This window comes from Papaver somniferum, unplaced genomic scaffold (assembly GCF_003573695.1).
Source record: "Papaver somniferum cultivar HN1 unplaced genomic scaffold, ASM357369v1 unplaced-scaffold_158, whole genome shotgun sequence".
In the NCBI taxonomy this organism is placed as follows: domain Eukaryota; kingdom Viridiplantae; phylum Streptophyta; class Magnoliopsida; order Ranunculales; family Papaveraceae; genus Papaver; species Papaver somniferum.
Window position 1 is genome coordinate 182,503 of NW_020625264.1, and position 72,089 is coordinate 254,591.

Here is a 72,089-nt window from a genome sequence, read left to right on the forward strand (position 1 = left end):
GCTTTTCGGCAAAAAATTGTTTTTTTCTTTTTGAACCTTCAATTCAGGTCAAAACTAGACAAATGATGGCTCATTAGAAAGATTACAGATCATAGAACAATATCACATATAAAATCAAAAAATTATTTCGGTTCATTTTAACGGAAACAAAGCGTGAACCGCTACCTAAGATTTTCGGCAAAAAAATGTTTTTTTCTTTTTGAACCTTCAATTCAGGTCAAAACTAGACAAATGATGGCTCATTAGAAAGATTACAGATCATAGAACAATATCACATATAAAAATCAAAAAAATATTTCGGTTCATTTTAACGGAAACAAAGCGTGAACCGCTACCTATGCTTTTCGGCAAAAAAATGTTTTTGCTTTTTGAACCATAAATTGAGGTCAAAACTAGACAAATGATGGCTCATTAGAAATCTTACAAATCATAGAACAATATCAGATATAAAAATCAAAAAAATATTTCGGTTCATTTTAACGGAAACAAAGCGTGAACCGCTACCTACGCTTTTCGGCAAAATTTTTTTTTTGCTTTTTGAACCTTCAATTCATGTCAAAATTGGACCAATGATGGCTCATTAGAAAGCTTACAGATCAGAGAAAAATATCACATATAAAAATCCAAAAAATATTTCGGTTCATTTTAACGGAAACAAAGCGTGAACCGCTACCTACACTTTTCGGAAAAAAATTGTTTTTGCTTTTTGAACCTTCAATTGAGGTCAGAACTGGACAAATGATGGCTCATTAAAAAGATTACATATCATAGAACAATATCACATGTAAAAATCAAAAAAATATTTCGGTTCATTTTAACGGAAACAAAGCGTGAACCGCTACCTACGCTTTTCGGCAAAAAAATGTTTTTGCTTTTTGAACCTTCAATTCAGGTCAAAACTAGAAAAATGATGGCTCATTAGAAAGCTAACAGATCATAGAACAATATCACATATAAAAATAAAAAAAATATTTCGGGTCATTTTAATGGAAACAAAGCGTGAATCGCTACCTACGCTTTTCGGCAAAAAATTGTTTTTGCTTTTTGAACTTTCAATTGAGGTCAGAACTGAACAAACGATGGCTCATTAGAAAGCTTACACATCATAGAACAATATCACATATAAAAATCAAAAAAATATTTCGTTTCATTTTAACGGAAACAAAGTGTGAACCGTTACCTACGCTTTTCGGCAAAAAATTGTTTTTGCTTTTTGAACCTTCAATTGAGGTCAGAACTGGACAAATGATGGCTCATTAGAAAGATTACAGATCATAGAACAATATCACATATAAAAATCAAAAAAAATATTTCGGTTCATTTTAACGGAAACAAAGCGTGAACCGCTACCTACGCTTTTCGGCAAAAAATGTTTTTTCTTTTTGAACCTTCAATTGAGGTCAAAACTAGACAAATGATGGCTCATTAGAAAGATTACAGATCATAGAACAATATCACATATAAAAATCAAAAAAATATTTCGGTTCATTTTAACGGTAACAAAGCGTGAACCGCTACCTACGCTTTTCGGAAATTTTTTTTTTTTGCTTTTTGAACCTTCAATTCAGGTCAAAATTGGACCAATGATGGCTCATTAGAAAGCTTACAGATCAGAGAAAAATATCACATATAAAAATCCAAAAAATATTTCGGTCCATTTTAACGGAAACAAAGCATGAACCGCTACCTACGCTTTTCGGCAAAAATTTTTTTTTTCTTTTTGAACCTTCAATTGAGGTCAAAACTAGACAAATGATGGCTCATTAGAAATCTTACAGATCATAGAACAATATCATATATAAAAATCAAAAAAATATTTCGGTTCATTTTAACGGAAACAAAGCATGAACCGCTACCTACGCTTTTCGGCAAAAAATTGTTTTTGCTTTTTGAACCTTAAATTCAGGTCAAAACTAGACAAATGATGGCTCACTAAAAAGATTACAGATCATAGAACAATATCACATATAAAATCAAAAAAATATTTCGGTTCATTTTAACGGAAACAAAGCGTGAACCGCTACCTAAGCTTTTCGGCAAAAAATTGTTTTTTTCTTTTTGAACCTTCAATTCAGGTCAAAACTAGACAAATGATGGCTCATTAGAAAGATTACAGATCATAGAACAATATCACATATAAAATCAAAAAATTATTTCGGTTCATTTTAACGGAAACAAAGCGTGAACCGCTACCTAAGATTTTCGGCAAAAAAATGTTTTTTTCTTTTTGAACCTTCAATTCAGGTCAAAACTAGACAAATGATGGCTCATTAGAAAGATTACAGATCATAGAACAATATCACATATAAAAATCAAAAAAATATTTCGGTTCATTTTAACGGAAACAAAGCGTGAACCGCTACCTATGCTTTTCGGCAAAAAAATGTTTTTGCTTTTTGAACCATAAATTGAGGTCAAAACTAGACAAATGATGGCTCATTAGAAATCTTACAAATCATAGAACAATATCAGATATAAAAATCAAAAAAATATTTCGGTTCATTTTAACGGAAACAAAGCGTGAACCGCTACCTACGCTTTTCGGCAAAATTTTTTTTTTGCTTTTTGAACCTTCAATTCATGTCAAAATTGGACCAATGATGGCTCATTAGAAAGCTTACAGATCAGAGAAAAATATCACATATAAAAATCCAAAAAATATTTCGGTCCATTTTAACGGAAACAAAGCATGAACCGCTACCTACGCTTTTCGGCAAAAAATTGTTTTTGCTTTTTGAACCTTCAATTGAGGTCAAAACTAGACAAATGATGGCTCATTAGAAACTTACAGATCATAGAACAATATCATATATAAAAATCAAAAAAATATTTCGGTTCATTTTAACGGAAACAAAGCATGAACAGCGGTTCATTTGATGGTTAATTTCAGTGACCCCTAAAAGAGAGCCACATAAAACTACATATTGGAACTGAACATTACGATTGAACATTCCTTCAAGTTAACAACAAAGAACTCAATGTTGCAGAATCGCTAATCCTATCTTCAAATAAAGCTAAGTATCTACCTGCATCTATATCCTTTCCTAGAAAAATCCGTCACAGACTCAAGAATCTCGAAATCACTCACTCACTGATTCCAAATTGCAAATGTTAAGGAAGAACACAATTTTATTTCTACAATATTACCACACAAGCTAGGTGTAGATTCAATATGTTTACAGAATACCAATTATATGCGCAAGCTTTTGATGTATCATTATGTTAGAGCATTGCTCGGTCGAACTCACATGCGTTGCTATCTCAAGCATGTTTTTCAATGTTAGTGATCGAAACTATAAGTCTTGATTTCTAGTTTGTTATAGTTAAGTCTCGGACTAGGATAGAAAGTATAGTTGAGCTCAAGGACTTCATGGCGATTCATCATACAAGAAGAAGAACTACTCAATGAACCGGAGGAACTTCTTGACAAAAAGGTATGTGAAGACTTGAACTTATCTGTCACTCAAAAGTCTATCTACTCTATCTCCTACTCTTTGAGACAAGAAGTCGTATGCTATATATATAGACTTCGATTATACACATTTGGTATTTCGAGCCGATTATACCTCGCCTATCTATATCTCGAAATATGTGTTGGTAAGCTTTTCTCTTCGATCAAGTTTATCTTTACTTAGTGACAAAAGTCATGATATGTTTCAATCACTTTGAAAATTTCTTTGACGAGAAATGGTGTAACAACTGTATAACGTCCTCTAAGAATGTTTCAATGATTGAAATGAGAGTTTAGATTACATAACCAATGGTGGACATAAGCATTGTTGTGGAAACACATTTATGTATAAGTCATATTCCTTGAATCAAAGTTTGTGAACTTTGGTGATCAAGAGAACCGGAAGAATGGCATGAGCCAAGTCCGCGAACTCAGTCCGCGAACTGCCGAAGTTCTCATACCCGAGAATTCCTGCTGGAGTTGACAAGCTACTTGCGTGAAGCTAAGTCCGCGAACTCAGTCCGCGAACCGGCGAAGTTCTCAAACCCGAAAATTGATGCTGGAGTTTGTAAACTCTGCCCGGTAACTTAAGTCCGCGAACCTGGTCTGCGAACTTGAGAAGGCTATATATCTGAAGATGATTTCTGAACTTAAACTTAACACGACTAAGGAATGCAGTTTGCAAACCGTGGATATAAAAGTTCATGAACCGATTCAAGTGAATCAAATCATCTTTGCTTCAATTGTGTCTTGTGTAGTACATGATATTTTCTAGCAATTGAAAAACTCTCTAACTAGTTCATTTGAAGTCATTTGAACTAGTTATGGTGAAGAAGGACATGGTTGATATGAAATGCTCATATGGCTAACCTTTTGGTTAACTATTGTTGAACCAACAGGTGCATACGTTTGGGTACGGTTAACAAACTTAGAAGCGTGCATTGTCAAGTGTGTGTAACAAGCTAAGTTTTCAACCTAACGGTTGAGAAATATTAGCTTGAATCTAAATCAGGTTTTCATCTAACAATGAATATTGAATGCTTTGTTACTATGCTAACATTGATTGCAAACCCTGATTTGAAAGACTATATAAAGGAGACATCTAGCATTGTGCAAAACTAATCCCCACACCTTATGTGTGATACTAGTTTGCGTGCTAGAGTCGATTCTCCTTTAACCTTTGGTTTTTCTTCTTCTAAAACCAGGTTAACGACTTAAAGCCTTCATTGGGATTGTGATGCCAGACCGATACTACTTTTATCGTAGTTGTGTGATCTGGTCTTGCATTTTCTATCGTACGAGTACAATCAGATTGATTGGATCGAGATTGGTATCTACGATAGGCAAAATATAAAAAGTAATCACAAACATCTTCGTCTCATTGTTTGTGATTCCGCAACATCTTGTTTCACTACCATACGATTAAAATTGTTGTGAGGTGATTGATAACTCTAGGTTGTTCTTCGGGAATATAATACTGGATTATCGATTGGTTCCTGTTCACCTTGATTATTATCAAAAGACGGAACAAAACCTTTAGGGTTTATCTGTGGGAGACAGATTGATCCTTTGATAGACTTGTCCGTGGGAGACAGATTTGTTTATTGTCAAAGCCTGTGATTTTGGGTCGTAGCAACTCTTAGTTGTGGGTGAGATCAGCTAAGGGAATCAAGTGCACAATATCCTTCTGGGATCATAGGCGTAGGAGCATAACTGTACCTTGGATCAGTGGGAGATTGATTGGGGTTCAACTAAAGTCCAGTCTGAAGTTAGCTTGGAGTAAGCTAGTGTCTGTAGCGGATTAATACAATGTTTGTTCAATCTGGACTAGGTCCCGGGGTTTTTCTGCATTTGCGGTTTCCTCGTTAACAAAATTTCTGGTGTCTGTGTTATTTCTATTTCCGCATTATATTTGTTTATATAATTGAAATAATACAGGTTGTACGTTTGTTGATTGATTGACCTTCGGTTGTTGATTGATATTGATTGATCCTTGGATATTGGTCTTTGGTACCATCCAAGTTATTCCTTGTGTTTGATTAAAGACTCGCTGATTTCTATTAGCTCAAGTAAATCAAAAAAAGAGAGAGATATTAACTCCTTGAGATACTTTTACCTAGATTGAGTCTGACTGTCTAGTTGATTCTCTAGAAAGTAATTCAGAGTTAGTCCATACAGATTGCTAAGCGAAATATTGGGTGGTGTTGTTAGACCCCCGCTATTTAAATTGGTATCATAGCAGGCAAACACGTTTAAGACCTTACAAGTCTGTGTTTGTAGCGATATGAATCTATGGACAGTAGTGCTATCTCAATAAATGCACCACCAGATCCAGGGATTTCAGAATTCTCTTCCATGACCGATTTAATAAAATCTGTAGAAGAAATTCTATCTAAACCTCCACCAGATTTAAAATCCCTTGAAGTGTTTTCAAGGCTTGAAAAAAAGCTTGAGAGCTTATCTATAGATGTTGAGTTATACCTCCAGAAAGAGCAAGAATCTCTTGACAGGCTAAATCAAGTTATGATGAATAATATTCATGTTGAGGTGGATATTGATTTACTAATCAGTGAGAGCAATGCTCCTCCTCTGCATAATCCAATTAGTTGTGATAAACTAAACGAATTACAAGAGGAGTTTAATTCTCAGTCATCTAAGTGTATCACCTCAAAGCATGAATTGATTAGTTGCTCAATTCCTGATACTTCCTATCAAGATAGTAGTATTGTCTTCTTTTATGAAGAATCTAGGACGTCCCTTTTTATCAAAAGAGTTTCTTTTCGCAGTATAAAAAACTATCTGCAGAAACTTTTTTTTATAAGTTGAAAAACAAGAAATCAGAAAAGCAAATCTCTTTGGGTTCTCTTGAAGTTAATTGATAGACTTATAAAAACAGTTCCTTATATGTGGATTATGAGTTTGTCTTGATGCCTAGGAAACTTCTTGTGAGAATTTATTTTTGCTTTTGAGAAGTATTACTAGAGTTTGGAATACCAATCATTGTGATTACACATAGATATGTCCATTATTTTCATCTTCATGTTTTTAGGTTTATTGGTATTAAATTCTAAAAATATTTGGAGGATGATGTTTTGCGGTATTAATCTTTATGATTTGATATATTGCAATTTGATATGGGATATTGGTGTTTACGTCCGTGAACTATGTTTGTCCCATACTTTTCCAAAAGTAAAGTCGTTCGTGTTCTGTATTCACGTACTGGTAAAAGAATGAATGTACTTTTGGAAAATGCAAAAGTTAATCCTATATTGTCAATAGGTTAAAGTCTTTTGTTTTCAAGGATTATGTCTATTATTGTCGTTATGCAAATAGTGATTGAAGATAGAATGAATCCTTGTGTATTCCGCAGTATTGATCATACCTTATCCATATTTTATGTATTACTGTGAGGCTCCGTAAGGTATCTTATGTTGAGCATTATACAACCAAGTTGATTTTCTTAGCTTAGTTGTTGTTCCGTGAGATATGTTATGTCGAGCATATTGAACTAAATTAATCATCTTGTTTGGTTATTTAGTTATTGCTCCGTAAGTATTCTTATGTCGAGCAAAACAAATGACAATTAAATTGATTAATTCTGTAATTAGTTTGGTTGTGTATTCCAATTAGATTAATTATGTGTTCTCTTGTAATTAATCTAGTTGATTATTTTCGTGTCTCTATAAGTTCTCTTATGTTGAGCACAATCAATTGAATTGATCACTTTTTGTATTTAATTTGGTTGCGTATTCCGATTAAATTAATCATGGGTTTACTTGTGATTAATTTGATTGAGTTTTTGGATATAGAAAATCATTCTCATGGTTTTTGGTGTCCAATAAAAATCCTTCTTTTCTTTTGAAATTAAGGTCCTCGTTGTTGTTCTTTCGGGAATGACATCAAATGGGGGAGAGTTCTTTTGAACTTGTGCTTAATGGTCATATCTTGAGGGGTGTGCGGCTGTGGAATTTTAGAGGGGTTATCTTGTATCTTTAAACTCCTTGATGAATGTATTTAGCTTCGGCTTTATGATTGCATCTAAATTAGTTGGTATGTATTTTTTATTTAATCATGAAATGTCTCTTTCGGAAATTTCATTATGATACCGTTCTTGTACCTTTGCCAATTTTATTGACAAAAAGGGGGAGAATTAATATGTAGTTCACACTACAAATACATATGGTTTTTGGATCATTGTGTAAGGGGGAGTGGTTTTCATGTGAGATGGAGTATTGACTAAGGGGGAGTGATACATATCACCATAGTATTATTGTTGAAGTTGTGATACAATTGGACTTTGACGCTGTGTAATAATACTATGACACTGTATAACAATGATCGAGACCGATGCTTTCTCATTGTTATAGCTACGGATATTCAACAGCGATGATGCTAAACTTACAACCTTTGGGATCATTGGAGTACTTGGAAATGACGAAGATTTCAAGGAGTTGAAGATTATACATGTAGAATATGACCTACTAAAGTTTCTTTATCTTTTTGCATTCCATATGTATTGATAGTTTTGTCACTAAAATTGACAAAGGGGGAGATTGTTAGAGCATTGCTTGGTCGAACTCACATGCGTTGCTATCTCAAGCATGTTTGTCAATGTTAGTGATCAATTCTTGATTTCTAGTCTATTATATCTATGTCTCGGACTAGGATAGAAAGTGCAGTTGGGATCAAGGACTTCATGGAGATTCAACATACAAGAAGAAGAACTACTCAAGGAACCGGTGGAACTTCTCGACAAAAAGGTATGTGAAGACTTGAACTTATCTGTTACTCAAAATTTTATCTACTTTGTTTCCTACTCTTTGAGACAAGAAGTCGTATGCTATATATATAGACTAAGATTATACACATTTGGTATTTCGAGCTGAGTATACCTCGCCTATCTATATCTCGAAATATGTGTTGGTAAGCTTTTCGCTTCGATCAAGTTTATCTTTACCTAGTGACGAAAGTCATGAAATGTTTCAAACACTTTGAAATTGCTTTGACGAGAAATGATGTAACAACTACATAACGTCCTCCTACAATGTTTCAATGATTGAAATGATAGTTTAGATTACATAACCAATGATGGACATAAGCATTGTTGTGGAAACACATTTATATATAAGTCTCATTCCTTGAACCAAAGTTTGCGAACTTTGTTGATCAAGAGAACCGGAAGAATGGCGTGAGCCAAGTCCGCGAACTCAATCCGCGCACTGCCGAAGTTCTCACACCCGAAAATTTCTGCTGAAGTTAACAAAACTACTTGAGAATCTAAGTCCGCAAACTCAATCCGTGAACCCAGTCTGCGAATCGGCGAAGTTCTCAAACCCGAGAATTTCTGCTGGAGTTTGTAAACTCTGCCCGGTAACTTACGTCTGCAAACCTAGTCTGCGAACTTGAGAAGGTTATATATATGAAGATGATTTCTGAACTTAAACTTAAAAAGACTAAGGAATGCAGTTTGAAAACCGTGGATATAAAAGTTCATGAACCAATTCAAGTGAATCAAATCATCTTTGCTTCAATTGTGTCTTGTGTAGTACATGAGATTTCCTTGCAATTGAATAACTATCTAACTAGTTCATTTGAAGTCATTTGAACTAGTTATAGTGAAGAAGAACATGGTTGATATGAAATGCTCATATGGCTAACCTTTTAGCTAACTATTGTTGAACCAACAAGTGCATATGTTTGGGTACGGTTAACAAACCTAGAAGAGTGCATTGTCAAGTGTGTGTAACAAGCTAAGGTTTCGATCTAACGATTGATAAATATTATCTTGAATCTAAATCATGTTTTCATCTAACGGTGAATATTGAATGCTTTGTTACTAAGCTAACATTGATTGCAAACCCTGATTTGAAAGACTATATAAATGAGACATCTAGTATTGTGCAAAACTAATCCCCACACCTTACGTGTGATACTATTTTGCGTGCTAGAGTCGATTCTCCTTTAACCTTTGGTTTTCTTCTTCTAAAACCAGGTTAATGACTTAAAGACTTCATTGGGATTGTGAAGCAAGACCGATACTACTTTTATCGTAGTTGTGTGATCTGGTCTTGCATCTTCTATCGTACGAGTACAATCAGATTGATTGGCTTGAGATTGATATCTCCGATAGGCAAGATATAAAAAGTAATCACAAACATCTTCGTATCATTGTTTGTGATTCCGCAACATCTTGTTTTGCTACCATACGATTAAGATTGTTGTGAGGTGATTGATAAATCCAGGCTGTTCTTCGGGAATCAGAACTTCGGCAGTTCGCGGACTGAGTTCGCGGACTTGGCTCATGCCATTCTTCCGGTTCTCTTGATCACCAAAGTTCACAAACTTTGATTCAAGGAATATGACTTATACATAAATGTGTTTCCACAACAATGCTTATGTCCACCATTGGTTATGTAATCTAAACTCTCATTTCAATCATTGAAACATTCTTAGAGGACGTTATACAGTTGTTACACCATTTCTCGTCAAAGAAATTTTCAAAGTGATTGAAACATATCATGACTTTTGTCACTAAGTAAAGATAAACTTGATCGAAGAGAAAAGCTTACCAACACATATTTCGAGATATAGATAGGCGAGGTATAATCGGCTCGAAATACCAAATGTGTATAATCCAAGTCTATATATATAGCATACGACTTCTTGTCTCAAAGAGTATGAGATAGAGTAGATAGACTTTTGAGTGACAGATAAGTTCAAGTCTTCACATACCTTTTTGTCAAGAAGTTCCTCCGGTTCATTGAGTAGTTCTTCTTCTTGTATGATGAATCGCCATGAAGTCCTTGAGCTCAACTATACTTTCTATCCTAGTCCGAGACTTAACTATAACAAACTAGAAATCAAGACTTATAGTTTCGATCACTAACATTGAAAAACATGCTTGAGATAGCAACGCATGTGAGTTCGACCGAGCAATGCTCTAACATAATGATACATCAAAAGCTTGCGCATATAATTGGTATTCTGTAAACATATTGAATCTACACCTAGCTTGTGTGGTAATATTGTAGAAATAAAATTGTGTTCTTCCTTAACATTTGCAATTTGGAATCAGTGAGTGAGTGATTTCGAGATTCTTGAGTCCGTGACGGATTTTTCTAGGAAAGGATATAGATGCAGGTAGATACTTAGCTTTATTTGAAGATAGGATTAGCGATTCTGCAACATTGAGTTCTTTGTTGTTAACTTGAAGGAATGTTCAATCGTAATGTTCAGTTCCAATATGTAGTTTTATGTGGCTCTCTTTTAGGGGTCACTGAAATTAACCTACGCTTTTCGGCAAAAAATTGTTTTTGCTTTTTGAACCTTAAATTCAGGTCAAAACTAGACAAATGATGGCTCACTAAAAAGATTACAGATCATAGAACAATATCACATATAAAATCAAAAAAATATTTCGGTTCATTTTAACGGAAACAAAGCGTGAACCGCTACCTAAGCTTTTCGGCAAAAAATTGTTTTTTTCTTTTTGAACCTTCAATTCAGGTCAAAACTAGACAAATGATGGCTCATTAGAAAGATTACAGATCATAGAACAATATCACATATAAAAATCAAAAATATATTTCGGTTCATTTTAACGGAAACAAAGCGTGAACCGCTACCTACGCTTTTCGGCAAAAAATTATTTTTGCTTTTTGAACCTTCAATTGAGGTCAGAACTGAACAAATAATGGCTCATTATAAAGCTTACAGATCATAGAACAATATCACATATAAAAATCAAAAAAATATTTCGATTCATTTTAACGGAAACAAAGTGTGAACCACCTACGCTTTTCGGAAAAAAATTGTTTTTGCTTTTTGAACTTCAATTGAGGTCAGAATTGGAAAAATGATGGCTCATTAGAAAGATTACATATCATAGAACAATATCACATGTAAAAATCAAAAAAATATTTCGGTTCATTTTAACGGAAACAAAGCGTGAACCGCTACCTATGCTTTTCGGCAAAAAAATGTTTTTGCTTTTTGAACCTTAAATTGAGGTCAAAACTAGACAAATGATGGCTCATTAGAAAGCTTACAGATCATAGAACAATATCACATATAAAAATAAAAAAAATATTTCGGGTCATTTTAACGGAAACAAAGCGTGAATCGCTACCTACGCTTTTCGGCAAAAAATTGTTTTTGCTTTTTGAACCTTCAATTGAGATCAGAACTGAACAAACGATGGCTCATTAGAAACCTTACAAATCATAGAACAATATCACATATAAAAATCAAAAAAATATTTCGTTTCATTTTAACGGAAACAAAGTGTGAACCGTTACCTACGCTTTTCGGCAAAAAATTGTTTTTGCTTTTTGAACCTTCAATTGAGGTCAGAACTGGACAAATGATGGCTCATTAGAAAGATTACAGATCATAGAACAATATCACATATAAAAATCAAAAAAATATTTCGGTTCATTTTAACGTAAACAAAGCGTGAACCGCTACCTACGCTTTTCAGCAAAAAAATGTTTTTGCTTTTTGAACCTTCAATTGAGGTCAAAACTAGACAAATGATGGCTCATTAGAAATCTTACAGATCATAGAACAATATCAGATATAAAAATCAAAAAAATATTTCGGTTCATTTTAACGGAAACAAAGCGTGAACGACCTACGCTTTTCGGCAAAAATTTTTTTTTTCTTTTTGAACCTTCAATTCAGGTCAAAATTGGACCAATGATGGCTCATTAGAAAGCTTACAGATCAGAGAAAAATATTTCGGTTCATTTTAACGGAAATAAAGCGTGAACCGCTACCTAAGCTTTTCGGCAAAAAATTGTTTTTTTCTTTTTGAACCTTCAATTCAGGTCAAAACTAGACAAATGATGGCTCATTAGAAAGATTACAGATCATAGAACAATATCACATATAAAATCAAAAAAATATTTCGGTTCATTTTAACGGAAACAAAGCGTGAACCGCTACCTAAGATTTTCGGCAAAAAATTGTTTTTTTCATTTTGAACCTTCAATTCAGGTCAAAACTAGACAAATGATGGCTCATTAGAAAGATTACAGATCATAGAACAATATCACATATAAAATCAAAAAAATATTTCGGTTCATTTTAACGGAAACAAAGCGTGAACCGCTACCTAAGATTTTCGGCAAAAAATTGTTTTTTTCTTTTTGAACCTTCAATTCAGGTCAAAACTAGAAAAATGATGGCTCATTAGAAAGATTACAGATCATAGAACAATATCACATATAAAAATCAAAAAAAAATTTCGGTTCATTTTAACGGAAACAAAGCGTGAACCGCTACCTATGAACCACCAAGTGAACTTGATATGTTTTTCCACAGCCTTATGACCCATTTTTCCTTCAATGATGATTTTCCCTATCAAACATATATCCCATTGAGATTCACCTTCTTCTTCTACTACATCGCCTTCGTGATGATGAAAAATTGGTTCAGACGCATCCCCTAACTCAAGAGTAGCATTCTTAAATTCAGTAGCCAAATCAAGAACCATGTTATTTTGAGCTCCTGCCATAGTTAGGTTTTTGAGATGAGAACTGTTTAGGGTTTGAATCGATGATTTGTTTTTGGTTGATTCCACGGTATAAACTTAAAATCGACTGTTGCTAATGCTGTAATTACTCTTTTGGTTTAGGGTTTTGACTGAAGCTAGCTGAAATTTCTCCTTGACTGAGTGATTCGGGGAAGAAATATAATTGACATTGATAGCAGTGAGTAGGAAGAGAAGTTTGTAACGGGTTTTCGAATAAACCTGATACTAAACATTATACCTAAACATTATATCTGATATTGTTCTATGATCCGTTGAAGCAAAAAAATGTTTTTGCTTTTTGAACCTTCAATTCAGGTCAAAACTAGAAAAATGATGGCTCATTAGAAAGCTTACAGATCATAGAACAATATCACATATAAAAATAAAAAAAATATTCCGGGTCATTTTAACGGAAACAAAGCGTGAATCGCTACCTACGCTTTTCGGCAAATTTTTTTTTTGGTTTTTGAACCTTCAATTGAGGTCAGAACTGAACAAACGATGGCTCATTAGAAAGATTACAAATCATAGAACAATATCACATATAAAAATCAAAAAAATATTTCGTTTCATTTTAACGGAAACAATGTGTGAACCGTTACCTACGCTTTTCGGCAAAAAATTGTTTTTGCTTTTTGAACCTTCAATTGAGGTCAGAACTGGACAAATGATGGCTCATTAGAAAGATTACAGATCATAGAACAATATCACATATAAAATCAAAAAAATATTTCGGTTCATTTTAACGGAAACAAAGCGTGAACCGCTACCTACGCTTTTCAGCAAAAAAATGTTTTTGCTTTTTGAACCTTCAATTGAGGTCAAAACTAGACAAATGATGGCTCATTAGAAATCTTACAGATCATAGAACAATATCAGATATAAAAATCAAAAAAAATATTTCGGTTCATTTTAACGGAAACAAAGCGTGAACCGCTACCTAAGCTTTTCGGCAAAAAATTGTTTTTTTCTTTTTGAACCTTCAATTCAGGTCAAAACTAGACAAATGATGGCTCATTAGAAAGATTACAGATCATAGAACAATATCACATATAAAATCAAAAAAATATTTCGGTGCATTTTAACGGAAACAAAGCGTGAACCGCTACCTAAGATTTTCGGCAAAAAATTGTTTTTTTCTTTTTGAACCTTCAATTCAGGTCAAAACTAGACAAATGATGGCTCATTAGAAAGATTACAGATCATAGAACAATATCACATATAAAATCAAAAAAATATTTCGGTTCATTTTAACGGAAACAAAGCGTGAACCGCTACCTAAGATTTTCGGCAAAAAATTGTTTTTTTCTTTTTGAACCTTCAATTCAGGTCAAAACTAGACAAATGATGGCTCATTAGAAAGATTACAGATCATAGAACAATATCACATATAAAAATCAAAAAAATATTTCCGTTCATTTTAACGGAAACAAAGCGTGAACCGCTACCTATGAACCACCAAGTGAACTTGATATGTTTTTCCACAGCCTTTTTCAAAATATTACAGATCATAGAACAATATCACATATAAAAATCAAGCACCACCCTTCTTGCTCCAGGAGCCACACCAAAACGAATTTTTCCTTAAGGATCGCTCTTAAAGCAATACTCAAGGAAAAAAAGGGCAAAATGTAGATACCAAAAACCATGTTCGACATGTGACGCCAAATGAAAACCGGAGTAGTATAACATCCCTAGGATAATCTACATGGTATCTTATCTTAGTTAGCTTAATTAGTAAGCAAAAGATATACTTGTAAATTCACCTCTGCTCTCTAGTACTTAAAGGAAAAAAACAAGAGAGAGAAAGGGATCAGACTTTATTTTCTCTAACTTCATCTTCTTCTCAAAAACTAGATCTAGAGCTCCAAAATTCATTAATGAAGTCTTATGTAAACCCCAAAATTTATAGTTAAGAACCATGGATGTAGATCCCATTATGGATCGAACCATGTAAAATCTTGTGTCTCCTTTTCATTTTAGCAATTAATCTTTTATGTGTGGTTGAAATATGATTAGATCTTGGAAGGAAGTAGAAATGAAAGTTTGGGTGTAGCTATGGATTTTCCGGAGCTACATACTAAACGAATGAAGATTCTCCATCGAGATCCAAAGCTTCATGCTCAGAGAGTGGCTTCAATCAAGGTCTGGGATGCCAGAACATTTCTGATGCTTGCTGTTAAACCTTAACATCTGAACATAATCTGGTTGAAGAACAATTACATAACTTCATCACATATGAATTACTAATTTTTTGCATTGCAGAAAGCTAAAGGGACTGCTGAAGCAAGGAAGAGGGCATCTGATTCTGTGAAAGCTTTCTTCCATGATCCTGAAAATCGTCGCAAGAGAAGCCTTGCAATGAAAGGTACTTCTTGCTTTCTTGTTTAAGATCATTCATATGCAAGATTTTACTGCAGTAACTGCGAAAGGGAAGGCCATAGAAGACATTACTGTCCAGAATTTCTTAAGGATGGATCACTAGTTAGAAAATTCAAATGCGGGCTTTGTGGAGAAAGAGGACATAACCGAAAAACCTGCTACAAGTTGAGGTCAAGTGAAATCAAGACAAGAAGTATTAAAGCTCTGCGAAATTTTCGAACCTGTGGTCGAAGTGGACATAATAGCAGGAGAGGAAACAGTGAAACCAGTTGTTGAATCAAAGATAGGTTTAATATCTTCTGAAGGTAGTAATAGAAGGATTCACATCTGCAGCTTATGTCAGGGAAAAGGGCATAATATCAGAACATGCTCAAGCAGAAACAGAAATGTACTTGGAAACTGAATTTCTCTCAATTTGTAGAAGATGCACAAAGATTAATCCGTTGACGCTTTTGTTTTCCCTCAAACTTTAGCTATTTTACTTTTTGGGGAGGTTGATAAAACTATCATAAAACAACTGAGAACCAGGGAGATACATGGAGAAAGTATAGAAGCTCTATACTGAAAAATTATTTTTTCTATCAGATGTACCTACGGAAAGAAGGTTCTCTACAGAATGTAACTATCAATTACATTTACAAACAATTTGAACAGTTTGGCTAACCTCAATGATTTTAATTCAGACTAGGAGAAGCTTTTACAACTACTACATGGTGGATGTTGATGCAAGTGCGGCTTGAGCTACCTTGATGAAAACATCCTCCAAGGTGGTATCAGTCAGACCCCATGCATTGATCGTGAACCTCGACTTTGCATTTTCAACTGCTCGGAAAACGTCTCCAATCCTTACATCTTTCTTAGGAATTTCAAACTTTTGGGTGCCGGACAGGTGGTAGATTTTGTTTGCATTTGAAGAAAATTGACGTACCAAGTTCTCCACTTCATTTTCTAGGCTCACAGATGTTGTCATTGTAAACACATATGATCCTCCATATCTCGCTTTTAGCTGGCATTTATAACGAATTTCAGGAATTGAAATTAGAAATTGTAAATCAATTGGGAGAAATTGTGATGATTTTTGTCAGCATCAACCCGAAGGATGATTTTCGACTAAAGAAGTTACTTTTATGGGAAGTTTCTTAGTTGTGTTTCTATTTGGGTTGAACCGGAAAAAAAATGTATTGAGTAAGGATGACAAAGAGTAAATAAACAGAGTAGACGAAGAAATGTAAGATAATCTTAATCTTACCTCTTTCGGATTTCCTATGCACTGCAAGCTTCCGTCTGCAAAGATGCCCAACCGGTCACATAGTGCTTCCGCCTCTTCCATTGAATGAGCTGAAACCATCAAGTATTTATCTTCAGCAATTTTATACAAAACAGTAGTGGTAGTAAAATTAGTAAAACTCTTGGATTTAAGTTTAATTACTGGTAAGAATAATAGCCCGGTCTTTCTTTGCACGTTTCACGATATTCCACAACTGGTTTCTTGAAGCTGGATCCAGTCCCGTACTAGGTTCATCCATATAAACCACCTTTCACGACGAAAACAAGACTAACATAAAAATACTGAATGATATGAAAGCTGAAAACTGCATGAAGAGGTCAAAACAACCTAGCTTGAAGAATTCACTAATTAGTTACTCGTGTTCACTAAGAAGAAGACTAAACCATGTGATTATCCAAGACTTGAAACTAATAAATACAAGTTGCTGATCATTTTAAGTTCCCTATCACACCATGAGCTTTTCATGATGAACAGCGCACAACCAAACAACAAATAAGAACAGATGAAAATCAAAACCTTAGGATCCCCAATCAACGAAATGGCAACACTAAGCCGCCTCTTCATCCCACCACTATAAGTTTGAGCTTGTTTATCGGCAACACCTCCATGAAATAGGTTCACACTCTTTAGAGATTCTTCCACTGCCTACAGTAAGAGAATGAAAACAAAAGGAAGAAAAAATCAAAATGCTTCCAAGATGATGGTAGGTAATGGTGCTGGTACAAGTAAATGGGTAGTAAGAAACGAAAAAGAGAACCAACGATTTTGCTCACAAATAAAAAAACTTACCTCCGTTAAGGCTGAATTTTTGAGGTTCTTCAGTCTACCATAAAATAAAAGGTGCTCTCTAGCTGTTAAGCATTCCCAGAGCAGGCTGTTGTTGTCCGTAAAACAAAATCAATTGCTATCCTTTTTCACAGTACTGGTAATACATAACACAAAGTGCCTCAACAAAGAAAATTAAGAAAAGGATAGTTGCATACTCATGTTGGGGGCACACACCCATGCTGGAATATATTTCGTCCATCTCAGTTGCTAAGTCCAATCCATTAACTAATGCCACGCCAGAGGTTGGTTTAGTGAGCCCAATCATCTGAGAGTCAAACCATTAATTGTTGTGAGGCTGTAAACACACGGTAGTTCTATTTTTTTCTATGTTTGCAGGGGTACTGGAGAAGAATAAATGAAGCCTCTGAATGTTAACTTATCCACAATGCTGAAAACTCACCATACTAATGAAAGAGGTTTTACCAGCACCATTAGGACCGAGCATACCAAAACATTCCCCTCGCTCCAAAGCAAGAGACAACCCTCTTACTGCCAATTTTTCAGGGTTACCATCTCTACTTGGATAAACTTTTTTGAGTGTATCACAGACGATGGAATGACTTGTATCATTTTTCAGCATTAACTCTTTTACCTTTTCCCTCTGCACAAAGTATAACATTATCATAAGTAACAGAGGATAGAAGATAAATGACAAGAAAACTTCTGGAGACAATGAGAATCCGATCTATAGGCCACAGCTTAAGCCAAAGAACTTAGATTTTGACTCGATGCAAAATATTAGTCTACACTGCTAATATAGGTGGCTTTGAGTTACTATAAATCTGGAAGCTAATAAATATCGATTCATGGATTTATCAACACATTCCAACCTTTTAGATCTTAATGCATCAAGAATGAGCAATGTATGCAGTGCTTGTGAAGGAACAGACTCACCTCTTGGGAAACATCAGGTTTTTCAATTTCAACATGAATGTTTGGCTGCTGTGTCTGGGTAGTTGGTTGCTGATAAGAAGCCGGTGGCTTCTTCGATTTATTTAGGAAAAACAGTGGATGCTTTCTAACACCACTACCTGCGGATACAACTTGATCCAAATAATAGGAAACAATAAGTATTACAAACCACTCTACGATCATGAGAAGAAAGACTCCTCTCATCCCATCCTCACCATCATTCACATCCTTCCAACTCATTTTAACGAGATGACCTACATAAGATGTTCTTTGGGAGTAGTCTTGGAATTCATAAAGCCCACGATATAGAGAAAAGGCAGGACACATCTCTAATATGACAATCCAACCTCCTATAACAACATAAGATCATTCGAATATAGTTAGGGAATACCATAAGATGTAATAAGATGATTCTAGACCACATTAATGGAAGTATAAATTCCTAAGAAACAAGTGTAGCATACATTGTACAGTAAGGATGTATATGTATATAAGATAATGCGAAGAAGAGAATATTAGTCATTTATTAGTTTACTAATTTCTCCCTCCTTCTGTTACTACCTAAATTAGATCAACTCACTTGAAAACGATGTGGATTCGACGAGACTCTTGAATACAAACGTTGCAATGAGTCCCGATCCAAATACATACATGTGTGCAATTACTGTGACACCAAATTCAAATATGTTATATAATACGAGGAATAGAATGCAAGGGGGGTAGGAGGGTACAGACCTGTAGCTGTCTTAACATTTGAAAATGCTGTCGCCAATAGAAAACCAAAAGAAATCTGTAGGTTTATGTATATGAAATAGAATGCAAATTGTACGCTCAGTTCAGTAAATTTGAAGATCGACATCCCTGAAAAGGAGATTATTGCTTTTTCAATTAGTGACATTCTTGAGCGCATAGGACGTGAACTAAAGCAACAAAATTCGAATGAAATGTGAAATTTCTTACCTATGAGATTACCGGATACCATAAGACATAACATGTAGGCAAAAGAAAGGATAAGAAAATATAAATATGTTATCATCCAGTAAGGACCATCTCCAAGTCCATGCATTTTCATCATCATCCTTAAATTTTGCTGCTTCTCATAAACCAGGGTTGTCACTATAACCTTCATCAAGAGGCACATTGTAACAAACACATAAATTATAATTTTAACGAATTATTTATTTAATAAATAATCTAAGTTTAGCTTCTGATGGCTGACCAACAAATTATTTGATGAGTATAGATATGTGTGAACCATCAACAACCAAATTGTCATACAAGTGCCCCAATTCGGGTAAGAGAACAAAGCACAGTTGAGGCGTGTGAGTTCGTGTAGTACTATACATTGGTGCAAAGAGAATCAAAAACAGCAAAGTGCATTGCACGTGCAAGGAAAAGCTTTACCTAGAACTTTAAGTCAAATCACCATTGGTGGTGGGAAAAATTATGACCGCAATGGATATGTTAATACTAAATGAGTAGTAGATGAAATTTGTAATCATCTTGTGCATGTTACTTTCACCTGTGATATGGTACCAAGGGATGCCAACTATAAGAAGGGATGCCGGACTGTTAATTTATTTTGCAATGTATTATTATTCTTTGGTTATTTATTTTATTTCTTTTACGAGTGTTTTCTCCCGTCCTTCTGAATATTATTTAAGGGGATGTACTACTCTTAAAGCGAGGTTGTTATATGACCCATTCTCTTTGAGAACTTGTAACATTTCAGGAATAAGATTTTCATACTTACCTGTCTATATCAACAGGTTTTTGAAAACACAACTACAGCACTTGTAATGTAGAAAGTCAAGGTTAGACCTACTTACAGGAAAAAGCTGCAAGATGACCCATGTGAAGAAGAGTGGAAGAGAACCACCAATGAATGAATCCAAGCCGCCTGCCAAGTCATTCTGAGGAGGCATGGGCATACCTTCCACAAAATCTAATAGCATCTTTATACCCGTGCCATTCAAGAATTTGAGATACGCATTGGAAGCCTATTAAACATGTAGAATATTATGAAGTAGTAAACCAAATACATATCATTCAGACACAGATACACACACATATACAAAAGAAAAACAACAACAACCATTTGAGTAGACACATATGATAATATTAAAACAAAAAACAAAAAACAAACAGTTAGCAAGAACAATGCATCATCAAGACATTTAGGGCAGAAATTATTTGCAAAAAGGCCCAAATATCAGAAAGAGCTAAGACTAAGAGAAAAATATCATGAAGTTTTAGTGCCCATTGCCCCTTTCAGGAATTGTAGCAACATATCTTCAATTAGAAAGAAAGATTACAAACCATTTCCTTCTACAAAAAAAAGTTTTCTAGAGGTTATGTTCCCAAAAATCACTACATAAAGTATGCACATTCACCTTGGAAGAGAAAACTTTATATCGATTTTTTTGAAAATTTGATATAATTAAATAAACACCCTGTAACTTTAACAAGTAATACAAGTAAAAGATTTCAACAACTAAATACTCTTTTAACAATCTAATGCACATAACTGCTAGTCTTTTAAATAGATAAAAGGCACTGCCAAGCTAGTAGTATATAACATACACATAAATACCAAGTCCTCAAGGACGACATGGGTTTAATGGAAGAGGAACCATGATATTTCCATTTGTACAAAGGAGTGTAGAAGATGCTACACCACTTGGAATGATTATTGCATGCATGTATGCATGTACATGTATTTCAATGGGTTGAAGTAAAATGTGGTTCATACACAACTAGCTTAACCAAGTACTGAAAGTGTGAGGATTTGTATTATTGAAGGAAAAAAACAAATCAATGCAAATGAAACTAGCAGGGGGTGGGCGTGTTAACAAAAGAAGAAAAAAAAGACATTAGACAATGAGATGAATAAATGCATGAATTGAGACTAAAAGACAGAAAACATTTGTGAGATTGTGAATTGTGATGCTTACCATATTCACAGCACGTAGTAACGTAGAATGCTTGTCATATGTCGAGTTATACCAGATACTCAAATTGAAGTTAGTCTCATCGGTGTTTAAGAAATCATAAGCTGCAACAATAATTCCATAGCTACACGTGACTCATATATACTAGAAGGATATTTAACGTTAAACAAAGAAACATATTTTAACTTTTAAGGCCTACCTCCAAGGATCTCGTTAGCTTCATTTTCTGAATTTCCTTCCGCATAGCCCTTAAAGAGCTCATCATTTACCAACAAAGAGTTATTGCGCCAAAGGCCTAAACCTGGAGCACACGTTACCTCTGCTTCCAGTTCAAGAATAATAACAGTTAAGCATCATCATGCATAAATAACATCAATAAAATAAGAGATTGACCACAGATTAAGACAGTCAACCACGTCATAGTTCATAGTACTAATGACACGTATTAACACCGTATATATCTACAACTGAAACAATTAGATTCACATAAATGGTTACACTATCTCAAGATTTTTGATAAAATAAAATAGTTCAGACTACGCAGGGCGGGTTAATCCATCTTTAAGTGTAAAAGCATAACATTAGTAAATAGTAACCAACACAGATCTACCACACTAAAGAAACCTTAACCTATTGTGGAATCGGGAACATCATGTCAAAGATCTTTAAGCTACTAGGCATTTCACAATTTACTAAGGTAAGCAAACACTTGAGAAAGTGAAATAAGGTGATAAACAAAAAGGAGCAGTAGATCTCGGATACAATAAGCCTACCTGCTGTATCATTAACGGACGCCGTTTTGAGAAGAATAAGAACTTTAGCTTTATGTTTGCACTGGGGTTTAATTACTTCGTACTTTGAAATCATCTTTTTGACAGCTCTTATGTAACTAGGTATATGTTCCCGTTCCCCCTGCAAATTACAAAAATCAACATGATGATCGTAGTCAATAAACCCAACATTAAAATCTTTGAAACCAATAAATTTCAGTCTTGTCTAATTAATTTGAATCCAATAAATCATTTATTTTCTCAATCCACAGTTTTCATCCTAACGGTAAAGAGAATGAGAGAGAAAAACTAACCATGAGAAGATCATTTGTATCAATAGGAGTTGAAGAATTCAAGGAAACTTGCCTCTGAAAGTTTGCAAAATCGACATAAATTACAAAGTCAGTTTCAATTCTAATAAGTGAACTTAATACCAATATTAAAAAGCTAAAAACTTGTCCTACACATTTTGAATCTAATATAATCATTTCTATTGAATCAAATCGATATGTTACCGTAACGATGAAACAAATTAAAAACCAAAACAAGACTAACCCGCGGAGAAAAGCTCAAATGTGCACTATTGAATAGGTTCTTTATGACACCTGATAACACATTAGATTAGTAATACAAACAAATATATATATATGTCCTTAAAAGAAAAACAAAAACTGTAATAAAGAGGAGTGCTTGAGATATACTTTTCCCAAGAGATTCATTCTTCCCTGTAACAAGTATTGTTACTGGACAGGAACCTGTTGCTTTACATGATTTATCAGGCAAGTCTTGATATGGAATAAACCCGGTTCTCACTGCACGAGCTTCAGGAAGAGGTATTTGCAAAAATGCAGGGATCTTTTCAGGTGTTAGTACAGCGTCAGAAGTACCGAAAACTATCGACATCGGATTATGCTTGCCATCCGCATGAATGTTTCTCAATTTTGAGGCTACGAATTGCGCCACCAAAATCCCAGCACATAAAAGAACAGGGAATAGAATAAGCCTAACATTTTCCGCAAGATTTCTTTGCTGCAAAGCCAATCAAAATTACAAAATCCTAAGAAAATCAGAAATTAATGGGAAAAAAAGATGCAAAATTGATATTGATCCTTTCAGAATAATTTTCCTGTGTTATTTACCTGAAATACAATGTTTTTCAGAAACAAAGCATTTGCTTGGGTTCCAAAACTTGATTTCCCCATCTTCTTCAGAAGCTTTCAAAAGCTATGTACAAGAAAGTAACCTAGATATATATAGGTCATAAATACATTAGGAACGTGTTTCTAATTAAATTTCGAAAATACAGTTACTATGTATCCCTGGTGATATCGATTTCCAGATTATAAACAACAAATCTCCACTACTTGCCCTATTCAATTAAAGCAGAGAACATGCGATTTCGTTTCAAATTCCACCAATTCTTTGGCTTGAAATAGGTAGAACTATAAATAGATTAAAAAAAACAATTAGAACTTATGGCGGTTTCCTTGTTTTCCAAAAACGAATGAAAAACAAAAACAAAATAATTAATTTAAGACTTTCTTACAATTAGATCTTGGGATTGAAATGTTTTTAAAAGCTAATTTCTTTTCAACCTGAAGTTTGAGAAGAGTGGTATTATATGTTTGTGCGAAAAGTGAAAATTAAGTTGAACCTTCAATTTAATTTGGGAGTCTGTTTTTGGACGCATGGAGACGATGAAATGGCGTTTGATGAGGGTCTCAAAACCACACCCTAATTTGAGAAAATCACGAGATGGATGCTAACAAGGGTACCAACTTGGTCGGGTTATATAAAAAACCGTAAAAGATAAAACATCCATTAACTTTAAATCGGTACACTCCTAAAGATGGTGCCCCAAATCTCCCGATATCTTTCGGGGAGATTTGAGAGATTATCTCTCTTCATTATAAATGCATGAAGAAAAATATAGATCAACTAAAATAAATGGATTGATAAGAAAATCAACTAAAATCATTATCTCCACGAAGACCCATCTTTGTATTACAAGAGAAATCCCAAAGAAAACTTCATAAATGGATGGAGAAAAATAATCAGTAAGGAAATATAGATCTTGCCACCATCACCACCACCTCAATCAATAGGACCATCCAACCCAACACTGTAAAGAATATGTCTCTATGAAAGAAACCCCAAGGTAAAATAACACAAGAAAACATGGAGGACTTTGATTTTCGGTGAGCAGGTTGGATTGCCAAAACACAAAATTGGTTAATAAGACCAAAATCTATAATTTCTGGGTGAAATGGACAGTTAGATTTTGATACTGTTTAAATGGTCAAAAATTATTTTGATATTGTTTAAATAGCCAAAATTTTAAAAATAGACAGGATGTAACCGGTTTCATCCTGCCAATTTTCAAATACTTTTTCTTACTTTTAATTTACACATGATGTATCCAGTTTTATCCTTGTATGTTTTAAATTTAAGCTAGGATGAATCCAATTTCATCCTTGCTAAAAAAAATTTGTCCATTTCACCCAAACTATTTTTTACTCGTCCATTTGAACCGTGATTTAAAATATTTGGACAAATGACCCATTTTCCGTTGCCAAAACTAGCAACTCAACAAAAACACCCATCTTCAAAACTGATGAAGCTCTGGACTAAGGAAGAAAACAGAAGAGAAACAGGTTGAAATACATGAAGCCGAGTGAACCCAAGAAATTAATTAGACTAACTAAGAAAATCTGCTCAGATCCGGTCAAAAGACCAGAGCTGAGCAAGAGGAGGCTGCAAAGATATGAGTTTTTTTTGGATAGAGAGTTTCTGTAGAGAGAGGAGAGAAGGAAAGAGAAAAAAAGCACTATTTCAGAAGACTTGTAAATAGCTTCTCTTCATCATGTTTTGACCGTCCTCAGGAGAGACTAATGGAAGGAGGCAACATCCTACATAGTAACATATATACGACCTCAAGCATCGTCTTATGATGCTCGAAGAGTTGAAAGCTCATTTTTATTCCTAGAGAAGACCAGCATATACAAATTCTACTCTTTGATTGAAGCTAAGAACAACATTTTTGTAAATTAAGTGGCCGCAAAATCTAAAAACTTGAAGGCCTAGACAAATAAAACTCACATGTTGAACGGTGAAGAAACTCTCGCTTTCAATTGACCAAAATAAATCTTTTTTGAGTTTTATGAAACGAGCGTTTTAACGAGGACAGTTGGTAACGTGTGATTGGTTTTGAAATATAACAAGTTCGAAAAAAGGAAGCCAAAACTTACTGTGTTTTGATCTCTAAAGAAAAGATGTCAAAATCTACAATATTCGGGAAACCTACTGTAATTCGGGAACCATGACTACGTTAACAATTTAAAAGAAAATATTGGGAAAGTGTAGGGTAGAAAACATAACTGAAATTTAATTCCTACTACGATCACGAATAAAATCATCATTTCTTATAATGAGTTTCAAAAATCTCTATTCCTGAACTAGCACCACATCCACCTTCGAAAACAAAATTTACTACTACCTATAAACATCACTTACCAAACTTACCACTAAGTTTGAGTGAGCGTTAATTTTTTTATGAAATATGTTTTTAGAAGCTTAATTAGATTGGCAAGATACTTTTCCAAGTAAGAAAAAAAGTAACACTAATGGGCATGTTGCATCATAAGATCCAAGAAAAGCGAGTGCTTGGCAAATTCCTTTCATCCAAACTTGACCGCTGCTGGACCTTAATGAAAAATTTGATAAGTGGAAAAAAACAATCCAATGCTATAGGTATTGTACCAAGGCTTTGCTTCTAGGGTGATTATTAATTTCCAGTATTATTTTATAATAAAAAAAGAGCTTCACCGGAGGGTACAATTAAAAAACACGGGCAATTATCAATTTTTGTCAACATATTACGGGGACGAAAATGAGTAGCAAAAAGGCACGGGCAACTCTCAATTTTGATAATTAAAAAGAGGTTAGATAATATAAATCACCAACGCCAAATAGATGCTTTTGAAAAACAAAATTAGACATGGATATTCTCTTACGTATTTACACAAACAGGTTGTTTATAGAAAACCTTCACTAGACCTAAAAGATTGTGTTGTTGGAGTTTGGCACTTTCAAATTTCAAACTATGTTGTTGGAGTTTTTCATGACCCACATAGGCAGTCATGGATTTGGGTCTCTCACTTGGATCCGGTTAGCCGGTTAGGCGACTAATTAATAAAAACCGGCCAAAATTTTCAGTTTTGTTGGTTAGAGTTTGGCCATTTGTGTTGTTGAGAATACTGTAAATGCCCCAACCATTCAACATCTAAACATATCATGTGTATTTAATGTTGATGACAAATTTGATTGTGAGGTCCAGAATACTACGTACTTCCGATTCAATTACTTCTAAAATTTATTATTTCATCATTCCATTTCTCTATGTATATTAATTTCTTCTATATATACACAGTATACATGTAGAGGTTTTCAACATAAAGCCACAAGAATACAATAAGAGGTCCAAAACTCTCATTTTCTTTTGGTGATAGCTTGTTAGAATGGAGATGAAAAAGGGGTTGGTACTGCTAACATATGTAAGTATCCTCACGTCAATGATCATCTCTCCAGCTCTAACAAATGCGACTGCTTCGGAGAAAAATGGTTCTATAGCCTTTGGTAATTGTACTGTGGGTGACAGCACTCATATTTCAGCCCAAGGTTTTTTTGGTGATGCATGGAAATGTGTGACGTTACTTCCATTTGTTCCTCAAAGTTGCTCTTTGGAATTTGGTATGATAGTCAGAGGTGATGAGCATTCGATTGTAAAGGGAAAATGCTGCGAGATGCTCAAAGAAGTTGGTCGGGAGTGCTTTGTCTCTAATTTCAAAGTATTTCAAAAGTTGTAACACTACAAAAAACAAGGTTTCTAGGGACGGCCACTTCTAAAAAAACTCTAGAGGTTAGTTGTTGGGACACTCCACTTTAGCCGTCCCTAAAACTGTCCATTTGGGACGTCCCTGTCTGGCCGTCATTACTGGTCCACTAATAGGGACGTATTATTATTAGTCGTCCCAATAGATAGATTTTTGACGGTTGCGATTGAGTCATCAATAATTTAATTATTTTCACTACAAAACAGAAGGCTTCTAGGGACGGCCCATTCTCAAAAAACCGTCCCCAGAATGCAGAAGTTGGGACGACCCGTCTAGCCATCCTTAGCGATGTGTATTTGAGACGGTGCCGAAAAAACCATCCCAACTGGGGTTGTTTAGCATATGTTCGAAAGCCTGATCCCAAAAGACCAAAGTTGGGAAACAGGGCTTATAAATGTGCTTTTGTGGGATACTCTCTTAATAGTATCACCTACAGATTTATAAACCTTGACACTTTTGAGATTATAGAATCTGTAGATGTGGAATTCTTTGAGAACTTAAATAGGAACAGTTCTCAAATGCAACCCATGGAGAATCCATTGTTACCTGATCTAGAACCTATGAAGATTGATAACAATGATGAAAATCCCTCTCCTACTCATGACAATGATATTTCAGTGCCTACTGAAGATATCGAACCTAGAAGGAGTAAGAGAGGAAGGATTGAGAAAAAGCCTGATCCAAACTTTATTTATTACCTTGTAGAGGCAAATAAGAATAGAATTCTTAGTGTTAACCAGTATGTTATGCATACTGATGATGACCCTAAAACTTATGCTGAAGCCATGAGTTCTCAATTGTGCTTGAACTACGTTGGCTTGATCCCACTCGGGTACGTAGGCAGTCACTTCGGTGATGCAGTCACTCTGATTTAAAAGTTTTAACTTTGTTTTATGGTTTTTGAAAATAGGGGGAGAATGTTGGAATATTTTCAACACCGCTTACCAAAGGGGGTTTCAAGGGGGCAACGCCCCCGGAAGAATTTTTGAACTGAAGGTTTTATTTGGCCGATAAAAGCCTGTTCGAAAATTTCGAATCCAAAAGACACCATTGATGTCTGTTGATGAAGGAACCTGACGGTTCGTGAATAGAAACACCTATTCCCAACAGGTGCAAAACCCTTTATAAATAGCTTCTCCCAGTTTCGTTTAAGATATAAGAAAAATCAATCTGTTTTCTCTGTTTCAAAAAGCATCATCAGAAATCAGAAATCTCTTTGTGTGTTCTTGATTGAATCAAGGGGTACAAACCTTGAATTCAGTTTTCGTTGCAGGGCTTTCATTGTATCCTGAAGGCAATATTTCGCATACCTGTTGTAATCGCCAATTGTTATTGGGAGGGTAGAAATATTTGTCTAAAAGAAATTTATACAAGCCTTGAAAGTTTTGGAGTGCAACACTTTCTTCTCTGATTCATTCATCCTTTGTGAAACCCAATTATTTCCAACAAAAGGGGTTGGTACTGCTAACATATGTAAGTATCCTCACGTCAATGATCATCTCTCCAGCTCTAACAAATGCGACTGCTTCGGAGAAAAATGGTTCTATAGCCTTTGGTAATTGTACTGTGGGTGACAGCACTCATATTTCAGCCCAAGGTTTTTTTGGTGATGCATGGAAATGTGTGACGTTACTTCAATTTGTTCCTCAAAGTTGCTCTTTGGAATTTGGTATGATAGTCAGAGGTGATGAGCATTCGATTGTAAAGGGAAAATGCTGCGACATGCTCAAAGAAGTGGGTCGGGAGTGCTTTGTCTCTAATTTCAAAGTATTTCAAAAGTTGTATGATATTTGCATATCTCTAATGGGATAGATAAATAAATGTCTCGTGTACGGGATATTCTGATTATTGAGAAACAAAAAAATATAATATAATTCGAATAAATGGCGCTAGCTATATTGTTACCGAGGTGTTCGTAATATTTGTATTTTGTACTAAGAACTAAGGAATAAAATGAAATGCTGATAGACATTCCAAGAACATACAAGATTTTATGTCCGTGCTGATGGAAATTAAATTGTGTACCGCAAGTGCATGATTATCGATGAGATAGTATGTGAAAAACGGCTTCGTTTCACAAGGACTAAATTTGTTACCTTCAATTTCTAATTGAATACAGTGAGAAAGAAAATAATACAAGATAAAAATTAATTAAAACTAGTAAGATAAATAAAGAAAAACCTAGGGTTCCAACAATCCACCAATATTATGTGTAAATCATTCAACATTTATCTATAATATTTTTCTCATTAGCACAAGACGATTTAGGACATGGGTACTATCAGATGATAAAACTTTATAATCAATAAAATTCTCAAAATACTAATAATTCTACCCATTTAGGTGTTGGTCTCTAATTAGAAAATGGTTACAGAGAAACCAAGCACAAGGACATATAAATAAAACTACACTATCTCCATGAAGACCTATCTCTGTATTACAAGAGAAATCCCAAAGAAAACTTCATAAATGGATGGAGAAAAAGAATCAGCTAGGAAATATAGATCTTGCCACCATCACCACCACCTCAATCAATAGAACCATCCAACCCAGCACTGTAAAGAATATGTCTCTATGAAAGAAACCCCAAGGTAAAATAACACAAAAAAACATGGAGGACTTTGATTTTCGGTGTGCAGATCGTATTGCCAAAACTAGCAACTCAACAAAAACACCCATTTTCCAAAATGATGAAGCTCTGGAATAAGGAAGAAAACAAAAGAGAAACAGGTTGAAATACATGAAGCCGTGTGAACCCAAGAAATTAATTAGACTAACTAAGAAAATCTGCTCAGATCCGGTCTAAAAGACCAGAGCTGAGCAAGAGGAGGCTGCAAAGATATGAGTTTTTTTTGGATAAAGAGTTTCTGTAGAGATAGGAAAGAGGAGAGAAGGAAAGAGAAAAAAAACACTATTTCAGAAGACTTGTAAATAGCTTCTCTTCATCAGGTTTTGACCGTCCTCAGGAGAGACTAATGGAAGGAGGCAACATCCTACATAGTAACATATATACGACCTCAAGCATCGTCTTATGATGCTCGAAGAGTTGAAAGCTCATTTTTATTCCTAGAGAAGACCAATATATACAAATTCTACTCTTTGATTGAAGCTAAGCACAACATTTTTTTAAATTAAGTGGCCACAAAATCTAAAAACTTAAAGGCCTAGACAAATAAAGCTCCCATGTTGAACGGTGAAGAAACTCTTGCTTTCTATTGGCCAAAATAAATCTTTTTTGAGTTTTATGAAACGAGCGTTTTAACGAGGACAGTTGGTAACGTGTGATTGGTTTTGAAATATAACAAGTGATAGACACATTTTTGTGTCCAATTTGATCTCAATACTATATATTGTTGGCACTCGGACTCTCTGCTTTGGATAAGGGGCACCTCAGTTGGACACCTGCTATTCGCACCCCAGCTATGGTTAGGGGGCAGTCACCTTCTTCTCAAATTCAAAAAAAAATCAAAAATGATTTTTGGCGGGAAAATTTTACATTTCTGTGGCAGATTTTCAATTGATGAAATGAACATGTTCTAGTGCGATTCAATCGCTGAAAATTGGTGGGAAGATGTTATTTAATATGAGGAATCTATTGAAAGTGTTCTTATCGATCAAATTTGGATAGAATTGGCTAGGGGATCCACGATCTCAAACAGAGCTACACGTACAGGGAGGAGACAATCATGGGTTTTGAAGAATTATAGACGTGTTATGCTCGTGTTTGATGGCTCGATAAACACTCTGGATGATGAATATATGATTTGGAGCATTCTGGAAGAAGGAATGACGCGTGAAGAATTAAAATAAAATCCCGTATCTGCATGAAAGTAATGAAAATATTTTCTATTCACTGTCAGGATTATTTGGAGTTATTGAGGGGATTCGATGCGCCTGTTGGGTATAATAAGTCTGCTTGGATGCTATATAAGGATTGGCGAGTGATAGGGGATAGAATAGAGCAACACAGAGTTCAAGGGAATCGATAGAAAAATTTCCAGGGAAGAAAGTTTCTGCTGCTGCTGGAAGGGAAGAACGCGAACGACTGTCGGCGATAGTCGTAGTAGTCTAAATACTACTGCACTTTAAAGATATCGTTCTTTCTAACCTGGTTGCAACAGTTATATGCGTTGCGAATACTGTTGTAAACCTTTTTTTCTCCATTTTCTCTTGATTGTAAACAACATTTGAGTATCAATGAATCAATTTGAGAGGTTTTTTATCATGAGTTGCTAAACCCGATCCCAGGGGTGATGGAGGAAGCCTTTCTCTCAATATTTATGTGGTAATATTTATTTGATTAATTTTTGCAATATTTATATATGATTAATTGCATTGAAAATAAATGATTTAAATGATTTTTATTAATCAAATATATTTTCTCTTGATAATACATGCTTAGTTCTATACTCTTGATGTATTATGCTTGCGATTAATCTTTGATATTTTGAGAATCTGCTTTTCGCAATAGTTAGAATCAAAACAATTATTAAATTTGCATAATAAAAAAAAATTACATCAATATTGTTGAATGGTGGAATCATCACCCCTATCTTCACAATTTCGAAAAGAGACCAGTTTTTACCACCATCACTACAACATTTGAAAATACATCAAGTTTTTGGCGCCGCCGACGCGGACCTGTGCTTAGGTAGAATTTTTTTTTTTAGGTTTATTATTTTTATTATTTGTTCCTTTTTACGTTTCTTTTTGTCTTTATTTTGCAGGTTCAAAGTGAAAACTAACGACTTGGAGAGGAAAAGCTTAAAGCGAAAAGAGAAGAAAAGAAGACAAATAAATTTTTAGGATTTAATTTTTAATATTTTTATTTTTATTTTTATTCTTTTAATTTATTTATTTTTAGTATTGTAGTAGGAAATTTTTGTAATATTTTTTTCCTTTTGCACTTTGAACTTTGGACTGGACTTGGACTTTATTTATTTTTTTAACCCTACGGAAGGGTATTAATTAAAAAAAAATATATTAAATTTTGTCCAGAGAAGGACGGTGATTACAATATCACCTCGGCCCCTCGGGTTCGCACACGGCATAGGAGTCGTGGCCCGAGTCGACGACAACGGTTCTTCGCTCGTCTGGTACGGGAGGTAAACTTCTAAACACCCGCGAATCTCCTGCAAGCGGGTTTACTGTTTGCCTTAAGGTGCATATATGCTGAGGACTTGAACCGGACTGTCTTTATTTTCCTAGTAAAGGGCAAGGCCTGGCCTAAACAAGATAAGGGTTCGGATTTCATCACCGCTCCCTTCTTGCCCTCCTTAGGAAAACAAAACCTAACGCGAACCCAAGCTTTAAAATCTGATTAGAAAGAGACTTATAGGGTATCGAGCTTGTTAGGAAAAATTTTCGAAGGATATTGGTTATTCTTTTAGTATACTTCTAAGTTCATGATGGTTTCTGTGAGTTGAATGCGTGACTGCGCCGCCTTGTAATGCGGTGAGGCCTTGGGTATCAAAGCTCCATTAAGCTTCCCTCGCCTCGATTCAACTTACTTTGACTTGGATTTATTCCAGAGGGGTTTGCTTAAATTATAACGAATTCCCCTTCGAGAGATAGAAGCTAGTCTAGAAACAATCTAAGTGAGCATCATGCTTGTTGTTTGCTAGAAATCTCTAGGTTTGCTGTGGTAAAGTCGAGTCAGCCTGCTGTGTGATTGCTAGAACCTTCCTGTTAGGATTTTTACTTCTTTTTGATTTTTTTTTTTTGTTTTAGTGTATGCCCGATTTTGTTAATAGGACTTGGAAAAGAGATGCTCTAGGTCGATTGATTAGCGAAAAACCTTGTAGTTCTTCTGATTTAAGCAGGGAGCTCGAAGATTGTTCTTTTGAGAGCCCTGTTTTTGGAAACTTCAGTTTTGAGAATCTGTCTCTTCGTGAGGAAAGTACCCCTAGTACTTCTGCTGTGCCAGCGATGACAACTTTGAAAGATTAAATGTTCCCAACTAGGACCAACCGAGCTTCGTGCATTAAATTGCCAGCCATTACGGCTAATTTCGAGATAAAACCTAGTATTCTTCAGATGATCCCTATATTCTTAGGAAAAGATGATGAGAACCCTTATTTCGATTGATGAGAACCCTTATTTGTCTTCTTTTCTTCTCTTTTCGCTTTAAGCTTTAAGCTTTTCCTCTCCAAGTCCTTAGTTTTCACTTTGAACCTGCAAAATAAAGACAAAAAGAAACGTAAAAAGGAACAAATAATAAAAATAATAAACCTAAAAAAAAAAAATTCTACCTAAGCACAGGTCCGCGTCGGCGGCGCCAAAAACTTGATGTATTTTCAAATGTTGTAGTGATGGTGGTAAAAACTGGTCTCTTTTCGAACTTGTGAAGATAGATTTTTTTTTTAAACTTAGAAATGTGGCAAAATTAAACAAAGCGATGTGAATTATTATGGAGAAAATAGGGGTGATGATTCCACCATTCAACAATATTGATATAATTTTTTTTTTATTATGCAAATTTAATAATTGTTTAGATTCTAACTATTGCCAAAAGCAGATTCTCAAAATATCAAAGATTAATCGCAAGCATAATACATCAAGAGTATAAAACTAAGCATGTATTATCAAGAGAAAATATATTTGATTAATAAAAATCATTTATTTTCAATGCAATTAATCATATATAAATATTGCAAAAATTAATCAAATAAATATTACCACATAAATATTGCGAGAAAGGTTTCCTCCGTCACCCCTGGGATAATGAAAAACCTCTCAAATTGATTCATTGATACTCAAAATTTGGTTACAATCAAGAGAAAATGGAGAAAAAAACGGTTTACAACAGTATTCGGAACGCATATCTATAAAGTGCAGTAGTATAGTAGTATTTAGAGCGGTGTGTATTTAGAGCACTACGACCACCGATAGACAGTCGTTGTCACTGTTTGTAAACGATTGTCTTGATCAGTGTGTTCTTTGCGTTCTTCCCTTCCAGCAGCAGCAGAAACTTTCTTCCCTGGAAATTTTTCTATCGATTCCCTTGAACTCGTTGTTGCTCAATTCTATCCCCTATCACTCGCCAATCCTTCTATAGCATCCAAGCAGACTTATTATACCCAACAGGCGCATCGAATCCCCTCAATAACTTCAAATAATCCTGACAGTGAATAGAAAATATTTTCATTACTTTCATGCAGATACGGGATTTTATTTTGATTCTTCACGCGTCATTCCTTCTTCCAGAATGCTCCAAATCATCTAGTCATCATCCAGAGTGTTTATCGAGCCATCAAACACGAGCATAACACGTCTATAATTCTTCAAAACCCATGATTGTCTCCTCCCTGTACGTGTAGCTCTGTTTTGAGATTGTGGATACCCTAGACAATTATAGCCAAATTTGATCGATAAGAACACTTGCAATAGATTCCTCATAATAAATAACATCTTCCAACAAATGTTCAGCGATTGAATAGCACTAGAACATGTTCATTTCATCAATTGAAAATCTGCCACAGAAGTGTAAACTTTTCCCGCAAAAAATCATTTTTGAACTTTTTTGAATTTAAGAAGAAGGTGACTGCCCCCTAACCATAGCTGGGGTGCGAATAGCAGGTGTCCAACTGAGGTGCCCCTTATCCGAAGCAGAGAGTCCGAATAACAAATGTCCTTCAAGGGCGCCCCGGACAATTTTTCGAGCCGATTTTTCCAAAAACGTTTATTTCCAAAAAATGCCTAAAAACACACAAAACACCATAATAAGGACAAAATCGAGTGCCAACAATATATAGTATTGAGATCAAATTAGACACAAAAATGTGTCTATCACTTGTTATATTTCAAAACCAATCACACGTTACCAATAGAAAGCGAGAGTTTCTTCATCGTTCAACATGGGAGCTTTATTTGTCTAGGCCTTTAAGTTTTTAGATTTTGCGGCCACTTAATTTACAAAAATGTTGTGCTTAACTTCAATCAAAGAGTAGAATTTGTATATATTGGTCTTCTATAGGAATAAAAATGAGCTTTCAACTCTTCGAGCATCATAAGACGATGCTTGAGGTCGTATATATGTTACTATGTAGGATGTTTCCTCCTTCCATTAGTCAAAACATGATGAAGAGAAGCTATTTACAAGTCTTCTGAAATAGTGTTTTTTTTCTCTTTCCTTCTCTCCTCTTTCCTCTCTCTACAAAAACTCTCTATCCAAAAAAAACTCATATCTTTGCGGCCTCCTCTTGCTCAGCTCTGGTCTTTTTGACCGGATCTGAGCAAATTTTCTTAGTTAGTCTAATTAATTTCTTGGGTTCACTCAGCTTCATGTATTTCAACCTGTTTCTCTTCTGTTTTCTTCCTTATTCCAGAGCTTCATCAGTCTGGGAAATGGGTGTTTTTGTTGAGTTGCTAGTTTTGGCAATATTATCTGCTCACCGAAAATCAAAGTCCTCCATGTTTTTTTGTGTTATTTTACCTTGGGGTTTCTTTCATAGAGACATATTCTTTACAGTGTCGGGTTAGATGGTTCTATTGATTGAGGTGGTGGTGATGGTGGCAAGATCTATATTTCCTTGCTGATTCTTTTTCTCCATCCATTTATGAAGTTTTCTTTGGGATTTCTCTTGTAATACAGAGATGGGTCTTCATGGAGATAGTGATTTTAGTTGATTTTCTTATCAATCCATTTATTTTAGTTGATCTATATTTTTCTTCATCCATTTATAATGAAGAGAGATAATCTCTCAAATCTCCCCGAAAGATATCGGGAGATTTGGATGCATGGATGTTATTGGGGCACCATCTTGCTTAGGAGTGTACCAATTTAAAGTTGATGGATGTTTTATCTTTTATGGATTTTTATATAACCCGACCAAGTTGGTACCCTTGTTAGCATCCATCTCGTGATTGTCTCAAATTAGGATGTGGTTTTGAGACCCTCGTCAAACGCCATTTCTTCATCACCATGCATCCAAAAACAGACTCCCAAATTAAATTGAAGGTTCAACTTAATTTTCTCTTTTCGCACAAACATATAATACCACTCTTCTCAAACTTCAGGTTGAGAATCATTCAACACCTTGGAAAGAAATTAGCTTTTAAAGACATTTCAATCTCAACTCTCTGTTTCTCAGCACATATATGTAGGATTCTAATTTTTCAACGCAGGTCAGGGCCGGTGTCCGTAGTCCAGAGCAAAAATAATAGAGTTTTCTCTTTTCTTCTTCTTTTCTTATGTAATGGAGTAATCTCTCCACTAGGGTCACTCATGAAACCCTTTTATGTGTTAGAGATTTCAACTCATTTTTAATAGTACTTTATCTTTGGTCCTATATTCTCGTGCGTTAACGATAATAGTTTTATTTATATGTCCTTGTGCTTGGTTTCTCTGTAACCATTTTCTAATTAGAGACCAACACCTAAATGGGTAGAATTATTAGTATTTTGAGAATTTTATTGATTATAAAGCTTTATCATCTAATACGTACCCATGTCCTAAATCGTCTTGTGCTAATGAGAAAAATATTATAGATAAATGCTGAATGATTTACACATAATATTGGTGGATTGTTAGAACCCTAGGTTTTTCTTTATTTATCCTACTAGTTTTAATTAATTTTTATCTTGTATTATTTTCTTTCTCACTGTATTCAATTAGAAATTGAAGGTAACAAATTTAGTCCTTGTGGAACGAAGCCGTTTTTCACATACTATCTCATCGATAGTGATGCACTTGCGGTACACAATTTAATTTCCATCAGAACGGACATAAAATCTTGTATGTTCTTAGAATGTCTATCAACATTTCATTTTATTCCTTAGTTCTTAGTACAAAATACAAATATTACGAACACCTCGCTAACAATATAGCTTGCGCCATTTATTCTAATTATATTATATTTTTTTGTTTCTCAATAATCAGAATATCCCGTACACGAGACATTTATTTATCTATCCCATTAGAGATATGCAAATATCATACAACTTTTGAAATACTTTGAAATTAGAGACAAAGCACTCCCGACCCACTTCTTTGAGCATGTCGCAGCATTTTCCCTTTACAATCGAATGCTCATCACCTCTGACTATCATACCAAATTCCAAAGAGCAACTTTGAGGAACAAATTGAAGTAACGTCACACATTTCCATGCATCACCAAAAAAACCTTGGGCTGAAATATAAGTGCTGTCACCCACAGTACAATTACCAAAGGCTATAGAACCATTTTTCTCCGAAGCAGTCGCATTTGTTAGAGCTGGAGAGATGATCATTGACGTGAGGATACTTACATATGTTAGCAGTACCAACCCCTTTTTCATCTCCATTCTAACAAGCTATCACCAAAAGAAAATGAGAGTTTGGGACCTCTTATTGTATTCTTGTGGCTTTATGTTGAAAACCTCTACATGTATACTGTGTATATATAGAAGAAATTAATATACATAGAGAAATGGAATGATGAAATAATAAATTTTAGCAGTAGTTGAATTAGAAGTACGTAGTATTCTGGACCTCACAATCAAATTTGTCATCAACATTAAACACACATGATATGTTTAGATGTTCAATGGTTGGGGCATTTACAGTATTCTCAACAACACAAATGGCCAAACTCTAACCAACAAAACTGAAAATTTTGGTAGGTCTTTATTAATTAGTCGCCTAAGAGCATCCACAGTGGGCGAGTATAACCAAAAATTTGGGATGAGATCGTAACGCAGTGGGACGGAGTAAAGATTAAATCCCAGCCAAAGATCAAATCCCAGATCATATTTGGTCGCGACCAAATACCAAATCCTAATATAGTCGGGCGTAAATTTAAAGTACGCTTGTTGCTGGGCGGACACCCAACCATCCGCCCGTTCACTTACTCATCAGGCGGGCACCAAACCATCCGCCTCATTCAAAATGAAATTCATCAGGCGGACACCCAATCATCCGTCCGTTCACATTTCGTCAGGCGGACACCAAACCATCCGCCCCATTCAAAATGAAATTCATCAGGCGGACACCCAACCATCCGCCCGTTCACTTACCCATCAGGCGGACACCAAACCATCCGCCCCATTCAAGCGTAGACCAAATTTACGCCCGTTTTCGTGCGGTGATTAATTTTACGCGCGACCAAATTTGGTCTTCTCCCCATAACGTCACAGTACAGATTAAACTCATATTTAGTCTTTTTTTTTGTCTTTGATCTTTGAGTTTAGTCGTACCATTGCAGTCGCTCTAACCGGCTAACCGGATCCAAGTGAGAGACCCAAATCCATGACTGCCCATGTGGGTCATGAAAAACTCCAACAACATAAATTGAAAGTGCCAAACTCCAACAACACAATCTTTTTGGTCTAGTGAAGGTAATCTATAAACAACCTGTTTGTGTAAATGAATACCCCTGTCTAATTTTGTTTTTCAAAAGCATCTATTTGGATTAGGTGATTTATATTATCTAACCTCTTTTTTATGATCAAAATTGAGAGTTGCCCGTGCCTTTTTGCTACTCATTTTCGTCCCCGTAAAATGTTGACAAAAATTGATAATTGCCCGTGCTTTTTAATTGTACCCTCCCGTGAAGCTCTTTTTTTATTATAAAATAATACTGGAAATTAATAATCACCCTAGAAGCAAAGCCTTGGTACAATACCTATAGCATTGGATTGTTTTTTTCCACTTATAAAATTTTTCATTAAGGTCCAGCAGCGGTCAAGTTTGGATGAAAGGAATTTGCCAAGCACTCGCTTTTCTTGGATCTTATGATGCAATATGCCCATTACTGTTACTTTTTTTCTTACTTGGAAAACTATCTTGCACATGTTGGTTATAATCAAGCCAATCTAATTAAGCTTCGGATTAAAAACATATTTCATAAAAAAATTAACGCTCACTCCAACTTAGTGGTAAGTTTGGTAAGTGATGTTTATAGGTACTAGTAAATTTTGTTATCGAAGGTGGATGTGGTGCTAGTTCAGGAATAGAGATTTTTGAAACTCATTATAAGAAATGATGATCTTATTTGTGATCGTAGTATATGAATTAAATTTCAGTTACGTTTTCTACCCTACACTTTCCCAATATTTTCTTTTAAATTCTTAACGTAGTCATGGTTCCCGAATTACAGTAGGTTTCCCGAATATTGTAGATTTTGACATCTTTTCTTTAGAGATCAAAACATATTAAGTTTTGGCTTCCTTTTTTCGAACTTGTTGATGTATTTTCAAATGTTGTAGTGAAGATAGATTTTTTTTTTTAAACTTAGAAATGTAGCAAAATTAAACAAAGCGATGTGAATTATTATGGAGAAAATAGGGGTGATGATTCCACCATTCAACAATATTGATGTAATTTTATTTATTTTTTTATTATGCAAATTTAATAATTGTTTTGATTCTAACTATTGCCAAAAGCAGATTCCTAAAATATCAAAGATTAATCGCAAGCATAATACATCAAGAGTATAAAACTAAGCATGTATTATCAAGAGAAAATATATTTGATTAATAAAAATCATTTGAATCATTTATTTTCAATGCAATTAATCATATATAAATATTGCAAAAATTAATCAAATAAATATTACCACATAAATATTGCGAGAAAGGCTTCCTCCGTCACCCCTGGGATTGGGTTTAGCTACTCATGATGAAAAACCTCTCAAATTGATTCATTGATACTCAAAAGTTGTTTACAATCAAGAGAAAATGGAGAAAAAAAACGGTTTACAACAGTATTCGCAACGCATAGTTGCAACCCCGTTACAAAGAACGATATCTCTAAAGTACAGTAGTATTTAAAACACCACGACCCACGCCCCACAGTCGTTGTTACTGTTGATAAACGACTGTGTTGATTTGTGTGTTCTTCGCGTTCTTCCCTTCCAGCAGCAGCAGAAACTTTCTTCCCTGGAAATTTTTCTATCGATTCCCTTGAACTCTGTGTTGCTCTATTCTATCCCCTATCACTCGCCAATCCTTCTATAGCATCCAAGCAGCCTATTTATACCCAACAGGCGCATCAAATCCCCTCAATAACTCCAAATAATCCTGACAGTGAATAGAAAATATTTTCATTACTTTCATGCAGATACGGGATTTTATTTTGATTCTTCACGCGTCATTACTTCTTCCAGAATGCTCCAAATCATATATTCATCATCCAGAGTGTTTATCGAGCCATCAAACACGAGCATAACACGTCTATAATTCTTCAAAACCCATGATTGTCTCCTCCCTGTACGTGTAGCTCTGTTTTGAGATCGTGGATCCCCTAGCCAATTCTAGCCAAATTTGATCGATAAGAACACTTTCAATAGATTCCTCATATTAAATAACATCTTCCCACCAATTTTCAGCGATTGAATCGCACTAGAACATGTGCATTTCATCAATTAAAAATCTGCCAGAGAAGTGTAAAATTTTCCCGCCAAAAATCATTTTTGATTTTTTTTTGAATTTGAGAAGAAGGTGACTGCCCCCTAACCATAGATGGGGTGTGAATAGCAGGTGTCCAACTGAGGTGCCCCTTATGCAAAGCAGAGAGTCCAAATAACAAATGTCCTTCAAGGGCGCCCCGGGCAACTTTTTGAGCCGATTTTTCCAAAAATGTTTATTTCCAAAAAATGCCTAAAAACACACAAAACACCATAATAAGGACAAAATTGAGTGCCAAAAATATATAGTATTGAGATCAAATTAGACACAAAAATGTGTCTATCAAATACCCCCAAACTTATTATTTGCTAGTCCTCGAGCAAATTTATTCTAGAAAGGAAAATCATTTGAACCCCTAGGTGGCCCTAGTGGCGGAGTGTTGTCTCCGGAGGGTTTACCAGAGGTGTACCCACAAAAACTTTACTCTAGACCCTAGATATGTACACAGAACCTTGGAAGGCACTAAAGAATCTCCTTGGTTGGCATACTTATTGACAATAGGAGGAAGTACCCTGACGCGAAATTCCAATTGATGTACACGAGTTTGCACTCAAGCATACTAAAATTCATATAAAGTGACAGAGCTCTACTAAGATAGTTTCACAATGGACATCATACTCGGAGTCAAACTAATCACATGAAAAGATCAAGAAGATGGAAAAAGAAAAATGTAGATGGTTGAAAAGTGAACGGTGTTTCCCATATCTGTCTGAAGGCCTCTGCCAAGATGATCCTATCCTAAATGACTGAGATACCGGTCTGACTAATATCAACACGACTGGAAAATACAAGGGAACCAGTGGTCGATAATCCTAACTCTAGGTCAACATAACTGGCATATACAAGGGTACCAGTGGTCGACTTTATTGAACACACATTTATTTAAGAACTAACAACATGATTAGATCTTGTGGATCCAAGTGCATGCTTCTTATCAGCAGATTACATGGTAATTCCCTTGGATCCTGCATTCCACGCTTGTTTAGGCGACGGAGACAGGGAGAACACACACATATTGCTATCCAAGTGTTAGTATTTATTCCGATTGGTCTATTGGTCTGGTCTTTTTTTTTTTAATGAAAAGGTACTCAGTCACTCTATTTCACCCTAGCAATGGTAACAACTTGAATCGTGTGCCCCACCGAATCACTTGTAAATGAAGAGTAAAAATAGAAAGTGAAAAGGACTCGACAAGATATGGCAAAACTATCATGTTATTTGTAACACCTGAGCTTTGTGCTTTTATGAATAGACTCTATAGATGTTTCCATCTTGTCAGATTGGTTCCTCAACTCCTAAAACCAAAATGTTTCCATCCACTTAGATTGGTTAGTGCCTACCTCAATAAGTATAAATTTCTAGGCTCTGGAGTTTAAGCTAACAAAAAGTTTATTCCCCACCCCCAAACTTAAATCTAACATTGTCCTCAATGTTCTCAAGATGAAATTAAAAACATGAACAAGGAGAAACTATTACCACTAGAGGGAAAAGAAATAAGGAAGGATATTACCGAATCAAATGAGTGCGGAATCTTCCTAGTAAATGCTAAATTTATAGTCATTAGCTAGACATCAAGTACCTCTAAAAGAATTGCCACCTTCCAAAGTTGTATACCAACAGTCGAAACAATTGTGGGTCCATAAGACCAAATAGAGCTAACACGAGTATGAGACAACTGCACTGGATTAGAAAAATGAACAGAAGGAGTACGTCCTCATCTAAGGTTTCTGTTAAGACAAATGGGTTCGCATGATTGAGCTTCATATGTGTGTCTTGGTAACTAGAATCATCAGCAAAATGGGTCTCTAATACCTGGGTTATCTCCTGGACAGTATCAGGAGGACCGGGTTATGGAGTCTGAACACACTCTAGTAATATTTCAGACGTACAAGACTCGAGTCCCAATTTAGGGACTTTGATTAGGGATATTCGACAATCGCCAGATTCGTCTTTACCCCCAAACTTAGGGTGAACAATCTCCTCGAATGGACCGAAGTTTATGGGATGGACTCTAGGGTCCATAAAGTCGGCACAATAACTAGATTCTTTTGGGGATTGTTCATCTAAATGAACAATATCCTCGTATAATGGATTATTAAATAAAATCTCTAGTGTTGGCTCATCGGCTAAGGATTTTGTCAAGGCTACCTCCTTCGAAACACTGGGGGGTTCATCAAACAATGGATTATAAAGCATATTGCAGGCTAAAAGATCAGGAACTAGAGTGCTAATCATGTTCACCACTTCTAAATCATCTATCTCAGAAGACTTAATGACATTGAAGACATTTAGCTCAGTAGTTATATTACCAAAAGATATGTTCATAAGTTCGGTTCTACAATTTATGACAGCATTAGATGTGTCTAAGAATGGGCGACCTAAAATCACCTGGATGTGAGCACTTGGGTCCTGAACTGGCTGGGTGTCTAAAACAACAAAATCCACTGGATAGAAAAACTTATCAACCTCAATCAGAATATCCTCTATGACATCACGAGGGACTTTTACATACCTATCAGCTAATTGTAGTGTCATATTGGTCGGTTTCATCTTTCCAAGACCTAGCAGGTTGTATACATGATACGGGAGTAAGTTAAAACTAGCTCCTAAGTCTAGTAATGCCTTATCGACCATGTGGTTACCAATTTCACAAGATATGGTAGGGCATCCCGGATCCTTATACTTAGGGAGTGTTTGTTTCAGAAGAATTGAACTTACTTGACCAGCTAAAAAGGCTTTCTTATGAACATTAAGCTTACGCTTCCGTTACAAAGATCTTTAAGGAACTTGGAATAAGCCGGTAGTTGCCTAATTGCTTCTAGTAATGGAAGGTTTATGGTAACTTTCTTAAAAACCTCCATTATGTCATTAAAGTTTGATTTATTTTTCGTAGGTGCTAATAGCCGGGGAAATGGGGCTCTGGGAACGAAGTGAGGCTCAGCAGGACCCTCATTGGTCTCTTTGGAGACTCTATCAATCTATTCATTCTCTAGCTCAACAGGGTGAACTACAGCATGTTCACTATCAGGTATGGCAACCTTGTTGTCAACTTTCTTCCCACTCCTAAGGGTTGTGAAAACATTCACATGATGGTATGATTTATCTCCTTTGTGGTTAGGTTGTGTTTGACTAGGAAACTTTCCATCTTCCCTATCACTTATAAACTTAGTTATTTGTCCTACTTGAAGTTTTATTTCGGAAAGACTTTGGGAATTATCCTTCAATTCTTGCCTAGTTTCTTGTTGAAAGCTCATGTGGTTCTTTGATAGCATTATGAGATTTTCCTCTAAGGCAGAGATCTTTTTCTCGGAGGTGTTCTGAAACTGAGTTTGACCTGAAGAGTTCTGAAAACCAAATCCTGGGGGAGGCTGAAAATTACTAGATTGACCTTGATTCTGACCCTTAGACCAAGATAAATTAGGATGGTTTCTCCAACCAGGATTGTAGGTCTCTGAGTATGGGTCAATCTTCTGACGGTTCTCAAACCTAGCATTGTTATAGACAGCATGAGCTTGCTCTTCACTAACCTGACCTTCCCAAAATGAATTATCAGGCTCTATTCCACAACTAGAGACTTGAGAGGCTCTTTTAGGTTCAACAAGGGACCTATTTTTAGACTGACCCATTTCCAAAGCCACTAACCGTTTAGACAAAGCAGCAAACTTAGCATCAGACGCAAAACTCGTATCTACCATATTGGTGCTACTTCTATTGACCAAGAGTCTTTTAAGAAGGTAAAAGCATCATCTGCATTTTTACTAGTGAACTCACCAGCGCACATAGACTCAATCATGGCTTTGGTCGAATAGTCTAAACCATCCACTAGTAGAAAAGTGACATTTAGTAACAGTTCAAACTTTTATAAAGTAACAGTTCGTAAAATGCCTGTTACTAAATGTTAGATATTTAAATAACAGTAACACTTTTCGTAAGAACTATTACATAATATCACCCAGGTTGTATACTGTAACTGTTTTTATAGTAAGTGTTACTATATACCCATGTTACTGTAACATATTTCGTATGTCGACATTACCATTACAGTTCTTTAAACCAACTGTTACTATATACCTATGTTACCGTAACATATTTAATATGTCACCGTAGTTGGCATTATCGTAATGTTTTTTAAACTAAATGTTACTATATATCTATGTTACTGCAACATGTTTAATATGTTACCATAGTTGACATTATCGTGACATTTCTGTAAATTATTTATTTGTATAACTAGTTTTTGGGTATCCGGTTCAAAAAAAATAACTAGTTATGGACTGACATTAATTTAACATCTTGATTTAATTCTAAGCACGGGAGCTAGCCATGGCTCGTACCTAAGGTTTGAGAAAAAATCGAATATAATACAAAATAATAAACAAGTTGTAAAAATATGTAATAATATTAAAAATATATATTGTGTTGTAGTTGCGTGGTGTGACGACGAAGGTGTTGGAGGTGTAGTTTACTGTCTAATGAGAGTAAATATTTTATTTGGATAACATTAAACAAAAGGAAAACATGGAAGAGTGGTTCAAGAGTTATAATGAATGCAATAGGTCTCAAGGTCGAATCTTGTGAAGTGTACTTTTATAGAATTTATATTTCATGTCCAAGAAGACCAAATCATGGTAGTGGACGAGGCGGATATGGTGGTGACGGTTGTGGAGATGCTAGTGTTGATGGTTGTGGCAGTGCTGGTGGTGGAGGTAGTGGTGGCGCTAGTGGTGGAGGTGATGGTAGTCAGTAAAAACTGTTAGTTTTTATGACAGTTTCAATAAAACTGTTACGGTTACTCAAACAATAGCAACACTTTGTTCCCAAACATGTTACAATAAACTGCTAACAGTAACGGTTTTATGTAAAATAGTTACAGTAGAAATTATTCAGTAACATATATTTTATAAAGTGTTACTGAAAACTACCAACAGTAATAGTTTTAGAATTTATGAGTCATTTTTCAATAGCCTTTCCGTAACAGGTTTTATAAACTTTCCGTAACAGGGGCTTTAGTAACACCGCATAAAAAACTAAAACTGTTACGGAAATAATACAGTAACAGTTTTTAACTGTTATGGATCATCATTTTTCTACTAGTGATCATAAATAATTTGTACGAGTTTCATCTTATCAAATCCATGGTGAGGACATTTAGATAGGAGATCATTGAATCTCTCTAAAAATCTATAAAGAGACTCTCCCTCTTGTTGCATACTAGCACTAATTGTCTGTCTAACAACTGCAGTTTTATGCTTAGGGTAGAATTTCATATAGAAAGCAGCAATAAGTTCCTGCCATGTTTCAATGGATTCATATGGTAGGTTGTTCAGCCAGGTCTTGGCTTTATCTCTCAAGGAAAAGGGAAACATCTTAAGTTTCAAGACTTCATCAGTAAGGTCTTTTATTCTAATTGTCCCACAAATTTCCTCAAAGTACCTAATATGGAAATAAGGGTTCTCATCATCTTTTCCTAAGAATATAGGGATCATCTGAAGAATACTAGGTTTTATCTCGAAATTAGCCGTAATGGCTGGCAATTTAATGCACGAAGCTCGGTTGGTCCTAGTTGGGAACATGTAATCTTTCAAAGTTGTCATCGCTGGCATAGCAGAAGTACTAGGGGTACTTTCCTCACGAAGAGACAGATTCTCAAAACTGAATTTTCCAAAAACAGGGCTCTCAAAAGAACAATCTTCGAGCTCCCTGCTTAAATCAGAAGAACTACTAGGTTTTTCGCTAATCAATCGACCTAGAGTATCTCTTTTCCAAGTCCTATTAACAAAATCGGGCATACATTAAAAAAAAAATCAAAAAGAAGTAAAAATCCTAACAGGAAGGTTCTAGCAATCACACAGCAGGCTGACTCGACTTTATCACAGCAAACCTAGAGATTTCTAGCAAACAACAAGCATGATGGTTCACTTAGATTGTTTCTAGACTAGCTTCTATCTCTCGAAGGGGAATTCGTTATAATTAAAGAAAACCCCTCTGGAATCAATCCGAGTCAAAGTAAGTTGAATCGAGGCGAGGGAAGCTTAGTGGAGCTTTGATACCCAAGGCCTCACTCACCGCATTACAAGACGGCGCAGTCACGCATTCAACTCAAAGAAACCATCATGAACTTCGAAGTATGCTAAAAGAATAACCAATATCCTTCGAAAAATTTTCCTAACAAGCTCGATACCCTATAGGTCTCTTTTTAATCAGATTTTAAAGCTTGGGTTCGCGTTAGGTTTTGTTTTCCTAAGGCGGGAAAGAAGGGAGCGGTGATGAAATCCGAACCCGTATCTTGTTTAGGCCAGGCCTTGCCCTTTACTAGGAAAATAAAGACATTCCGGTTCAAGTCCTCAGCATATATGCACCTTAAGGCAAACAGTAAACCCGCTTGCAGGAGATTCGCGGGTGTTTAGAAGTTTACCTCCCGTACCAGACGGGCGAAGAACCGTTGTCGTCGACTCGGGCCACGACTCCTATGCCGCGTGCGAACCCGAGGGGCCGAGGTGATATTGTAATCACCGTCCTTCTCTGCACAAAGTTTAATATATTTTTTTTTTAATTAATATCCTTCCGTAGGGTTAAAAAAAAAATGAAGTCCAAGTCCAGTCCAAAGTTCAAAGTGCAAAAGGAAAAAAATATTACAAAAATTTCCTACTACAATACTAAAAAAAAAATTAAAAGAATAAAAATAAAAATAAAAATATTAAAAATTAAATCCTAAAAATTTATTTGTCTTCTTTTCTTCTCTTTTCGCTTTAAGCTTTAAGCTTTTCCTCTCCAAGTCCTTAGTTTTCACTTTGAACCTGCAAAATAAAGACAAAAATAAACGTAAAAAGGAACGTGATAAAAATAATAAACCTAAAAAAAAAAATCTACCTAAGCACAGGTCCGCGTCGGCGGCGCCAAAAACTTGATGTATTTTCGAATGTTGTAGTGATGGTGGTAAAAACTGGGTTCTTTTCGAACTTGTGAAGATAGATTTTTTTTTAAACTTAGAAATGTAGCAAAATTACACAAAGAGATGTGAATTATTATGGAGAAAATAGGAGTGATGATTCCACCATTCAACAATATTGATGTAATTTTTTTTTAATTATGTAAATTTAATAATTGTTTTGATTCTAACTATTCCCAAAAGAAGATTCTCAAAATATCAAAGATTAATCGCAAGCATAATACATCAAGAGTATAAAGCTAAGCATGTATTATCAAGAGAAAATATATTTGATTAATAAAAATCATTTAAATCATTTATTTTCAATGCAATTAATCATATATAAATATTGCAAAATTAATCAAATAAATATTACCACATAAATATTGCGAGAAAAGCTTCCTCCGTCACCCCTGGGATTGGGTTTAGCAACTCATGATGAAAAACCTCTCAAATTGATTCATTGATACTCAAAAGTTGTTTACAATCAAGAGAAAATGGAGAAAAAAGGGTTTACAACAGCATTCGCAACGCATATAACTGTTCCAAACCCGTTAAAAATAACGATACCTGTAAAGTGCAGTAGTATTTAGAATACTACGACTCATGGGACAGTCGTTGTCACTGTTTATAAACGACTGTCTTGGTTGGTGTGTTCTTCGCGTTCTTCCCTTCCAGCAGCAGCAGAAACTTTCTTCCCTGGAAATTTTTCTATCGATTCCCTTGAACTCTGTGTTGCTCTATTCTATCCCCTATAACTCGCAAATCCTTATATAGCATCCAAGCAGCCTATTTATACCCAACAGGCGCATCGAATCCCCTCAATAACTCCAAATAATCCTGACAGTGAATAGAAAATATTTTCATTACTTTCATCCAGGTACGGGATTTTATTTTGATTCTTCACGCGTCATTCCTTCTTCAATAACGCTCCAAATCATCTAGTCATCATCCTGAGTGTTTATGGATCCATCAAACACGAGCATAACACGTCTATAATTCTTCAAAACCCATGATTGTCTCCTCCCTGTACGTGTAGCTCTGTTTTGAGCTCGTGGCTTCCCTAGCCAATTCTAGCCAAATTTGATCGATAAGAACACTTGAAATAGATTCCTCATATTAAATAACATCTTCCCACCAACTTTAAGCGATTGAATCGCACTAGAACATGTTCATTTCATCAATTGAAAATCTGCCAGAGATGTGTAAAATATTCCCGCCAAAAATCATTTTTGAATTTTATTTGAGTTTGAGAAGAAGGTGACTGCCCCCTAACCATAGCTGCGGTGCGAATAGCAGGTGTCCAATTGAGGTGCCCCTTATCCAAAGCAGAGAGTCCGAATAACAAATGTCCTTCAAGGGCGCCCCGGGCAACTTTTCGAGCCGATTTTTCCAAAAATGTTTATTTCCAAAAAATGCCTAAAAACACACAAAACACCATAATAAGGACAAAATCGAGTGCCAACAATATATAGTATTAAGATCAAATTAGACACAAAAATGTGTCTATCACTTGTTATATTTCAAAACCAATCACATGTTACCAACTGTCCTCGTTAAAACGCTCGTTTCATAAAACTCAAAAAAGATTTATTTTGGCCAATAAAAAACGAGAGTTTCTTCACCGTTCAACATAAGAGCTTTATTTGTTTAGGCCTTTAAGTTTTTAGATTTTGCGGCCACTTAATTTACAAAAATGTTCTGCTTAGATTCAATCAAAGAGTAGAATTTGTATATATTGGTCTTCTCTAGGAATAAAAATGAGCTTTCAACTCTTCGAGCATCATAAGACGATGCTTGAGGTCGTATATATGTTACTATGTAGGATGTTGCCTCCTTCCATTAGTCTCTCCTGAGGACGGTCAAAACATGATGAAGAGAAGCTATTTACAAGTCTTCTGAAATAGTGCTTTTTTTCTCTTTCCTTCTCTCCTCTTTCCTCTCTCTACAGAAACTCTCTATCCAAAAAAAACTCATATCTTTGCAGCCTCCTCTTGCTCAGCTCTGGTCTTTTAGACCGGATCTGAGCAGATTTTCTTAGTTAGTCTAATTAATTTCTTGGGTTCACTCGGCTTCATGTATTTCAACCTGTTTCTCTTCTGTTTTCTTCCTTATTCCAGAGCTTCATCAGTTTGGAAAATGGGTGTTTTTGTTGAGTTGCTAGTTTTGGCAATACGATCTGCTCACCGAAAATCAAAGTCCTCCATGTTTTCTTGTGTTATTTTACCATGGGGTTTCTTTCATAAAGACATATTCTTTACAGTGTTGGGTTAAATGGTTCTATTGATTGAGGTGGTGGTGATGGCGGCAAGATCTATGTTTCCTTGCTGATTCTTTTTCTCCATCCATTTATGAAGTTTTCTTTGGGATTTCTATTGTAATACAGAGATGGGTCTTCATGGAGATAGTGATTTTAGTTGATTTTCTTATCAATCCATTTATTTTAGTTGATCTATATTTTTCCTCATCCATTTATAATGAAGAGAGATAATCTCTCAAATCTCCCCGAAAGATATCGGGAGATTTGGCTGCATGGATGTTATTGGGGCACCATCTTGCTTAGGAGTGTACCAATTTAAAGTTGATGGATGTTTTATCTTTTATGGATTTTTATATAACCCGACCAAGTTGGTACCCTTGTTAGCATCCATCTCGTGATTGTCTCAAATTAGGGTGTGGTTTTGAGACCCTCATCAAACGCCATTTCTTCATCACCATGCATCCAAAAACAGACTCCCAAATTAAATTGAAGGTTCAACTTAATTTTCTCTTTTCGCACAAACATATAATACCACTCTCCTCAAACTTCAGGTTGAGAATCATTCAACACCTTGGAAAGAAATTAGCTTTTAAAGTCATTTCAATCCCAACTCTCTGTTTCTCAGCACATATATGTAGGATTCTAATTTTTCAACGCAGGTCAGGGGTTTCTTTATTTCCTCAGCGCATTTCATCGATTCCTTTAGATAGGCAAGCAAGCAGACTCTGTGACGGAACAACCATAATATAAAGGAATATAAATAAGATCAAATCAAGAGAAGAACTAGGAGGATTAAAGAGAGGATATAATGGAATATCCAGCTAAAGGCATAGGTTATTGGATAACGGTGGTGGTTATGATAGGATCAGTTGTATCTTGTTGCTGGTGTTGTTTCCGCAAGATCAAGAAAAAGAAAAACCCATCCATTACTGATAGCTGAATTAGAGCATATATTAGAGATGGAATGGGTACAGCTGCCAGTACCACTGTATATATAGCTGCTGCCTTTGTGTCTGGTGGGGCTAATGAAGGGGCGGGTGGGGTTGGGAGTTGCAGTGGATGAGATTGAGTGCTTTTCCTGATGTGTACGTAGAGGTGGTTATAGAAGAATAAATGCTTAGTGATTGTAAAAAGATAATATGACCATGTTAATGATCAAGGTCCTCTATTTCTACCGTACAATTGATGTTAGTTTTCAGTTAAGTAATTAGTTTGCACTCAAGATCTATATTTGGTGTTAGGATTATGAGTTTTTAAGTGCCCTCATGTACAAATTATTAATAAAAGGTTGTTAACCATTGCAGCATCACCAGCTTGGTAACAATTGCAACAAGGCAAATTAAATTAGTAGTCGAAATTGAAAAAAATAGAAAATCGAACTAGAATCGTGCATCAAAGGTCGTCGACCAGTTTGGCAACGATTCCAAACCATACTAAAAGTCTGCTCAATGTGCATCTACACGAAGAATTTGTGTACATGCTAAAGTCACGTGCGTCTAATACGTATAAATATCATAGTAGAATCGGAAGCCTACTCTACAAGGTAGAATATGATTAACCACAGAAACTTAGCTCTGATTTCTTAGTGGAGATCAACCCCCTTATGTAGTCACTAGAATTTCACCCATGCTGTAACGGCACGATCCCCATAGTAAGTAAAAAAAATTATGTAAATTTTAACCCTTGTCATTTTTTTTGTTAGGCTCTATATAAAGTGACAATTATTCTCCATGTTTTTCAATTGATATGTTTTCTTTCGGAGAATTGTTAGGTTGACCAAAAATCACCGAGTGAATCATGTAGCGGGACCAATTGAAAAATTTTACTATCCCTATCATCGTCGGGTTTTTCTCGAGTTGTTTTTCGAAAAAAATTTTGTCAGCCTATATGCAATTGTTTCTCTTCTATTAAAAACTTGATAGAAAACTATATAGAAAACGTTTTTATAGAACCTGAACCCGAACCACAACTATATATAGTTGTCTCAAATAGAAAACTTGATAAGAGTGTATTTGGTTGGTTCATTTTCTTGGTCTGCTGCAGTTTTCTTCTTTTTGTGGTAGCTTTATTTGGTTTTGATGACCCACATATGTTACGACTACTACTTTATGATTTTATGTGGTGACTAATAATTATATCGAAGTCTGGCTGAAGACAATAAACTTAGCGCTCTAGGGAGGCAACCCATACATGGTTAGGGATGGCAATTTTCCCTACCCAAACCCATTCCCGTGGGGACCCGCCCCTATTGGGTAGGGTTTTATCCGAACAAATGGGGAACGGGGCGGGGTACAGATAATCCCCGAATTTAATTATTTGGGGATGGGGTGGGGATGGGATTTAAGATCCCCACCCCATACCCGCCCCATACCTTTCATATCTAGGATTTAGTTATTGTTTCATATAATTTTTATAGAGATTTACTAGGGATACAATGTGTACAAGGTATTTGTATAACTCATTCTTACAGGTTATCTTGTTAATGATCGGTGTTACAAGTATATTGTCTTAACTCCACATTTGTAATCAAGTTTATTGGATTGTAACTAAGAATAATTAGAAGAAAACACCTTCGTACTTGATAGCTTCATCATCGTGATAACTTTTTTGCACTTTTCACTTCACTATGGATATACTTGATGACACTATATGAGATTGTGATAAAGTCCTAAATATCTTTTCTAATGTTATGGGTAATCCATGGAAAACCCATCTCCTACGGGTATTCCCCATAACCGTCCCTACTCCAGTCTTACGGGTAACGGGTAGGGGATGGGTTTTTGTTTTTTTTGAACGAGGAGGGGACGGGATTCAAGATCCCCGCCCCATTGTCGTCCCTGTACATGGTGATATTAAGGTCCCTCTGGAGGACCCTCCTCTTATTGTACATTAGTGGAATTTTAATTTTATTTTTATTTTCTTTCTTGTTCCCCATGGAAGGATTGCTACGCTTCACCCATGTATTATCTTTCCGATGTATTTACTGAATCCTCATGTTACTTTATTTTTGGTACTGTGCTTTCATTAGATTTAAATGTGGGGGAATGGTTAACTTTTTAGCATATTATGACCAGCTGTGGAGCGGGTCTATTTTACTTTTTTTTGCATATTATGACCAGCTGTTGAGCGGGTCTATTATAACGATTTTCTTCCAAAAAAATAAAATTGAACGACATGACCAGCTGTTGAGCGGGTCTTTATGATTGTCTGTCTAGCTGTTTAGCAGACATTTATCAACCACTGTTTAGTGGTTCGTCTAGCTGTTTAGCAGACATTTCTACATCACTGTTTAGTGGTTCTTCTCGCTGTGTAGCAGACATCTCTATATCCAGATGTTGAGCGGATATATTTTCTGTTTTGCTCGAGGACTAGAAAAATATAAGTGTGTGGGAATTTGATAAGCACGTAAGTGCGACGCTTTTTCACCCATAACTACATTAGCTAGGACTCATTTTATCGCTAATAAACTCGTTTTAAGTATTTTGAAGGAAATAAAGCTCGATGGACTAAAACAAGGAAATATGCGAGTAAAATGGAGGAAATGAAGTGATTTATGCTTAAATGGGCTAAGTCCGAAAGGAATTACATGGAGAATCATTTTATTAAGTCCAATTATGTGGATATGAGAGTGTTAATGCCACTGAGTGTGTAGAAGTGTGGAAATCATGTGAAAGATATTAATTATGATAAAGGATGTCTGAAGTTTTTTTTTTAATGAAGAAAATATTTATTTATGTTGTGGATTAATGAAATATATGAATATTTGGGAAAACATATTACTCTTTATGGTTAGAAATAATAATTAAGATATTGATTGCAATATTTGACACATGGCGCATTCTTATTGGAGAATTTTAATATTATTTGACACGTGACATATTCATTGGATGATGATGTGGTAATGGATATGAAAAAGAAAAGTGGTTTCCTCTGAAAACTACAAATACTGGCTGAAGCAGATGGAAAAGGAGGGCCGGTGTCCGTAGTCCAGAGCAAAAATAATAGAGTTTTCTCTTTTCTTCTTCTTTTCTTATGTAATGGAGTAATCTCTCCACTAGGGTCACTCATGAAACCCTTTTATGTGTTAGAGATTTCAACTCATTTTTAATAGTACTTTATCTTTGGTCCTATATTCTCGTGCGTTTACGATAATAGTTTTATTTATATGTCCCTGTGCTTGGTTTCTCTGTAACCATTTTCTAATTAGAGACCAACACCTAAATGGGTAGAATTATTAGTATTTTGAGAATTTTATTGATTATAAAGCTTTATCATCTGATACGTACCCATGTCCTAAATCGTCTTGTGCTAATGAGAAAAATATTATAGATAAATGTTGAATGATTTACACATAATATTGGTGGATTGTTGGAACCCTAGGTTTTTCTTTATTTATCTTACTAGTTTTAATTAATTTTTATCTTGTATTATTTTATTTCTCACTGTATTCAATTAGAAATTGAAGGTAACAAATTTAGTCCTTGTGGAACGAAGCCGTTTTTCACATACTATCTCATCGATAGTCATGCACTTGCGGTGCACAATTTAATTTCCATCAGAACGGACATAAAATCTTGTATGTTCTTAGAATGTCTATCAACATTTCATTTTATTCCTTAGTTCTTAGTACAAAATACAAATATTACGAACACCTCGCTAACAATATAGCTAGCGCCATTTATTCTAATTATATTATATTTTTTTGTTTCTCAATAATCAGAATATCCCGTACACGAGACATTTATTTATCTATCCCATTAGAGATATGCAACTATATTACACTACAAAACAGAAGGCCTCTAGGGACGGTCAGAAAAACGTCCCAACAACCGGAAAGCCGTCCCAAAAAGATATTAGGGATGTTTGTTGCTGCGTCCCCAGATCCACCGTCACTAATACTATTAGGGACGGATTTGCCTTCTAGGGACGGTTCTGAGTGACCGTCCCTAGTACTAATAGGGACGGCTTCATCTTCTAGGGACGTTTTTTCTTGGCCGCCACTAATACTTCTAGGGACGGCTTCATCTTCTAGGGACGGTTTTGAAACGGCCGGAAAAACAAGTTAAAACCGCCCCTAGTGCATCATAGGGATGGTTTAACAAAACCGTCCCTAGTATAAACTGGAACAATGGGGACGGTTAATAAACCGTCCCCAATATCTAAATATTACTGAAGCTCTATTTCCCTGTTTTAATTGGCAGAATGCCATCCCTCATACATTCACATACCAGGATTAGATGCCATACATCCACAAAACAGAGACAGATAGAATGCCATACATCCACAGAATAGAGACTCATAGACGAATTCATAGAAGATTATTTTTCTATAGATACTCAAAAACCATGTTATTTGTTTACAAAAGAGACCTCCCATTCTCAAAAAACAAGCAAAAATTTAGGTTCATATACTCTCTACAGTAAATGGTGTCTCTGTTTATCATCTGTTAACTACAATCAGTGGCCTGCGGCGTTTGAGTGTTATTTTATCATCTGTTAATATCTGGAAACTAACCCTTCATGCACCTTTCCATATCACATATCCTGCAACAAACAGAAATCTACTCAATAGATAATCGATAGTTACATTCTTCTCAGTCAGGAAAAAAGAAAAAAATCTCAACACATTCACAATCAGTTCTGCAGTAATGAACATCTCTGGTTCATTAAAGTGAAATTACCATTTGTTAGTTGGTACATATAGGATGTCAACAGTGGTGCATTGGGAGTGAACGAGTACTAGATAAAGCAGATTACTGTATACAAGTCACATTTAAACTGCACCTGGGAAGAGTTATCAAACTTATAAGTAACCTACATGGGACAAAAACCTATACTCGCCTTGGCTTAAGACATAGTTAATTAGATAACACAGAAGCTCATGCATACCTAAATAACCACTGGGTCTAAGATTAATCTTATCAATTCACAATGACTCAAATTCTATGTAAAAAAAAAAGTGAATGACGCACGATACCTCGAGTCCTTCATTGTTCTGGTTTGGCGGTAATACTGCAACTTGAGCCTCCAATTCTGCAACCCTTCGTTTGAGCATTGCATTTTCCTCTTTCAATTGAACAACTCTACTTGATGATGATGACTCTCCCCAAAACTGTTTCGGCTTCACAGTGCTGCCAAAGCAACGAATCCGACCACGTCTATCTGGTCCCATAACAGCTGCAAATGCATCATTTCATCCACATAAAACGACTCCAGATCCAGGTTGGTTAGCCTGGTTGTGTATTTCCACCATTCGATCCTACAAGTAAATCAATATCGAAAGTTAGGTCAATTCGAACTACAAATGCAAAAAACAGATGACCCGAAAGAAAACTTAAAAAGTATAAAGGTATATGTATTGTTCAGAAGCAACAGGATCCATCACTTCTTCATTTGGATCTGATGTTTTTATTTTCTTTGTCCTGGTCCTAAGAAATACTTCATGTCGTTCAGGGAATCTTCCTGTTTCGGCTAGCATCTGTAAAATGAAATTTTGTGCTGTTGGTTGCATATAACGTACGAAACATCCTCACCAAGATCAAACTAAACAGAAGATTTACCTCTTTTGCATATTCCATGTGGCTTGGAGACACCAGTGTGTTGAATTGTTTGTTTGGACCTATTTAGTTTATTTTTAGCCGCCAGCTCTTGTTTCAAAATAAAATAATAACAAACGATGCTTGCTGTCAGCCTTGCGCTAGTGGGTAAATGATAAAAGGGATAATAAGATCATGGATGACAGAAAATACGTACTTTATCTTTCTTGGTATTCCACACACAGCTCGCAACATGCCCAAAAGGTTATTCCCTGGTCCATCATTATTGTTATTTCCGACCTCAAAACATGTATCTTGTGGTGCGATACTTGATGAGACCGTTGAGCTTAAACTCTCACCATGATGAAACCATGTAGTATAATTTCTCATCATACCGTGCAATATCAAGTCACTGAATATTTCACTTCTAACTTTGTAATTAACATTATTGCACTTTCTGCAAGGACATTTCATTTTGTTATCTTCAGTAACAACCCCTTCCTTGAATGTGGTAGGTTTCTAAAAGGTCCTACAAATTATAACCGCAAGTGCACGGTGTCGAAAGTGGCAAATGTGCAAGTACGGGTCGATCCACAGAGATCGGGTGTGTTTCGGAAATGTGTCTTAGCTAATTGGGTTCCTAAATTTGCTTTGGGCTTAGAAGCCCTTTGGAAGTGTTGGGCTTAAAGTGCTAATGGGCTTGTTAAAATGAACTGAGCATGGGCTCAGTTTGTCTTTGAAGTGCAAATGGGCTTTGGCCTTAAACTTAGGCTTTTGATTAAGCCCACAGTTAAGTTGGATTGGGCCTTAATGAGTTTGGGCTTTGGTCTTAAACAACTGGGCTTTGATTTTGGTCTGCTGATGAGCCCAAGTTATGCTCTGGGCTTGGTTACTGAGTTAGGCTTTGGGCTTACTATGGAATTCAAAGGATTGAGAGTGAACTGAGCTTTTGGGCTCAGTTGAAGCAGCAGTCTTTGGCTTGGCCATGGAAGGCAGCAGCAGTGGAAGGGAGGCAATGCACAGCAGCAGAAGTGCAAGAGCTCAGAGAAAGATGATTGGCAGCAGCAGCTGCAGAGAGGCAAGTAGCAGTGCAGCAGGCACCAGTAGCAGCACACCAGGAGAAGTGGCAGCAGCACAGAAAATGCACAGCAATGCAGTGCAACAGAGCTACAGCAGGGGAAACAGCAGTGAAGCACAAGCAGTGCACAAGAGCAATACAGCACAAGTGCTGCAGGGGCAAGCAATGGAAAATGCACAGTAGTGCAGCAGCAACAGAGTTGCAGTAACAGCTGCAGCTGCTGAAGCAGTAAAGACAATGCAAACAGGAGAAGCAACAGAGTTGCAGGGCAGGGAAGAAACAGCAAGGCAAAAACAAAACAAAATCAATACAGAACCAGAACAATGGAACAAAGCAAAACAGCAACAAAACAAAATGAAAGCAAAATGAAATGACACAAAGGCAACACAAAATTGAACCAAGGCCTGAGGCCAAGGGCAAAGATGAGGTGAAACTGACATGAATAGAAGCAATACTAGGCAGAATACAGGCATTCCTATAGAATGGGTTGAAAGCTAGCTTGCTATAAGCACTAGCTTCTCCCAATACTCAATCAAAGTGCAACCTAAGCATACAACAAGAATGGCAAGAAAATCAGCTTGCTATGAGCACTGATTTCTTGCCATTGCACAATTAGCACAAAGCTTTTAAGATATCTAGCCTAGTATTCCATCATGTAACTGACAGTGACAGGAGCAACAACAATGAACATGTAACAAACATCAACAGGAATGGATAGCATTAACAGGATACAAGTATTAACAATGAACATTTAACTAACAACAAGTTTAACAGCAGAACATGAACATTAACTATAATAACTAACAGTGAACATGACTGAATTTTGACTGAAACATGGAACTGAACATTAGCAGCAAATTGAACTGAACATTAACTGAAAAGTGAACTGAACTAAAGTTAACAGTTAACAGAACTGAAAGTTCTGGATGTGGGCTAGTCCCAACATGTCTTCTAACACAACCCATAGTCCCAATTTATAGTCAATTACATCATTAGGGCTTTCCCCCAATTTTCACCCAAAACAGTAGAACTAGGGTTTGGTGAAATTGATTTACCTACTGTTGATGAGATACTCGCTCCATCTCGTCGACCCACTCTTCTCCTGCTTCTTCTCGTTCCTCTCGAGCTCCAATTGATGCTTTAATCATCATTTATATCACCAATTTCTCACCTAGGGTTTCAGGCAGAGAGATGAGAAATTGAGGTTGTAAATGATGATTAAAGAGATGGTACGTGATGGGTTTAGGTAGAATAGAGTTGGGGAGAGAAATTAGTGGAGTGATTTGGGGGTGAGGTTCTGGTGGTGATGGAGATGGACATGGTGGTGGTACGGGGCATGGCGGTTCGCAGAGGGGGTGATGGAGGAGATGGTTCGATGGAGAAGGGAAGGGTGCGTTTGTTTGAGGTGTAGGTGCTCGGTCGCTAGGGTGTGAGGCGAGTGTATCTAGTTTGATGATCTGCGACGCTGAGCCGTGGGATAGGGAGATGAAAGATCAATCGGACGGTGAGATGAAGTGAAGTTTGTAGCGACCGCTGGATTATATAATACAACAAAATCAACGACGCCAGATGGAGTTAGGTGTTGTAGTGTTAGGCGGAGATATCAAACTTCGATGCACAGCAAGAGAGCGACCGTTGGATTCAACTACCATCTAATCTGAAGGCTTGAAATTTCAGCGCTGTGGTGCTTGGCAGAGACTTCAGATTTTGATGCTCTATGAAGGAGCGACCATCGGATGCTTCTGGGAACTGATCTGACGGCTGAGAACGGAGGCGCTTTTGTGTGTAGAAAATGAGGTTGTGCGCACCATTCTTCGCGGCTTCCTTGCGTAATTTCTCCCGGCTTTTCACTACTTTTCTGCTCTTTTCGCTCCGCGACTCATCCGAACTTTATTTATTACCTAAAAATACAAAATTAATTAATAAAAATATTTATTCTTGAAAACACTGAAAATACAGAATATGGGATAATATGTAGAATTAATGCACAAAAGATGAGTTAAAATGCCAACAAAAAGGGATAGATATATACAATATTTGGCACTCATCAAATACCCCCAAACCTGAATTTTACTTGTCCTCAAGTAAAACAAAACTAAGGAAATCCTAACTATACCACTGTCGCTGGTCTCTCGAATGCATTTAGCGTATGCACTAAGCCTTTTAAACCACTAAGTGTCCCTAGTGGACGAGTTGAAGTCTCGTGAAGGTTTACCAGAGGTGTGCCTACAAAACCTAAGGACAAAATATAAGCTCAGATTCCATCAAATGTGACATGTGCAAAACAGTTTAAGCGCACAGCAAAATGGAGATGTCAACCTAGCTATTAAAGGCACAATCCTAGCACTGATAACAAAAAAAGACATGTGATAAGAGTGTAAAGTGTATCTACACATGTGTAAAGAAAGATCTGAAGTCATGACTACTAATCACCAAGAGATAGTTTCTCAGGCTAAGAACTGAGGTCGAAATCTAGCTAGCTGTCCGGACTTTACGAGAATTGTGAATGAGTTGGAGGTATTTCACAATTACTCGCGTTGTACATCAATGGCATACACCCTCCTTGCTTATTACAACGAAACAAAAAAACTCGTTTACATGACTCTATTTACATTGACTACTCTTTGTATTGGAACAAGAGAGAATGGATGAAAATATCTGATTTTTGAATTTGTCGTTTGAAATATTTCGATTTTTTTTTTTTTTTTTTTTTTTTTTTTTTTTTTTTTTCAAAGAAGGAAACACTTTTGATACATAACAAAAAGAAACAAAAGATTACATGACACTTTGCAAGAGGTAGCCCTTTTTGATGCACCCAGTTAAATTCGATGGTTGTCTTTCTTAATGTAACCTCCACCTTCTATCCCAACCAACCAAAGAACAAGCTAGTCAAGTTTCGTTCAGTATTCTAAAGTGATTGGCAATCGTAACTTCCTATCCAACACCTTGAAGATCGAGGCCATACATGTATTGGTAGATCGTGCGCGTGCAAATTTCTTATCACTATGTGAATTGTGCTAGAATCAGGGTGCCTAAATATCTAGACTAAGACTCCTAATAAAAATACATATTTGCACAAGAATCAACATTTCAAGGTAAATGAGCTCCATTTTTATGATTTTTCATTTTTTAATTTTTTTTTTTTGAATTTTGATTTTTTAATTTTTTTTTTTGGAATTTTTCAATTTTTTCAAAAAGAAGAAGGAGTTTTGTTTTCAATTATAGCATATTATCGTGGTATCTACTCTATACCCCCAAACCTAAACTAAACATTGTCCTCAATGTTTCAAAATATGGAAAGAATTAAAATGCAACATATGGAAAAGGACATGTTGAGTAGAGTAAAAGGAGAGAGAATACCCGATTTCGGCGAAAGCAGAATTAAAACTCCGTTATTCAAGGCAAAAATCCAACATATTTTAGCCGAGATCAAATTGGATTAGCAAAATATATACAAAAGGAATAAAAGGTTTTTTTTTTTTTTTTTTTTTTTTTTTTAATAAATAAAATAAAATTTGGTTTTTGTATGGGAGCAAGCCCACTGTGCAAGCCTCTAATGAAATGGATGGAAGGCTGCGGCCCACGAAACACTAAGTTTTAATTTTGAAAGTTTAATTTGGCCCAGTTGGTTAAGGCCCGACGTTTGTTTTAAAACTTTGGTTTCGAGGTCCACTTTCGAGTGGAATACAAGTCCAATTGATGCTTACAAGCTCAGCTGGGTTTAAACCCAGAGTTCAAAATACAAGTCCAATGAAAGAATTTAAACAAGCCCACAAAAATAAATACAAGCCCACAAATAAATTATTACAAACCCAAAATAGAAAAATAAAAGCCCAAAAAAATTGGGTTAATTATTACAAGCCCACAAAAAAAATTTTGGAAGCCCACAGGTTGGGTTCTCTCAAATGGAATGGGTTTAGGCTTACCTTTTTAGCACAGCCCAGCTGCTCTGATATTGTTGCAAAAACCCAGTTGGGTTTTGGTTCTTTTCCTTGGTGGCGTCCCAGCAGAGGAAAAACAGGTTCAAAACAGCAGGTCCAACAGCAAATGAAATGAAGCAGATGCAGATGCAAATGCTATGACATGAAATACAAATTAGCTAATAAAAACACAGATAAAACACAGCACCAATCCCCGGCAGCGGCGCCAAAAACTTGGTAGGTTTCTAAAAGGTCCTACAAATTATAACCGCAAGTGCACGGTGTCGAAAGTGGCAAATGTGCAAGTACGGGTCGATCCACAGAGATCGGGTGTGTTTCGGAAATGTGTCTTAGCTAATTGGGTTCCTAAATTTGCTTTGGGCTTAGAAGCCCTTTGGAAGTGTTGGGCTTAAAGTGCTAATGGGCTTGTTAAAATGAACTGAGCATGGGCTCAGTTTGTCTTTGAAGTGCAAATGGGCTTTGGCCTTAAACTTAGGCTTTTGATTAAGCCCACAGTTAAGTTGGATTGGGCCTTAATGAGTTTGGGCTTTGGTCTTAAACAACTGGGCTTTGATTTTGGTCTGCTGATGAGCCCAAGTTATGCTCTGGGCTTGGTTACTGAGTTAGGCTTTGGGCTTACTATGGAATTCAAAGGATTGAGAGTGAACTGAGCTTTTGGGCTCAGTTGAAGCAGCAGTCTTTGGCTTGGCCATGGAAGGCAGCAGCAGTGGAAGGGAGGCAATGCAGCAGCAGAAGTGCAAGAGCTCAGAGAAAGATGATTGGCAGCAGCAGCTGCAGAGAGGCAAGTAGCAGTGCAGCAGGCACCAGTAGCAGCACACCAGGAGAAGTGGCAGCAGCACAGAAAATGCACAGCAATGCAGTGCAACAGAGCTACAGCAGGGGAAACAGCAGTGAAGCACAAGCAGTGCACAAGAGCAATACAGCACAAGTGCTGCAGGGGCAAGCAATGGAAAATGCACAGTAGTGCAGCAGCAACAGAGTTGCAGTAACAGCTGCAGCTGCTGAAGCAGTAAAGACAATGCAAACAGGAGAAGCAACAGAGTTGCAGGGCAGGGAAGAAACAGCAAGGCAAAAACAAAACAAAATCAATACAGAACCAGAACAATGGAACAAAGCAAAACAGCAACAAACAAAATGAAAGCAAAATGAAATGACACAAAGGCAACACAAAATTGAACCAAGGCCTGAGGCCAAGGGCAAAGATGAGGTGAAACTGACATGAATAGAAGCAATACTAGGCAGAATACAGGCATTCCTATAGAATGGGTTGAAAGCTAGCTTGCTATAAGCACTAGCTTCTCCCAATACTCAATCAAAGTGCAACCTAAGCATACAACAAGAATGGCAAGAAAATCAGCTTGCTATGAGCACTGATTTCTTGCCATTGCACAATTAGCACAAAGCTTTTAAGATATCTAGCCTAGTATTCCATCATGTAACTGACAGTGACAGGAGCAACAACAATGAACATGTAACAAACATCAACAGGAATGGATAGCATTAACAGGATACAAGTATTAACAATGAACATTTAACTAACAACAAGTTTAACAGCAGAACATGAACATTAACTAAAATAACTAACAGTGAACATGACTGAATTTTGACTGAAACATGGAACTGAACATTAGCAGCAAATTGAACTGAACATTAACTGAAAAGTGAACTGAACTAAAGTTAACAGTTAACAGAACTGAAAGTTCTGGATGTGGGCTAGTCCCAACATGTCTTCTAACACAACCCATAGTCCCAATTTATAGTCAATTACATCATTAGGGCTTTCCCCCAATTTTCACCCAAAACAGTAGAACTAGGGTTTGGTGAAATTGATTTACCTACTGTTGATGAGATACTCGCTCCATCTCGTCGACCCACTCTTCTCCTGCTTCTTCTCGTTCCTCTCGAGCTCCAATTGATGCTTTAATCATCATTTATATCACCAATTTCTCACCTAGGGTTTCAGGCAGAGAGATGAGAAATTGAGGTTGTAAATGATGATTAAAGAGATGGTACGTGATGGGTTTAGGTAGAATAGAGTTGGGGAGAAATTAGTGGAGTGATTTGGGGTGAGGTGGTGGTGATGGAGATGGACATGGTGGTGGTACGGGGCATGGCGGTTCTGCAGAGGGGGTGATGGAGGAGATGGTTCGATGGAGAAGGGAAGGGTGCGTTTGTTTGAGGTGTAGGTGCTCGGTCGCTAGGGTGTGAGGCGAGTGTATCTAGTTTGATGATCTGCGACGCTGAGCCGTGGGATAGGGAGATGAAAGATCAATCGGACGGTGAGATGAAGTGAAGTTTGTAGCGACCGCTGGATTATATAATACAACAAAATCAACGACGCCAGATGGAGTTAGGTGTTGTAGTGTTAGGCGGAGATATCAAACTTCGATGCACAGCAAGAGAGCGACCGTTGGATTCAACTACCATCTAATCTGAAGGCTTGAAATTTCAGCGCTGTGGTGCTTGGCAGAGACTTCAGATTTTGATGCTCTATGAAGGAGCGACCATCGGATGCTTCTGGGAACTGATCTGACGGCTGAGAACGGAGGCGCTTTTGTGTGTAGAAAATGAGGTTGTGCGCACCATTCTTCGCGGCTTCCTTGCGTAATTTCTCCCGGCTTTTCACTACTTTTCTGCTCTTTTCGCTCCGCGACTCATCCGAACTTTATTTATTACCTAAAAATACAAAATTAATTAATAAAAATATTTATTCTTGAAAACACTGAAAATACAGAATATGGGATAATATGTAGAATTAATGCACAAAAGATGAGTTAAAATGCCAACAAAAAGGGATAGATATATACAATATTTGGCACTCATCAGAATGCATGGTCCAAGAACATCCTCAAACCATCTTCATACTCTTTACTCGACCGATCCTTGTGAGCCCAACTCTTATCCATGGTTTCTACAAACTGACTAAGGAATAAACTTACGACTAACGGAAACCACTAGTCACACGTGCACACAAAAGTCCCATACACAACAGAAAGAGGAAAAAACGCAGAACATACCCAAATTAGTAATGAAGTACTTGGTGATAGTTACATAAAACTTGACAAATTTAACAATACCATTACTGTATAAGTTAGTACTGATCGATGATTATGAGCATGCAAGCCAGCGAATGATCCGGCGATGATATGAACCTAATCGCCAACACCAACAATATGCACCTGGAGGAACATACCTTAAGTCAGGGAGTACACTGATAGAAATAAAATAAAATAAGTACAGGCTAGATATGAAGATAGATGTAATACATTGGACATAGATATAATATAGTCGATAGAGCATCGTTAAGAAAAATAAGGTAACGGTAAGGAATCTAGCAGCATATGCTAACTCAGACAAGTGGTACAGTCCATGTGAATACGTGATACTACAATATAACAAGCTAAACAGACATGATAAACAATAAAGAATATGATAAACACTTTCCTTTTTTCCTAATTTTATCAAATGTGTTCAATGCCCCAGGCAGCACCAAACCTAAGAACGGTATCATATCACTAAAGCTATTCATCTCTGCCATTCTTAATTCTTATGATCCAACATAAACATGAGTTTAACACTATATACCAAGCAGCAGGAATCGGGATGAACTCAAAAGCTGGCAAATTAAGCAGGCACAATAAAATTAGTGATGAACTACCACCACTAAAGGAATTAGGATGAACTACCATACAGATAAACCTATGCAATCTTTAAAAAATCACAATGAACTCAACCAAATTAAGCAGGGACAATACAACTAGTGGTGGGTCAGCAACACAATTAGTTGATGGGTCATCTGCTTTTAATCAAATAGAAATTCATGTAATCATCACACTCGAAACTGAAATAACAATACTAATAGTTCAACTAAACAAACAATCAATTAGGGAAAACCAAAATTACAATAGAGAGAATTCGATCTGCCCAAAAAAAAATTACAGAAATAAACCCAACGCAAATCGAGAGAATTAGGTTAAATTTTGAATCCAAAAACATCAAAGATGAAATCGTGCAAATTAATCAAATACCAAACCAGATAAATTACAGAGATTCTTACCCTAAGTTTGCATGATGGGCATCTGCTAGATTTGACAGACTTATAGCAGAAGAAAGTGAAGATTTCGCTTCTGATGAGTATCACGAAGGAGATTGAGAAGAAAGTGATGACGAATCGCACAAAGGAGAGTTTTAGGGTTTTAGTAGAGTCGATGAAAACATGAGCAGAATAGGCGATGAAAACTTGAGAGGAAAAATGAAATAGATTAGTTTCATTATGTTCTAGGGAGTACAGAAGTTAAGTTACCGACGATATAATCACCACCATTGGATGATTCTATTTACTGGGACGGCTAGAAGCTTTTAGGGACGCACAAAAAAATCTGTCCCTACTAGTACACCAGTAGTGACACTCGGATATACTTCGTCCCTAATAATGGACCAGTTGGGATGGTTTTTTCGGCACCGTCTCAAATACACATCGCTAAGGATGGCTAGACGGGTCGTCCCAACTTCTGCATTCTGGGGACGGTTTTTTGAGAATGGGCCGTCCCTAGAAGCCTTCTGTTTTGTAGTGAAAATAATTAAATTATTGATGACTCAATCGCAACCGTCAAAAATCTATCTATTGGGACGACTAATAATAATACGTCCCTATTAGTGGACCAGTAATGACGGCCAGACAGGGACGTCCCAAATGGACAGTTTTAGGGACGGCTAAAGTGGAGTGTCCCAACAACTAACCTCTAGAGTTTTTTTAGAAGTGGCCGTCCCTAGAAACCTTGTTTTTTGTAGTGTTACAACTTTTGAAATACTTTGAAATTAGAGACAAAGCACTCCCGACCAACTTCTTTGAGCATCTCGCAGCATTTTCCCTTTACAATCGAATGCTCATCACCTCTGACTATCATACCAAATTCCAAAGAGCAACTTTGAGGAACAAATGGAAGTAACGTCACACATTTCCATGCATCACCAAAAAAACCTTGGGCTGAAATATGAGTGCTGTCACCCACAGTACAATTACCAAAGGCTATAGAACCATTTTTCTCCGAAGCAGTCGCATTTGTTAGAGCTGGAGAGATGATCATTGACGTGAGGATACTTACATATGTTAGCAGTACCAACCCCTTTTTCATCTCCATTCTAACAAGCTATCACCAAAAGAAAATGAGAGTTTTGGACCTCTTATTGTATTCTTGTGGCTTTATGTTGAAAACCTCTACATGTATACTGTGTATATATAGAAGAAATTAATATACATAGAGAAATGGAATGATGAAATAATAAATTTTAGAAGTAATTGAATCGGAAGTACGTAGTATTCTGGACCTCACAATCAAATTTGTCATCAACATTAAATACACATGATATGTTTAGATGTTGAATGGTTGGGGCATTTACAGTATTCTCAACAACACAAATGGCCAAACTCTAACCAACAAAACTGAATATTTTGGCCGGTTTTTATTAATTAGTCGCCTAACCGGCTAACCGGATCCAAGTGAGAGACCCAAATCCATGACTGCCTATGTGGGTCATGAAAAACTCCAACAACATAGTTTGAAATTTGAAAGTGCCAAACTCCAACAACACAATCTTTTAGGTCTAGTGAAGGTATTCTATAAACAACCTGTTTGTGTAAATACGTAAGAGAATACCCCTGTCTAATTTTGTTTTTCAAAAGCATCTATTTGGCGTTGGTGATTTATATTATCTAACCTCTTTTTTATGACCAAAATTGAGAGTTGCCCGTGCCTTTTTGCTACTCATTGTCGTCCCCGTAAAATGTTGACAAAAATTGATAATTGCCCGTGCTTTTTAATTGTACCTTCCGGTGAAGCTCTTTTTTTATTATAAAGTAATACTGGAAATTAATAATCACCCTAGAAGCAAAGCCTTGGTACAATACCTATAGCATTGGATTGTTTTTTTCCACTTATAATATGCCCATTAGTGTTACTTTTTTTCTTACTTGGAAAACTATCTTGCACATGTTGGTTATAATCAAGCCAATCTAATTAAGCTTCGGATTAAAAACATATTTCATAAAAAAATTAACGCTCACTCAAACTTAGTGGTAAGTTTGGTAAGTGATGTTTATAGGTAGTAGTAAATTTTGTTTTCGAAGGTGGATGTGGTGCTAGTTCAGGAATAGAAATTTTTGAAACTCATTATAAGAAATGATGATTTTATTCGTGATCGTAGTATAGGAATCAAATTTCAGTTATGTTTTCTATCCTACACTTTCCAAATATTTTCTTTTAAATTCTTAACGTAGTCATGGTTCCCGAATTACAGTAGGTTTCCCGAATATTGTAGATTTTGACATCTTTTCTTTAGACATCAAAACACACTAAGTTTTGACTTCCTTTTTTCGAACTTGTTATATTTCAAACCAATCACACGTTACCAACTGTCCTCGTTAAAACGCTCGTTTCATAAAAATCAAAAAGAATTTATTTTGGCCAATAGAAAGCGAGAGTTTCTTCACTGTTCAACATGGGAGATTTATTTGTCTAGGCCTTCAAGTTTTTAGATTTTGCGGCCACTTAATTTACAAAAATGTTGTGCTTAGCTTCAATCAAAGAGTAGAATTTGTATATACCGGTCTTCTCTAGGAATAAAAATGAGCTTTCAACTCTTCGAGCATCATAAGACGATGCTTGAGGTCGTATATATGGTACTATGTACGATGTTGCCTCCTTCCATTAGTCTCTCCTGAGGACGGTCAAAACATGATGAAGAGAAGCTATTTACAAGTCTTCTGAAATAGTGGTTTTTTTCTCTTTCCTTCTCTCCTCTTTTCTCTCTCTACAGAAACTCTTTATCCAAAAAAAAACTCATATCTTTGCAGCCTCCTCTTGCTCAGCTCTGGTCTTTTTGACCGGATCTGAGCAGATTTTCTTAGTTAGTCTAATTAATTTATTGGGTTCACTCGGCTTCATGTATTTCAACCTGTTTCTCTTCTGTTTTCTTCCTTAGTCCAGAGCTTCATCAGTTTGGAAGATGGGTGTTTTTGTTGAGTTGCTAGTTTTGGCAACGGAAAATGGGTCATTTGTCCAAATATTTTAAATCACGGTTCAAATGGACGAGTAAAAAATAGTTTGGGGGAAATGGACAAACTTTTTTTAGCAAGGATGAAATTGGATTCATCCTAGCTTAAATTTAAAAAATACAAGGATAAAACTGGATACATCATGTGTAAATTAAAAGTAAGAAAAAGTATTTGAAAATTGGCAGGATGAAACCGGTTACATCCTGTCTATTTTTAAAATTTTGGCTATATAAACAATATCAAAATAATTTTTCGCCATTTAAACAGTATCAAAATCTAACTATACATTTCACCCAGAAATTATAGATTTTGGTCTTATTAACCAATTTTGTGTTTTGGCAATCCGACCTGATTACCGAAAATCAGAGTCCTCCATGTTTTCTTGTGTTATTTTACCTTGGGGTTTCTTTCATAGAGACATATTCTTTACAGTGTTGGGTTGGATGGTCCTATTGATTGAGGTGGTGGTGATGGTGGCAAGATCTATATTTCCTTGCTGATTCTTTTTCTCCATCCATTTATGAAGTTTTCTTTGGGATTTCTCTTGTAATACAAAGATGGGTCTTCATGGAGATAGTGATTTTAGTTGATTTTCTTATCAATCCATTTTTATTTTAGTTGATCTATATTTTTCTTCATGCAGAGAGATAATCTCTCAAATCTCCCCGAAAGATATCGGGAGATTTGGGGCACCATCTTTAGGAGTGTACCGATTTAAAGTTAATGGATGTTTTATCTTTTATGGTTTTTTATATAACCCGACCAAGTTGGTACCCTTGTTAGCATCCATTTCGTGATTGTCTCAATTTAGGGTGTGGTTTTGAGACCCTCATCAAACGCCATTTCATCGTTTAATAGGCTTCCAATGCGTATCTCAAGTTCTTGAATGGCACGGGTATAAAGATGCTATTAGATTTTGTGGAAGGTATGCCCATGCCTCCTCAGAATGACTTGGCAGGCGGCTTGGATTCATTCATTGGTGGTTCTCTTCCACTCTTCTTCACATGGGTCATCTTGCAGCTTTTTCCTGTAAGTAGGTCTAACCTTGACTTTCTACATTACAAGTGCTGTAGTTGTGTTTTCAAAAACCTGTTGATATAGACAGGTAAGTATGAAAATCTTATTCCTGAAATGTTACAAGTTCTCAAAGAGAATGGGTCATATAACAACCTCGCTTTAAGAGTAGTACATCCCCTTAAATAATATTCAGAAGGACGGGAGAAAACACTCGTAAAAGAAATAAAATAAATAACCAAAGAATAATAATACATTGCAAAATAAATTAACAGTCCGGCATCCCTTCTTATAGTTGGCATCCCTTGGTACCATATCACAGGTGAAAGTAACATGCACAAGATGATTACAAATTTCATCTACTACTCATTTAGTATTAACATATCCATTGCGGTCATAATTTTTCCCACCACCAATGGTGATTTGACTTAAAGTTCTAGGTAAAGCTTTTCCTTGCACGTGCAATGCACTTTGCTGTTTTTGATTCTCTTTGCACCAATGTATAGTACTACACGAACTCACACGCCTCAACTGTGCTTTGTTCTCTTACCCGAATTGGGGCACTTGTATGACAATTTGGTTGTTGATGGTTCACACATATCTATACTCATCAAATAATTTGTTGGTCAGCCATCAGAAGCTAAACTTAGATTATTTATTAAATAAATAATTCGTTAAAATTATAATTTATGTGTTTGTTACAATGTGCCTCTTGATGAAGGTTATAGTGACAACCCTGGTTTATGAGAAGCAGCAAAATTTAAGGATGATGATGAAAATGCATGGACTTGGAGATGGTCCTTACTGGATGATAACATATTTATATTTTCTTATCCTTTCTTTTGCCTACATGTTATGTCTTATGGTATCCGGTAATCTCATAGGTAAGAAATTTCACATTTCATTCGAATTTTGTTGCTTTAGTTCACGTCCTATGCGCTCAAGAATGTCACTAATTGAAAAAGCAATAATCTCCTTTTCAGGGATGTCGATCTTCAAATTTACTGAACTGAGCGTACAATTTGCATTCTATTTCATATACATAAACCTACAGATTTCTTTTGGTTTTCTATTGGCGACAGCATTTTCAAATGTTAAGACAGCTACAGGTCTGTACCCTCCTACCCCCCTTGCATTCTATTCCTCGTATTATATAACATATTTGAATTTGGTGTCACAGTAATTGCACACATGTATGTATTTGGATCGGGACTCATTGCAACGTTTGTATTCAAGAGTCTCGTCGAATCCACATCGTTTTCAAGTGAGTTGATCTAATTTAGGTAGTAACAGAAGGAGGGAGAAATTAGTAAACTAATAAATGACTAATATTCTCTTCTTCGCATTATCTTATATACATATACATCCTTACTGTACAATGTATGCTACACTTGTTTCTTAGGAATTTATACTTCCATTAATGTGGTCTAGAATCATCTTATTACATCTTATGGTATTCCCTAACTATATTCGAATGATCTTATGTTGTTATAGGAGGTTGGATTGTCATATTAGAGATGTGTCCTGCCTTTTCTCTATATCGTGGGCTTTATGAATTCCAAGACTACTCCCAAAGAACATCTTATGTAGGTCATCTCGTTAAAATGAGTTGGAAGGATGTGAATGATGGTGAGGATGGGATGAGAGGAGTCTTTCTTCTCATGATCGTAGAGTGGTTTGTAATACTTATTGTTTCCTATTATTTGGATCAAGTTGTATCCGCAGGTAGTGGTGTTAGAAAGCATCCACTGTTTTTCCTAAAGAAATCGAAGAAGCCACCGGCTTCTTATCAGCAACCAACTACCCAGACACAGCAGCCAAACATTCATGTTGAAATTGAAAAACCTGATGTTTCCCAAGAGGTGAGTCTGTTCCTTCACAAGCACTGCATACATTGCTCATTCTTGATGCATTAAGATCTAAAAGGTTGGAATGTGTTGATAAATCCATGAATCGATATTTATTAGCTTCCAGATTTATAGTAACTCAAAGCCACCTATATTAGCAGTGTAGACTAATATTTTGCATCGAGTCAAAATCTAAGTTCTTTGGCTTAAGCTGTGGCCTATAGATCGGATTCTCATTGTCTCCAGAAGTTTTCTTGTCATTTATCTTCTATCCTCTGTTACTTATGATAATGTTATACTTTGTGCAGAGGGAAAAGGTAAAAGAGTTAATGCTGAAAAATGATACAAGTCATTCCATCGTCTGTGATACACTCAAAAAAGTTTATCCAAGTAGAGATGGTAACCCTGAAAAATTGGCAGTAAGAGGGTTGTCTCTTGCTTTGGAGCGAGGGGAATGTTTTGGTATGCTCGGTCCTAATGGTGCTGGTAAAACCTCTTTCATTAGTATGGTGAGTTTTCAGCATTGTGGATAAGTTAACATTCAGAGGCTTCATTTATTCTTCTCCAGTACCCCTGCAAACATAGAAAAAAATAGAACTACCGTGTGTTTACAGCCTCACAACAATTAATGGTTTGACTCTCAGATGATTGGGCTCACTAAACCAACCTCTGGCGTGGCATTAGTTAATGGATTGGACTTAGCAACTGAGATGGACGAAATATATTCCAGCATGGGTGTGTGCCCCCAACATGAGTATGCAACTATCCTTTTCTTAATTTTCTTTGTTGAGGCACTTTGTGTTATGTATTACCAGTACTGTGAAAAAGGATAGCAATTGATTTTGTTTTACGGACAACAACAGCCTGCTCTGGGAATGCTAACAGCTAGAGAGCACCTTTTATTTTATGGTAGACTGAAGAACCTCAAAAATTCAGCCTTAACGGAGGTAAGTTTTTTTATTTGTGAGCAAAATCGTTGGTTCTCTTTTTCGTTTCTTACTACCCATTTACTTGTACCAGCACCATTACCTACCATC

At 36.0% G+C, this 72,089-nt stretch overlaps 2 protein-coding genes and 1 pseudogene across 8 annotated transcripts; 1 reads left to right on the plus strand and 2 right to left on the minus strand.

Annotated features, from left to right (window-relative positions):
• Positions 1-15,176: 15,176 nt before the first annotated feature.
• LOC113337241 (ABC transporter A family member 7-like) lies at positions 15,177-23,720 on the minus strand. Of its 7 annotated transcripts, none has more exons than XR_003354143.1 (20): positions 23,257-23,720; positions 22,819-23,146; positions 22,673-22,722; positions 22,432-22,485; positions 22,121-22,259; positions 21,547-21,666; positions 21,351-21,451; positions 20,226-20,396; positions 19,132-19,519; positions 18,977-19,060; positions 18,379-18,746; positions 17,885-18,085; positions 17,640-17,749; positions 17,446-17,530; positions 17,173-17,301; positions 16,798-16,903; positions 16,618-16,706; positions 16,033-16,374; positions 15,590-15,695; positions 15,177-15,409 (listed from the first exon to the last, which is right to left on the minus strand). XR_003354143.1 is itself a non-coding variant. In XM_026582952.1 (20 exons), exons 3-20 carry the CDS (start codon positions 23,317-23,319, stop codon positions 16,075-16,077), a joined length of 2,886 nt encoding a protein of 961 aa, XP_026438737.1. In that variant the 5' UTR covers positions 23,320-23,360; positions 23,486-23,559; positions 23,664-23,688; the 3' UTR covers positions 15,824-16,074. The 7 variants fall into 7 exon arrangements, 5 of the variants coding, with proteins under 5 accessions (XP_026438736.1, XP_026438735.1, XP_026438737.1 ...); XR_003354144.1 differs by having other exon boundaries at positions 15,590-15,701; XM_026582952.1 differs by lacking the exons at positions 15,177-15,409; positions 15,590-15,695 and having other exon boundaries at positions 15,824-16,374; positions 23,257-23,360; positions 23,486-23,559; positions 23,664-23,688.
• Positions 23,721-54,203: 30,483 nt separating this feature from the next.
• Positions 54,204-66,329, minus strand: LOC113337242. Its single transcript, XM_026582955.1, has 4 exons — positions 65,935-66,329; positions 64,327-64,330; positions 55,122-55,126; positions 54,204-54,354 (listed from the first exon to the last, which is right to left on the minus strand). Exons 1-4 carry the CDS (start codon positions 66,276-66,278, stop codon positions 54,333-54,335), a joined length of 375 nt encoding a protein of 124 aa, XP_026438740.1. The 5' UTR covers positions 66,279-66,329; the 3' UTR covers positions 54,204-54,332.
• Positions 66,330-68,914: 2,585 nt separating this feature from the next.
• The window catches only part of LOC113337030, a 4,773-nt pseudogene continuing 1,598 nt past the window's right edge, over positions 68,915-72,089 (plus strand).

Bases quoted from the DNA above. Each gene is read 5' to 3' on its own strand.
- LOC113337241 (XM_026582951.1), bottom strand. From the start codon at position 23,319: ATGGGGAAATCAAGTTTTGGAACCCAAGCAAATGCTTTGTTTCTGAAA. The intron at 21,667-22,120 runs GTAGGCTTATTG...AACTGGAAGCAG, and splicing joins GTCCGTTAATGATACAGCAG to AGGTAACGTGTGCTCCAGGT. The intron at 17,302-17,445 runs GTAAGTTTTTTT...CTCTTACTGTAG, and splicing joins AAAATTCAGCCTTAACGGAG to GCAGTGGAAGAATCTCTAAA.
- LOC113337242 (XM_026582955.1), bottom strand. From the start codon at position 66,278: ATGGAGATGAAAAAGGGGTTGGTACTGCTAACATATGTAAGTATCCTC.